The following is a 68,922-nucleotide window of genomic DNA, read 5'->3' as shown; positions in this document are numbered from 1 at the left end:
CTCCACACACATCCAGGACCCTCACAGGCCCGAGGACAGCGCCCACCATAGTTGCTGGTCTTCACCATGCACCCTCAGGTGACTGCTCTTCCTGTCTAGTCTCATGTGCCCTCCTCCCCTATGGTATATTCTGAGACCAGATCTCCCTTATCCCAGGACCTCCTCTCAGATCTGAAAGAAAGGAAATCCAGAAAACCATCTCCACTTGTGGTTTTTAGAAGCAAAGAGCTGTCTTCCCCAAACGCGATTGTGGAAACCGTTCTCATTTGCTATTGAACAGCTCTCATCTATAGCCATTTCCCCACCGGCCAGCCCAGCCTAGGAGGCAGACCACTCTTCTGTCCTACCTGCTTCAAAAATGGAGGGAACAAAAACACCCTCCTACTGGAGCTAAGAATCATGAATGGAAAACGCTGGTTGATTCTTGGATGTCCCTCAACTTCCTCAGCCACCAAGGCAATGATCACCCAGACTGTCCTGTGCCTCCCAGCCACAGCCACGTGGCCCCTGCATTGTGTGGCCCTTTCTTTGCTAGCCCACAGCTTCCTCATGCTCTCCCACCTCTAGGCCATCTGCCTCCCCTAGCTAGTCTCCACAACTAATGGAGAGATAGTTGCTAAAATGCAAACTTGCCCTTGGGCTCCATAGCCTTCATTTCCACCGCCCAGGGTCTCAGAACAAAGCCTTCAGCTTGCAAAGCCCCTGTCTGTTCCCTGGAGTCCATGCCTTCTCCAGTGTCATAGCATGGTCTTTTGTTAGTTCCTCAAGCTCACCTCTGGTCAGTAGTATATGTTGTCCCTAAAGGCTGGAGCATCTCAGGCAATTCATCCAATTGTCACAAACCAACCAGTGACACTCTGCCACGGCTGCTTAAGCCACGTGCTTGTGCCCTCTCGTTCCTTCCTGGTCCTTGATCTTGCTTTGTGTTTGATGATTTGGTTTGTTTGTTCAGACAAGGTCTCATGTAGCACTGGCTGACCTGGGATTTGATACATAGACCAAGCTAGCCTTGAACTTACAGAGATCTGCCTACCTCTGCCTCCCAAGCGCTGGGGTTAAAGATGCGAACCACCATGCCCTGGGCCCTTGGTCTTAATTATTACAAGACCACTCAGATCTGAAAACACTTCAAGAATACTTATCAAACACTTGTGGAGCCCTCCCCCGTTACAGCGTTTGCGGGGAGGCTGTGGTGGAGACTGAACTCAGGACTTCCCCCATGTACAAGTTCCCTGCCACTGACTACCCCAGGTCCAAACTGCACAGTCTGCTGAGGCTTTTGTTGACCTCCAATCTCGTTTCTCTCCACGCAGCTAAGTTAACACTGTCCCAAATATGGTGATCTGCACCCCGCCCCCACCTCCCTTGCTACCCTATGCACATGTGTCTCTGAACCACACGCACAGAGAACAGCCCTAATCCAAACACCCGAACCCTGAGAAACTCCAGAACGATTAAAGCTGCCGTCGGGCTTTTGTATAATGTACATATGAAACACAAGAATTCCACGTTTACATTTGGACCCCATTCCCAAGATAGCCGAACATTCCAATTTAAAAAAAAAAAATCCAAGCAGAGGCAGGCAGTTCTGTCTGATGAATTCAGGGCCAGCCTGGTCTACAGATGGAGTTCCTGAGCGGCCAGCGCTAAACAGTGAGACCTTGTCTAAACAAGTCCAAGTGAGCGTGGGACTTCTAGCAAAGGAGCAACAGCCCATCCCACATTGTTAGCTGCCTGCACATGGCTTCCATTGCTGTCCCCTGCACGCATGTTCTGTCAGCGATGTCCTCCCTGTTGATGGGTCAGACTCATTCTGCTGCTGGCACCCACCAGTGACAGCATCCCACCCATTCACAAGGAATGGGTCCTCCACTGTTTGCTGCTGTGGCCGCTGCAACGCTGCCCTGCAGAGCTGTGCCTGAGCATCCATCAAGTTGGTCAAGTCCCACCCAGCCAATGCACTAAGCAGAGGGCCTGCCTGGCTTCAGCTGTACCACTTGTTGCTAGACTGTTCCACAAGGCCTTTCTGCGAGTTTGCTCTTGCTAGTAAACGGCTGCTGGCTCCTCTGCCTATTCATCCTCCTGCCTCAGCAACCCAGATAAACGGATTTAAGCCCATCAACTTACGCCAAGACTTCCTAGACCCTCCCTCTTCAATCTGCTGCAGCTGGCTGTCTAAAGGGCTTCCCCATCTCCTGCTGTTGGCACTTTGCAAAATAAACAGAGCAAAGAAGCTACCAAGAAATGTGGTAGTGACTCTGGAGGCCCAGATCTAATCATAGATCATTTCTGGCTGTGCATTTTCAAGCAAGTTATCTCACTTCTCTGGTTCGCTTACCTACAAAATGCCCTAAATGTTCATGGGGACGCCATTGTGATTAAACGATGGGATTCAGTGGGTACCTCGGTGTTTAGATCACCTCTGCATCCAGAAAGAACCACTAACTGTGTATCCATTGGAGCAGCAACCACACAACACACACTCCAACTCAAACCAGTTGCTCACACGCTGTGATTTACTGACCCACATGACTGAGATGTAGAGGTTCATAAGTGAGCAGATTCAGGAAAACATCCATGTCTAAGCCACCCTTCCTCTCCACAGCTTCTCTCAGAGGCAGGGCATGCAAATGGGGTCTCCAGAACTACAGCTTCCAGCCCAGTTACAGCTAGGATCAAAAGGGGTCTCTTACAAAGACACCAGGCTGCCCCACTGCCCAGTGAGCTGCAGTGAAATGTATCTGCAAAATCTGCAACTTGAACCATTGTGCAATGCAGGAAAAGGATCAGTTGACATCCCAGGACTGGGGCCTGCACTGGTGCCTCTAAATCCACACAGAACTGGGAGGAGAGTGGGTCCTGGAGGAGACCAAGAGAAAACTCTCAGAACCCAGGTGAGGGAGCCAGCCCAGTGGACAACCACTCATCAGACCGTTGCCCACTTCCAGACCTAGTAAACTGATGCAGCAGTGAGGTCTGCGGGCACGCCACCACGGCGGGACTGAAACTTGATGGCAGTACCTACTGCAGTTGCCTTGGCCACTTTGGTAAAAGATAGGTTTCCACTATGTGTGTCGGGCTGGCTTTGAACTCTTAGGCTCCAGGAATCCTCCCACCTCAACCCCTGGAGCAGCTGAGATTAACCAGTGGTCACTCCCGCGTCTGACCACTCCAGTTATTTCACTGAGAATCACACAAAAGGTAAGAACCAAAAGACCTACTGAGGTGTTGTCAGGCCAGTCCTTTGTCTCGAAAGTGTCGGGAATAGAAGTTTTCAGGGTGGACACACTCCCCACCCAGAGTACCCTTCTCTGCCACTGTCACTATGAACAGATGCACTTCCATGAACTACCTTTGAGGAGATACATCCTGAGCCCCAGAAGGGACAGCTTGGGTCATAGGTCTCACTCAGAACATGGCTGTGTCCAAGTCCTTGTCTGCTGTCACTTACAGTTCTTAACCAAGACTGTTGAGAAATTGGTAGGACCCCTGTAGAGGAAGGAGACCCACAGACAGAAAGACAGGGCCATCTGGATGCTCTGACTGCAGACTTGTATGTATACGTACACACACACACACACACACACACACACACACACACACACACACACACACACACACACCTAGACCCAAAGGTCACATGTATATACACATTCAACAACATCCCACAAAGAAAAAGGTCATCTTCAACCCATAGTTACCATCTCCCAGCCTTCCAGGACCCCAGAACTCACAGTGCTGCTGACAGCTGTGCATTATGGTTCGCACCTGTAATCCCAGCACTTGGGAGACAGAGGCGGGGTAATCACCCACAGGTTCGAGGCCAGCCTGATCAACATAGCAAAACCCATCCCAGTTAAGCAATATAAATAAATAAAACAAAAGGGAGATTTTGGGCCACGTGGCCTTTATTCTATGACATAGTCCGCTGGAACTAGATTCATTCTCAGGCTTCATCAGAAGGTGCAGAATACTGGGGACACAGACTGAGCTCCAAAGTCACAATAAGTTAGGGGAGATTCTCAGGCTGTAGGCAAGGCAGAGGTCAAATGGGACTCCCTTAGCGACACCCCCAGCAAGTCCAGTTCCAGGGCTGATAGCTGCAGCTGAAACACAGCAGGGCAGGGGACACAGGGGGGACACAATCATGGACTCATGAAACCACTCGGGTATCCAGAGCCACAAAGTATGTGCCTAACCATTGGGGATGGCCAAGAAGAGAGGGCCCAAGGCAGGGGTGGAGACAGAGGCCACTCACCAGGCTTTCAGTTAAGTTCCTGAAGGTTCTCATAGTCAGGAGCTTCCTCTCCATCCACATCCTCCTCTTCTTCTTCATCTTCCACCTCCTGGGAGTTCACAGAGGCTGAGAGGGAAAGGCAGAGGGAGACTGGTGTTCAGTCTGCAGGCCAAGCCAGCTCCTGCCCCCTTACACCTTGGTACTTACCCAGCTCAGCCCTGATCACTGGCTGTGGGTCCTGGGACACATTCACATACTCCCGGCTCCCGTCTGTGGGGACAGATCAGCAGGGACAATGGCGTGAAGGGCAGGCCGTGCACAGGGTGGGGAGAAGCTAAAGGCCATGCATGGAGTGTGGTCACCTACCCAGAGATGCCTCTGCGCTCTCCTCACTCTCAGGGACATTCACGTAATCTTCACATGACTCCACTGGAGGACAGCCATTGCAATACAGTGACTAAAAGACACTCAGCCAGGCACTGGTCCCCAGAAACACCTCTTCCCCCCGACTCAGACATCCAGGTCTCTAAACACAACCTTCGCCCAAGGCAGTTTCACAATATAGAGAGAATGAATATTCAGGAAAAGCAAGGGGAGAAGCCTGGGCAGGGCAAGATCTGCTGGACCAGTGCCTCTGGGGAAATGGAACAGAGGGGGTAGTGAGGATGGGGAGCAGGGATCCAAGGAGCTCAGAGTACAGAATGCAGAGTGCTTGGTGATATTGCTTGGTGATGTGTGAAGAGGTGGCCCATTTGGTCCAGTTGGCATCTCCTCTTCTCAGACCTGTCTGGCTTCTCAACATAACCAGCCACTGCCCTCACCGCACCTCCCCAGGCCCACGAAGGTCACTCACAATGTTACATGGCTTTTTGCTTTCTGGCTTCATGGTTACCTGGTTTCTGTGCGAGCACGCGGACAAGCTGAGCTTCTGAGTTGAATAAACTGACTTGAACCCCAGCTCCAGCACTAAGCGACTATCTAACGTCAGACAGGTACCCTAAATGCTCTCTGGTTTCCTCGTCTGTAGAATGGAGTTCACAGCTATGTGCTACCATGTACCTACTGATAAACCTCGTGGCCCCAGAAGACTGAGGTAACTTGAGCTCAGGATTTAATGGACAGACTGCATCACAACAGCAAGAATGTATCAACTTAAACAACTAAACTCTAGAGAAGGGAGGGGCAGGAGGGGAAGGGGATACAGTCAGCAGAGCACTCACAAACTGTGAGGTTTAACGAGTTGTACACACTATGAGGGCATAAAGTAGGTCCTCAGTTAACAGTAGTTCTCTTAGTATCTCTGTGTGTGTTATGCAGATGCACACACTCAGGAACACATAGAGGCTTTATCCACTCCCCCATAGTTCTTTGAGACACAGTCTCTTGCTGAATTTAAAAAGAGTCATTTTGCCCCTAGCAATGATCCTTTTACCAGTATAAGTTTGCTGAATTGGCTCACTAAATCCCTAACGTAAGCCAGCAGACATAACCAGGAAATGAGGAGTGAGAACAGACGGATGGATGGAAGAGATCACTCAAACACTCTAGGGTTCAGGAGAGAAATGACAGATTAGAAATCTGGATTACAAATGGTGGTGGTGCACGTCTTTAATCCCAGCACTCAGGAGGCAGAGGCAGGTAGATCTGAGTTCAAAGACAGCCTGGTCTGCAGAGTGAGTTTCAGGTCAGCCAGGGACACCCAGAGAAACCCTATATGGGAGTGCAGGGGGACTAAAATAAAAGCGAAATAAACAAACTACCATCAATAAAAACCAAATGGAACAAGAGGAAATACACCTATAATCTCAGAACTCAGAAGCCACAGGCAATTGGAACTCTATGAGGTAAAGGCCAGACTGGTCTACAAAGTGAGTTCCACAGCAGCCAGGGTTACACAGTGAGATTCTGTCAAAAACAAAAAACAACAACAACAACAACAAAACCAGAGCCAGATTACAGACATGATAGTCTAGGGTAAATGCAGAAGGTTGGGTGTTTCTGAATTAAAACTCCAAAATTCAGCATATTCCAAAATCCAAAACCCTTTAAGTACTGGTGCATTACCACAAATGGAAAATTCCATGAAACTTTGATTTCATGCAAAAGATTTTCAAGACTGAGCATGGTAACCTACACCTTTAATTTGAGTTCGAGTCTACTTGGTCTACATATCAAGTTCCAGGACAGCCAGGACTCGACCATGAGTCCCGAAGTCAATAAAACTAAGACAAAACAAAAACCTACCTTCAGACTTGGAATATATTATATAATGGTGAATATAAAACATAAATGAATTAATCTCATGTTTAATCTTGAGTTTCATATCCAAAAGAATTTATTATATATTTATAAATATTCCTAAATCTGTATCGAAGTGTTTCAGGTAAAGGATACTCATGCTATGCAGAGACAAGAGGGTAGAAAACTGAAGATCACCAGACCTTGAGGAAAGTTCAGGGAAGGAGAAAGACCAAAGCAGAGAAAAGCGTCCCAAGAGAAACAAAGACCATGTGGGTACGCAGAAGACATCTTCAGTGAGAGTGTGTGAGAGACAGACAGATATGCAGAGCGACAGAGACAGAGACAAGAGAGACAGAGACACAGAGAGAAACAATCTGTAATCAACGTTCTTACGGACACATTAGATGATATTGCTTCCAAGAAACAAGAACAGGGTACTATACAAAAAGAACTGAGGGGGGACTTAAAGATAAGAGAAATGGATTCTTTTATTTTCTTTTTGTTGATCGTAGTGCTGTTTTGGTTTCTGAAGAGAGGGTATCACTATGTAGCCCAGGCTAACCTCCAACTCAACCCTCCTGCCATAGCCTCCTGATGCTGGGATTATAGGCATGCACCCCCACATCCAGCCGAGAAATGAAATTTCAATGGAAGGGTTCAAGAGTCAGGAAATCTCTTGGACAACAGAGAGGAGGGAGCAGAGGTGAAGGAAAAACAAGACAATGGGAAGTGGAGAGCAGGAAGCCGGACATCTGAAGGAGGAAATGGAAGAGCGGCAGTCATTACAGAGACAGAGGGAGGGAAGGAGAGGCTGGCAGCACATGGCGGAAGGAGGTAGACAGAAAGCCTGACTCACTAGAGAAGGCACTGTCTCCAAGGTCAGGGTTGCTGGGCACCGGAGCAGAGGAGACAACAGGGACGGCGGCAGGACTACTGTCAGGCAGCACCACTCTGGAAGGAAGGAATGAGTTGATAAAGGGTACCCAACTTCCACGGCCACCTCCCACCTCCCCACTCACAGGTAGCCCTCGGGATAGTCATCTTCGTCCTCGTCTTCATCCACGTTCTTACGGGCTGGCTCTATGAGGAAGGGGAGTCAACATGACCTGGACAGCTCCAGCCTCCCCACCCCACCCACTACCCTAGACCCCAGACCCACCCTGGTTCTCGTAGCTCGCCACACTGTTGGCTTCAAAGAGAGAGGGAAAGGAAGACCGAGTCAGCTCAGGTTGCACTTCCTCCCCAACGCCCTCCTGTGCTCTACACCCTTACCATCATCTGAATTCTGCCGGGAAGATGGCATCCGATGGGAGCCCCCGAGGGGCTGTGGGGATCTCCTGGAAGCCAAAGGCCAGAGATTACATCTGGGTAGGCCTCTGGGAGCGAGAGGGGTTAAACCAGGAAAAAGTGCCTCCCCAACCTAGAAGGTGTGGAGGCACAGTAGATCCGAGGGAGGGAGTTGGGGGATACTCACGGAATGGGGAGCAGGTCTGGCTGCCTCAGGGGTGGGAAGGAAGTGACAAGAGGGTAGGAAGTAGCAGGTGTTCGGGGGACGGTTATTTCTGAGGACACAGCAAAGAAAGCTTGAAGGGATGATGCCAGATATCCCCCCACCCTCATCAAGGCCTCTAAGGACAGATGTACCCCTGAAAACCATGCCCTAGACAGACATTGGGGCTCCCACTTCCCCCTATCCCAAGCCAGGTAATAACCCTTCAGACAGCTAAAGATGAACAGGACAAAGGCACAATCTTAAGAACCCTCGAGGAAGGCCAGGGTCACGGAACTCACGAGGTGGTTTGATGAGGATGCTCCTTGGGTACAAACTGGCAAGAAAGAGACAGCCTGAGTACAAGGCCTTGGGCCTTTGACCCCAGTCCCAAGTCCTTGATTGGAACAAAGGGAAGACACACAGGGCCATGGGTTTGCCACTCACCTCTCTGTGGAAGCACTGTCATAGGAGGCTAGAGGAAAGACAGCCAGTGAGGCAGGATCAGGTACATTGGGACAAGACACGCAGGTCCCCCACCCCCACCCAGGACTGAAGTAGGGACAGTTGGAGGGTGCAGGGGCTGGGGACGGCATGAGGATTCGATGGAGTGTCCAGCATCCCGTTTGCCCAAAGCTCCCCACTTACCTGGCAACTCACGGCAGCGCACGCATAGGGCAGCCAGGAGCATGACCAAGAAGGGCAGCAGCAGGAGACCCAGCTCCACAGGGCTCAAGGCGTCTACTTCCATCTGCAGAGCGCCTGCCCCAGGCCCTGCTGCACCGCAGCCCCTCGAGGGGTGTGGGACCAAGTGGGCCCCAGCCTGGGATCCAGCAGCCGGCAGCTGCGTCTGCTGTCTTGCTCGATCGAGTTGAGATTAGCGTTGGCTCCGGAAAGGTGTTAGTCCCGGAGCCAGCGCTGGGGCCTGTGCCCCAGCCACCAGCTGCACGATCCCTGTGCCCAGCTGTACCTGCCTTTCTTGCTCCCCGCCTGCCTCTCCTTCTCACCACCCGCGTGCGACAGGAAGCTGTGGTGAGGGCAGGAAATCATCAGGCTCCTCAGCCGGCTGAGCCTGCCCCCTGCCACTCACCCCCACCCAGTTGTGGGAAGGGGGAGGAGGCAGAGGGACTGACTGTGTGAAGGAAGGGTCTGAGGCTGGAGGATGAGGCAACCCCTCCACTAGGAAAGGAGACACGTGCCAACCAGGCCAGCTGTAGCCGCCTCATCCCCGGATGGGAGAACTGCAAGGAGGCTCTGCCAGGGCCTGTGTGGACCAAGGGTACCACTGCCCCCAGCTCCTAGGCTCACGTACTGGGAGAGCGACTTCCAGAGGACCACGGTGAGTCACGGTCACACCGAGCCAGCTCACTCAGAAAAGAGCAGCCCTCCTTCTAGATTACCAAGCCCAGAAGACAGGGACTTACCACAGGGTGACCTGACAGCCCCTGGTGAATCCGGAGGCTACAGATATTTCCCTGAAGCCAGTGGCACCCACAGCGAGACAAGCAGTCAGTAGGGAGTCTCATTACAAATTTTATTTACATCCGTTACAAATAGCACCAAACCCCTTGGGCTACCCTAGTAGAGAGGACAACCCCCATTTCTGAACCCCCATCTCTTCCCTGGGCTGCCCATGTAGTGTCTGGGAGCTGGGATCTATCCCAGGGCTTCCTTCTTGGACCTGGGCCTGGTGAGGGCTTCTGCCTGGGAACCGTCTGGGGTGGGCCCAGGACCAGCTGTGACATCTATGGCTGGGCGCAACGGCTCCTCAGATGAGCACACTGGACACGGGGACTCGGGTAGAACGGCCTCGCTGAGGTACCACAATCTGGTCATCTGAGGGCTCGGTCTCATGCAACAGACCTTCGAGAAAGGGATCAGAGCCAAAGGCAGTAAGATAAGAGCCAGCAAGGGGACAGAGGACAAACAGGCAGAGGGGCACAGACGACACAGCAGTGAGGGCCCTCAGAACTGCATACAGGCAGAAAGTCCAATCCACTTCTGACAGACTCAGTGCTGAGCTGGATGAGCCAGGGAAGCTGGGCTCTTGCCCCTGGCAGGCAGCTGGTGGCATGAATGTATGGGACAGTCTGAGTGGAAGGAGAACCGTGGAATGTGTACTTGGAGGCTGACAGACAGACGGATGGACAGACAGACAGATGGCACTGTGAAGGTAGACCCTGACAGTGGCCCTCACTGACCCTGCACGTGGAGTTGTGCCCGCCGGCGGTCATCCTCAATGAACATGGCGGTGCCCAGGAAGGCCGCGCCACCCAGGGCCCCGACGAAAGCACAGAGCATGAGAGAGAACTGCAGAGCCCGGAACTCGGACAGGAAGGAAGGGGGCCAGCTCCTTCGGAGGCGGTCAGAGATCTGCAGGGAGAGGAGAGTCAGAGACACGGGGATGTGGAGCCCTGACCAAGAAAATGAACAGAAGCTGGGAAGGGGAATGTTTGGGCCGAAGGGTGAGGCCTACAGCCTAATGGGCAAGCCTTCCTACAGCTTCTTCCCATCCACCAAAGGACTTAAGGGGAGATGTGCCACAGCCATCTATTGCCTAAACTGGGCCAGACTATCCCATCCACCCAGGCTCATGCCACCAGCCACCAGCCAGGGAGTACCAGGTCCCCCAACCATCCCATCCCAGCCAAGAACAGCACTTACTAGACCAATGAGGTAAGGGCTCCCCGCATCACCTAGCAAGTGGGACAGCACTATCTGGAAGGCCTCAGCTGTGGACCGTCGAGTTGGGATCACCACATACTGGGGAGGTGGGGATGGGGGTGGGGAAGAACTCAGTGAAAAGCCATGCCCACTATAGGTCCATGACAAATTTTCACTCGAGTTACAGGCAGGCAGACATGAGGTGGGCCAAGCCCAGAGGTCCCTCTGTGGCTGGACTCAAGTACACATAGGGCTGATGTCTGAAGATTAAACACTACCTCCTGACCCCGGCCCTGCTCCCATCAGCCTCTGGACTAACCTCTATCTGCCCAGCTACTCACCAACAGGATGTCAGCCACAATGGCCCAGTTCATGGACAACAGGGTCTCCCCAATAAAGATAAAAATCTGGGTGGCAGAAGTGGAAGAGAATCACATGACCAGGCTTATCCATTAACTCAGTCCCCATTGCACCCCACGAGGCAGGTGCTAGCCTCAGTACCGCCTTACACCGGAGGAAACAGCAAGGTCACGCTCACTGGCCAGTGTCACCCGGCTGGGAAGGCCCCGAGCTGAGATTTGAAAGGAGGTATCCACCTCCAGTCTGCTCTCAACTACTCTGCTGGAAGGCCCTGCATATGAGTTGCCTGCTGGTGGTCATCCCCGGTGGACATGGTGGTGCCCCGAAAGCCATGCCACCCTCCTGCCCCCATGTGAAGATACCTACCAGACCCCAGTATCCTACTCACATAGGTGGCCACGATGCTACCTCGGGCACAGGCCAGGGACAGGAAGAGGAAAGGTGCGGAACCCAGGAGGCCGGCTGCACACACCAGTGGGTCAGCCCGAGGGTTGAAGCGGCGAAGGCGGCGGCTGATTTCCACACCCAGGCCCACACCCAGGACTCCAGTCAGGCAAGTGATGAGTCCAAAGATGAGACTGGGTGGGTAGGGGCACGAGAGCTATTCCTTCTGCAAGGCCCTCTGACCCAGAGAGGACAGTCCATCCCAACCGCCCTCACACCCAAATCCATCCAACACAGAACCCCAGGCCCATGTGTTACCTCACCACATGGTTCTTAGACAGAAACTGAGACTCCCAAGAGTAGAGGTAGCTGGTAGAGTCTGAATTTGAACTTTCCTGGCCTGAGTGTGAATTCCCTTCACGCCCCACTACATGCAGTCACCCACCCAGCTCCTTACAAGTACCTGTCAGAGGAAGAGCATGAGTCTCCAGGGAGACAGGGAGGAGTCTCTCCCAGAACAACACGGGAGCGCAGCAGGAATGCTGGGGCCCAGAGAGCCAGGGAGCCCGTGACAAAGGCCACAGCGGTGAAGCCAAGGGAAGACAGGACGAAACTAGGACTGCAGATATTGAGAGGAAGTCAGACCCCGCAGCTATGTCCTCCTCTCTCTCCCTGGCTTAGTCTACTGTCAGCCATTGGATATGATCTATTCATAGATTTCAGGCAAATGCCACAAGCGAGCAACAGTGCCCGCATCTCTGGCCCTAAATACAAGGCCTCCTGGCAGGACACAACACTTGGCCTGATTAGGACTCCAGCCCCCGCCGAGGCCTCAGAGGTGGAAGAAAGGGGTAAACTCACTTTCGTGCCAGTGCCTTCAGATCTGCCCACCAAGAGGTGGGGCTCAGGGGTGGTGAACCTGAGTGGCGTTCCACAGCTCCTCTCGGGGGCTCTTGTACCACCAGGAACAGCAGCAGGACGGCCAGCACGCCTAGACCTGGTGTCACCTGGGAAAAGTGCAAGCTTTGGAACACGGGTAGGGGTATACTGAACCTCTGGTGCTTTGGAGATCAAGGGGTAAAGGCAACTTAGCTACCAGAGACACTGGGGCTGAGGGCTTCAGAAGGTTTGCTACTGGGACACCCTGGTTTTATAAGCCCAACACTGCTTCTTCTTTGGTGACAGCACCCTGATTGTTTCAGGGACCCCTACTCAAATTCTCTCACCTCACAGTTCAAACTGGATCTAAGACCTAACCGAAAGGAACGTTAAGCTCCTGCCCTCAGTAACTATGTAACAGGCACATGGCCCATGATCATCCAATCAGATATCATCTCATGACTATAGTTCAGGATCTGAGGTGCCCAAGTTGCTCAGTTGAAAGGGATCGCTTTGGACTCCTAAGTGCATGAGAATAAAGTCAATGCAGGGCGGGGAAACTGAAATAAAAATGAGTGATTCCAGGGACGGCATGGAACTCCCAGGTCAGCATCACTCAGAGCTTTACAGTGGCTGCTGTCGCCTTCTGTCTCCCGTTGAGGACCAGGCTTGCTACAGGCTCAGGGAAATGAGCACTGCCACCAAAAAAGGACGTATATAAGATCAGTGAGCTGGCTTGGTGGGTAAAAGGCCAAGCCAGAAGATCCAAGTTCAATCCCCAGGACCCTCAAGCCAAGGGAAAAATCAACTTCCCAAAGTTGACCATCAAGAGGGATGCTCACACAATTTTTTAAAAAAGAGTTAAAAAAGGGAGTATCCGCAGGTCAGAGGGGGCTCCTTAAGAATGCGGCTGCTCCCCATACTATAACCAAACTCACCCGTAAAGCCCAGTGCCAGTCTCCAGCCAAATCCTTCACTTTGGAGCCAGCAATGTAACCTAGACCGCTGTGGGAAGGGGGGAAGAGGGACGTGTGGTCGGTCAAACGCCCCAGCAAGCCCCTGCCCCACATCAGGACCACGGCCTGCTCACCTGCCCACAGGGATGGCGAAGTAGAAGATGCTGAGCATCCGACTCCGCTGGTCTGCCACGAAGAGGTCGGCGATCAGGGTGGGCGCAATGGTGGAGTAACTGGCCTCCCCGACCCCCACCAGGCCCCGGGTCAGGAGGAGCAGCCAGAAATGCTGGGAAAGGAGACATGGGGGAGGTGGCACCCCACCCTGGAGCCAGCCTCCCAGGAGACCTCTCCAGCTAGCGCTGGAGAAACAGCAGAGGCAGTGAGGGAGGCCTGGGTTTAGAGTCACACAGACCTGGCTGGAATCCTGGCTCCATTTACTAGCTGTGACTTTGAGAAAATAGCTTAACCTCTCTGAGCCTCACTTTCCTCATCTGTAAAAGGGGAACAACAATCATTTGTTCACAATGCTGTGAGGACTTTGCACTCAATAGGTGTAAAATAAGCCTACATTCCCTCCCACCTAAGACACCCCAGTGATGAATACTCAACTTAACTGGGGGTTATCTGCTTACCGAAGATACCTGGAGCTAAGGCCAGGCTACATGGTCGCCTGAGGGCACTAGGGCCTGGGGCTGAGGGCAGCACACAGGGGAAGGTTTCAAAATCACAAAAAAGCATTAGCCAGGGAAACTGCAACATGTGGCATCATGTGTTTTCAGATTGTTTTTGGAAGGGAGAAGTGGGTCATTGTGTCAGAAGTTCCCCTGAGATCTAGCAAGGATGGGGCCAGAAAGGGAGCCACATGAAGCAACCAGGAGAACATTTGTCCACAGAGCCGATAGTGACAGGGGCAGCTGACCCTGGCTGCTCTCTCACCCACACTAGCACCAGGCTCAGGAGCAAGCCCAACACCGGGGAGGGAGAGGACAAATGGCCGTCTGCACAGAGGTCAGAGGTGAAGGGGAACCCGAGTGGTCAGGTGTGCAGTGAGAGAGTTAGGGGACAAGCCACGTGGTGAGTGGAAGAAGGCTCTAGAAGAAAAGGGAACAGGATGGATGGCAGGGTAACTCAGGCAATGGAAGATGGCACAGCAAGGAGGCTCCCCCACTCTCAATCCAAAATGACTCCAGAGAACAAAAGCAAGTACTGATGGGAAGTGGGGAGGGAGTTCAGGGCCTCACCTCTCTGGGGATGAAGGATGACCCCAGTGTCACCAGGGACCAGAAGGCAATGCCCCCGCACATGAGGTACTTTCGATTGTACCTGTCACCCAGGTAGCCAAACACTGGTGCCAACACCATGTAACTGGAAATGAACACTGGGGGGAAGCAGAGAGTCACAGCCCAGTCCAGGCCCCTCAGCAACCCCCCAACACACACACACACACACACACACACACACACACACACACACACACACGCGCGCGCACGCACGCACACGCACACGCGCATACACACACTCTCTCTTCCAGTTAGAGAGCAGGGTACAAACTGCCTAACCAGAAATTCGCCACCCTCCCCCTCCTCACTGACGACACATCCCCAGCCGAACCTTGCAGCCCACCAGGGCCAGAGGGATAATCCAGGCCCAGGGTCACAACTTTTCAAAACTTCTATTATAGAATGGATCATCCAGCTGAGGTCCCTCCCTTCTACCCAGCCTGAAACAAAATCCACCTTCCACACCACGTGTCTTATCAAACCCACCCCCTTCCTTTTCCCCTTCTCTGCATCTTCAAGGCAACTGCCCAGATCATATTAGGGTTCAGTACCCAACGTCCCATCTATCTGGAACATTTTCATTTCTCTCCTGAGCTTCACAAAAACCCAACTGCTTCAAATTCCAACTCAGATACAACCAGATTTTCACTTTCTTTTCTTTTCCTTCTGGGGGTGGGGAGAAGAGAAGGTCTCATTACGTAAAACTAACAATGGTCCTCCAGCCTTTGCCTCCCAAGTACTGGGATTAAAGGAATGTGCCACCACACCTGGCTCTATGCTTCTTTTACATAAGCCTCATCCACCTCAAAATTATCCCATTTTACATCCCCTCCGTGCTGAGGCACAGCAGCACGTCAGCCTCTGTGTGGGCCAGGACTGTGTCTCCTTTAACCCACAACCTAGCATCATACATGCACGCAATGCACACGTTGAATAAGAATAAATGGAACCTTCTAGAAAGATTTCTTTCTTCTCTAACTCAACACCCTCTTGACCCGTGACCTTGTTCTATTTTCTCCACACTTAAAGGCCTCCAGTTCCTCATTGGCCTGGAGTAGGGAAAACAAATACTTCAAGACTTGGCTTCAAATGTTCATTCACCTATCTACTTATGGGACCCTGGGCAACTCTTAACTCTTCTGATAAGAATACAGGCAGTTCCGTGTAGTTCCGTCTACTCTCGGTACAAATGGGAAAGACAACACTCTTCCCTGGCTGATAGAAGGATAGGCAAGACCGTCTCGCCAAAGTCCTTGTCGCCCAGTCCCTCTGCTGTTGTTTACTGGCTCCCACTGTGTGCCACACAAGGCATTTCTCAGTCCTCACGCCTGTCTAATTGGCCCATTTTATTACTAGCTTCATTCTACAGACCAGAAAGATGAGGCTTAGAAAAGGTGAGTGTGTTGCCTACCGACTCATAGTAATTAGCTGGCTCCTTCTGTGTGATGTCCCGGCTCAACTCGATAACCCTAGAGCAGCCAGGGCTATTACCTCCAAGAGCCCTGGTCAGTAGGGCCTTACTAGGCAAACCTACACGTATGTAGGCCTAGTTGAGGCAGCAAAGGAGGAGGGATTGTGTGAGCAGGAGCCTCACTCACCAGTCTGGATGAGGCCAGTACTACCATCTCCGATGTTAAAGAACTGCTCGATGTCTGTAAGAACCCCTGAAAAGAAAAAGCACAGGATGAGCGCGGAGAGGCAACCCCATCCTGGGGAACTCCTCCCTTGCCTATGTCCCTTCTTCGGAGCATCAGTGCCTACCAGCCACGGTGAAGCGATCCATGTAGTTCAGGAGGTTGATGTAGCACAGCACCACCACTATGAGGGTCGAATGGCCCCGAGATAAACCAGTGATGCGCTGTAGCCCTTCACAGTCTGGGACCTCGAGCTCCCCGGACTTGGGATTCCCCATGGGCCCTGGCAACCCGGGATGCCCAGGCGCTGGCCCGTCATCTGGGTCATCTGCTTGGCTGAGGAACGGCGCCGTGTCGGATCCGGCCATGGTCCCTGGGGAATAGCAACCGCCCACGCCTCGGTCCCACCTCCGACGGAAGGAGGTTCGAGAAAGGACTTCGAGGAGACTTGCCCACCGTCGCCTAGGAGCGTGCTCCGATGCACAGTGCACCACTGCGAAAAGCCCTGGGTTTCGTCATTCCCTCTGGTTCCGACAGAGGAGAGGACACGTGAGATGCAGGTGATGCTGGGACAGGAGCAGGAAGACCAGGACCCAGCCCCTCTTCTCACGCTGACGCACTCCTCACCCCGGGAATGAGTGCGCCACACTCGCTGTTGCTCAGTCCAAAAGCAGCACCACAACTGCCGCCATGTTGCCCAAGAGCAGGTCATGTGACACCGGAGCCCTACTGGAGAAAGTCACCCGGTGCAAGGTTGAACACGTGACCTGCCACCGACTACGGAAGCCTCCAGGGTTTCTTGGGCTCCTGCGCTATGGTAACCCGACGCTCGTTCCTACTTCCACCAGCAGCCTCCAGGGGGCCTCGCAAGTTGGCGAAGTCTAGCACCCTAGATGGAATACCCGTTTATCTAATTTCACGTCATCACATGAGATAGAGGATTATTTGGAAATAATACATCTCTACAGATGCTAGTGAGTAGTTTCCTTTTTCTTCTTCAGTGACTGATGGCTCCATTGCTCAGTAATTGTTGGACAAATAGCGGTGAGCAGCTGCCTCCTTTTGTTTACCAACCACGAGCTTTCACTGTCGACTTTTAGATTGCTTTAGAGTCAGGTGTAGTAGCGCATGCCTTTAGTCCCAGGACTCAGAAGGCAGAGGGAAGGGGATCTTTGCAACTTCAAGGACAGCCTGGTTTACATAGCGAGTTCCAGGTCAGCCAGGGCTACATACAGAGACCCTGCCTCAAACAAAAGATGCCTATCTATGGCCGCAACGAATTTTCCTCCAACCAACCAAGACTGGTGTCCACGCGCCCTCTGGTGTCTCTCCTGTAGGACAGGCAGGGGCTCAGAACCAACGAACTGCAATGGGAAGAACCAAGACTAAGTACCCCCCACCAGCCCCCCTCACAGAAAACCCGGCTGGCGATGGCATGCGCCTCTAATCCTAGCACTAAAGAAGCAGAGGTAGCCAGTCTCTGAGGTGAAGGCTAGCCTGGTCTACAGAGGGAGTTCCCTGATGACCAGGGCTACACAGAGGAATCTGTTTTAAAACAACAACAAATCCAATCTGTCTGGTGGTACATACATGCCTTTAATCCCCTTAGTCTTGGGGGGAAAAAATCCCACAAGGTGTGATTTAAGCCTTTAAGCCTTTTTTATCTCAGCACCCGTGGGGCAGAGGCGCTCGTGCGCGCTCTCTCTCTCGCTCTCGCTCTCTCTCTCTCTCTCTCTCTCTCCTTTTGACTTGTTTTTACATTTTTCTTGCTTTTATTTTCTTCCAAGGTTTCTCTGTATAACAGCTCTGACTGTCCTGGAATTCATTTTTTTGACCAGCGTAGCCACCAACTCACAGAGATCCACTGGTCTTTGCCTCCAGAATGCTGGGATTAAAGGTGTTTGCTGGCAATCACCCCACCCCACCCTACCCCACCCCACCCCACCCCACCCCTGTTGCTAGTTTCCTTAATATACATAAATTCTGAAAACAAAATACTATAATCCTATAAAAATACTACTTTGTGATCCTACTTCGAGAACTGGGGTATAGTCCAGTTGATAGTATGTTTGCCTAGCATTCTTAAAACCCTGGGTTCAAGTCCCCAGTATCTCATTCACCAGGCCAGTGGCAGAAGGTAGGAGGAGGAGGATTGGAAGTTCAAAGTGGTCCTTGATTCATAGCAATAGTTAAGTTTAAGGCGAGCTTTGCTACATAAGACCCAGTCTCAAAAAAAAAAAATTAAAATTAAAGATCTCTCAGTCAGCACTGAGGAGGAAGAGGCGAACTGAGGCAGTTTGAGGGTTTGAAGACTGGACTGTATTGAGAGTCATAAGCCAGCCTGGACTAGATAATGATAGGGGAGGGAGGGAGAAGGGAGAGGGAGAGACACACACAGAGACACAGAGGGACAACACAGAGACAGCAAGACAGAATTCAAAAATCCATAAGGGCCAGCAAGATGGCTCGGAGGATAAAATACTTGGTACCAATGCTGACAATCTGGGTTCTGTCCCTACTCAAATGGTAAAGAGAACTGCCTTCCACAAGCCGTCCTCTACCTCACACATGTGCCACGACATGCACACAAAATAACAATTTAGTAGATTAAAAGTTTAAAGCACCGTTAAATGGAAGAGGCATGGCATAATAGGCAGCCTACTGCATCACTCAACTCAAAGGAAAACCTAGAGGCTGGATACAGGCACCTATCATCCCGCACGCTCAGGAGGCTGCGGCAAGTGGATCACTTGAACCCAGAAACTTGAAGCTATCTGGGCTATCTAATGAGTGTCTCAAAAAAAAAAAAATTAAAATCATGTTGGCATTTGAGAAAAGCCGAGAGTCGGTGGCAGACAGATTGAAGAGAATTAGTAGGTGGGCAGTGGATATGAATGAACTCACAGAGATCCACCTGCCTCTGCCTCCAGAATGCTGCGATTAAAGGTGTGCACCACCACTCCCCCCAGGTTGCTTGTTTTCCTTAATATACATACAATCTGAATACAAATTACTATCCTCCTAGGAAGAAGATAGTGTTACCACCAGACTGCGAGCAGGGCATGGGATGGAAAGGAGCAGAAAGGCCCCAGTGTGAGAACAAACTGAAGTTAGAAGCTTCCGGGCTACAGATCAAATCCCCATCAGAGGTATGGGGTTCAGACGTGGTGTAGATAAGGAAGAGGAAGCAAATATCAAGGGGGAAGCTTGCAAGGCTACAGATGCATGGCATGGGGAAGCACTTCCAGCATTAAGACCCCAGGCCCCATCCCTAGCATCACAAAGCAAAGTATGAAGTCTAATTGGAACATAGCTCAGTGGTACAGCACCTGCCCAGCCTAAATGAGGGCCTGGTTTTCACCCTCAGCACAAAAAGGGGACAGGGGTGACACATTCTTTCTGGCTCATTCACTAACATGCATGACAGTGGGATTCTCTGAGACATGAAATTTATTCCTTCAGTAAACTTTGGGAGGCAACAACTGTGTGTGTGAGATCATGAACACCGGGCTAGACATGGTTGAAAAGAACAAGACAGTGTTTGCCGGGCACTTACAAATGGATGGGAAAGCAAGAAACAGACAACCAAATAGAAGTAGAGGCAGCTAGAGCCTTGCCTCATGCTATAGTGAGACGTAAAAACAATGTGGCCAGCTCTGCAGAAGCTTCCAGGAAGAAGTGACCTCTGAGTTAGAAAGTTTGGGGTTGGGGAGATTAGAGATTGCAAAGGAACATAAGGGTAAAATAGCCCGTGTGGTGACACACATCTACAATCCTGAGTTAGAGGATAGCCTGGGTTACACAGAAAAACCACTGCCTGGTGTGCTCATCAGAGAAAGGCATCCTAGGCTCCTCCTCAGAGCACTCACTCTGCAGTCCCATGATCCAGTGAATGCACACACGTTTTATGAATATGCATGTATGTCTGCATGTATGTATATGCCTGGTGCCCTCCGACGTCTGAAAATGATGTGGGATCCCTTTTAACTGGAGTTAACAGGTGGTCGTGAGCCACCACGTGGGTGCTGGGAACTGAGCCTGGGTCCTCTGCAAGAGCAGTGCGTGCTCCTTACCTCTGAGTAATCTCTCCAGCTCCCTACCTAGTTCTTCTGTTGTTGTGGTAGTGGAGTTAGATGTCTCACTCTGACACTCCTGCTGGCCTTGAACTCACCAAGATCCCCCTGCCTCTGCCTCCTGAGTGCCAGGAATAAAGGTGTGTACTACCACAGCTGGCCCTGTGTGAGTACAGGCCACATGTGTACAAACGCCCACAGAAGGGGTTGGGGATTTAGCTCAGTGGTAGAGCGCTTGCCTAGCAAGCTCAAGGCCCTGAGTTCGGTCCTCAGCTCCGAAAAAAAGGAAAAAGGAAAAAAAAAAAAAAAAAACCACCCGGAGAAGCCAGAAGCGGGCACTGGATCCCCTGGGTTGCGTTTCAGGGAGATGCAAGCTGCCTCATGTGGGCGCTGAGAGCTGAGCTCTGGTCCTCTGCAGCAATTACTCTGCCACGGAGCCATCGCTCCAGCGTTTTACCAGGATCCCAGGGCACTATATACACACTCAAGTATGGCAGTCGCATGAATTTCCTCAGGTCAGGCCCGCCTGTGTCTAGATCTGGCTCTGCAGTAGGTGACTATGGCAGGTTCTCATTAAGCTTTAGTTTCTCTCTAATACTTCTGCTTCATAGTGGGGCTCTGAAGAATGAGATCATAGAAAATGCCACCCATGACCCGCAATGCCGAGTTAAATGTTCATTGAAGATCCAAAAGAATAGTATTTTGTTGGGCTGGAGAGATGGCTCAGCGGTTAACAGCACTGACTGCTCTTCCTGAGGTCCTGAGTTCAATTCCAGCAACCACATGGTGGCTCACAACCATCTGTAATAAGATCTGATGCCCTCTTCTGGTGTGTCTGAAGACAGCTACAGTGTATATAACAAATCTTTAAAAACAAAAAAGAATAGTATTTGTTAAGTACAAGGGAAAATTGGAGGAAACTAGACCTTCTAGCTAAGGAGTCAAAGGTCCAACCACATGGCTGAGCAATCCTACAGAATTCAACAAGCTGGGGACTGACCCTAAAGCCAAGAAAGCACACTACTCCTGAGCTGCGGCTGTAGCCCAGGGCTTTGTTTTGAGACAGGGTATTAGTGCACTGGCCAAACTGGCCTTGAACTCACTCTATCCCAGGCAGGCCTTGAGCTTTCTAACACCCTGCCTCGGCCTGCTGAGTAACCAGGATTATAGGCCTGTACCACCAGGCCTGGAGAGCAGTTAGGTACATATTCATGCCCCTTCCACCCCTGCAACTGGACATCTGGGGAAACTAGTCCACTGCCCAATGGGAATCACTAATTTTCTGTTTGCAATAGTCACATCTTTTGTGCTGCTGTAAGTGACAGAAACCCTTAGGTTAAGTGATTTCAGCAGTTATCTGAGCCTTGTGGAACTCCTAAGGTATGGCACAGAGACGAGACACAGGTTCCCTGTCTGTGTTCCCATTGAGTTCTAGTACTGAAAGTCTCTGTGTCCATAGAACCTACCTCCAATTGTCAGGAAGGAAGGAAGCAGAGGCCTGTACACAGACAGCCTCTACAGATGTCGCTGGTAAGGCAGCCCTTACCACTTCCACCCTAGGAGGCTGAATTACACCTAGCTCAAGTCCTTTTGATACCTCAGGCGATATGAATGCTATATTAACAGTTACACCATGTTTTTCAGAGAGTAGTGATGAAGAAGAATCTGTATGAGTTCTGGTACAAATATTTTCCCATATATAAAAAATTAGACAGGGTCTTGATGTGTAGCCCAGGCTAGCCTCAAGTTCACAAACCTACTGCTTCCTAAGCGCTGAGATTACAAGTAAGGTAATCTCATGGCCAAGTTTCCATCATAATTTTGACTCATTGTTAAGTCCATGGTGGCTCAGACTCTCAGGACTGTCTAGAGTGTCTTCATTCTGAGAGTCTTTGTGTGGGTTAAAAGCTGTGTATTTTGTTAACCAAGGAAAGGAAGAATGGGTGTGTGGGAATAACTAACGGTTCCTATCACAAGAACATCAACTGGGATCCCATGAGAGCCACAAAGACAGAAACCAGCAAGTGCTCTCCCTTTATTCAGTTGAGATTGGATACATATTAGTGTGTTCAGACTCATTAATGGGCACTCAAGACCTGAAAGACCTGGAAGTCATAGTATATCATGGATTTTTTAAATGTTACAAAAGTCAAAGGAATAGCATATATTCTCACAAAAAAAGGAGTTGACATACTTTTGTGAAAATCGGACCACATATTAGTAGATTAATTTTACTTTAATAGACAAAGCTTAGAAAACTGGCTCATTATAATTAAAAATAAAAGTTGTTCTCCCCCACAAAGGTGCATTTCAGACAGTTTATAAGTAACATACAATAGTCAGCAACCAGCACAGCCCAGAAGCAACCAGTGAGAATCAGGGTTGAGGGCTCAGAACAGTCTACTTACACCAGGGTAGACCAGTTAGAACTCTAGTTTCATTAGTGGTCTCAATATGAGAGAAAAAAAAAAACAAAAAAACAAAAAAAACCAACTATGGAGCTAACAGAAGAAAATCAAAGTTTCTTAAACTAGCCTAGAAATCCAAAAGTATCAATCCTGAGATTCTCCACTAGAGTCCCTCCCACTCTTGAAGCTCTTTAGTATTTTCCTTTAAAAACAAAACAAAACAAAACAAAACAAAAACTTCCTAACAAAAGCCAACTGTCTACATTAAAATTAAGAATGTCTATTTGGTGAAAATCCCCTGGATACACAAAGTGCTATTCTGAGGGGTTTTTTTGCAACTGCCCAGAACACAAGCAACTCCTCAAGGAAAAGAAACACACACAAAAGGAAGCCACCTCACGAGAAAATAGCAGCTAAACAAAGAAAATCCAGAAGGCGGCCATGCATAAGAAATTGTCATCAGTAAAGGGACATTAAGATATGTGGTACTTTATACACACCAACTGCCAAAATCAGGATTTCAACAACACCATGCTGGTAAGGATAAGGAAAGAGAAGTCCCAAGAAAGGCCAGTCCACATTCTAAAGAAAACTCTGGAGAAACCGAGAGGAAAAAATGAGCCTGTATAGCCCACAGTCCCAGCCTGGACAAGTACAGCAGAGCAGGACCTACCGTGGCCCAGAGGGGACACATAAGATATTTGCTGTGGCCTGGCATAGGTTCCAAGGAGCTGGAGACTCAGGCTTCCCCCACTTAAGGCAATGTGTGAGTAAAATCACCTAATGTCACAATGTGGCACCCACAGATCAGAGCAACAACGGATCTAGAAAGTGTTAACATGGCTAGACTGTTACTCACTCTGAGTGAAGACAGGCGGTCTATTGCACAACACCGTGTACATACAGTAAAACCACATGCTTTCAGAACTTTCTCTCATATGGACATTCATATTCGAAGGTACAAATATCCTAGGTAGATACTAACAGGAAAGAGTGTGAGGGAGGAAGACCAAGAAGTAGAGAGATCTCACACTCAACAGCTGCATGTGCCTGAATGTGGCTAGGTGTCCATGCCAGGAAGTGTGTGCCAGACCCTGGCTAGAGTCCCAGCAGAGTGGATATGCAGGGCGGGACACGACTAAGACTTTTAAACTGACGCACTTTCCTACCTAGTCCTCAGCTTCAGCATTATGTCATCGCCTGTATATCTTCCTGCAACCGAGTGTCCCCACCAGGGAATGTACCTCAAACTGCATTCTCAGCCCCCGAATAAGAATGAAAGTCACTATTGGCCCCAGCTGTGGCACAAACCCCAGGCATGGACATCCAAAGCAATGCTCATTTAGTTCAACACACTGAACATAGGCAGCTTCACAGAACAGGTATCTGATGAAGTAAAGGGCACTAGTGAACGTGAAAGGGTAGGGAAGCCAAGATTCCTTCTCTGTGCCCCAGGGGATGCCAAATACAGCATAAACATACACACAGTCATACAACTACCAAGTAGTCACCTGCTTGACACTACAGTCTACTGGAGGCAGGCCAAAGGGAATGCTTTGGTTTTGCCTCAATTTCATACATCCTTAGCATGTGCAGAGTCCGGGGTTTGATCCCCAGCACCAGAAATAAATAAGTAAACGAGTTCTAGTTCAGCTTCTGTTAGCCCTTATGGGGCAAGAAATAATAATAATGAAAGTGGGAGCTAATGTCCACATGTCTTGGCTCTGCGTCTGATCACAGTGAGGGAGCTTCAGCCCCAGACTTCGATGAGATCTCCAGATTCCAGACCCAGATCAGTCGGCAACTCCTTGCCTGAAAGCTTTGTCCCATCAAAGAAGAAGGAGAGCTTGTGTCCAGAGAGTCCCATGGCTTCCTCATAGTGTGACATGAGGACCTTAAGAGGAGAATCCTGCATAGAGACACAAACAACACATGCAAAAATGTGAAAGGCAGGCAGGAGAACCTACAGGGACAGACAGGACATGGGACAGTGGCCAGGAGCAGTGGTCTCGGTCTCTCCTCACTCTCTCTCTCTCTCTCTCTCTCTCTCTCTCTCTCTCTCTCTCCCTCTCTCTCTCTCTCTCTCTCTCTCTCTCTCTCTCTCTCTCACCACACACACACACACACACACACACACACACACACAGTCTTTCAAGTTCAATGAGCTAGTAAGTTTATTCCCCAGCACCAAAACAGAAAAGTTAACTTTTAGCCAAACACGCAACACATGCCTCAAATGACAGTATTTGCAGGGTGGAGACAGAAAGATCATAATTTTAGACCAGCTTGGGCTATCCAGTGAGTCTTAAGCTAGCCTGGACTACACAGTGAGCTTCAGACCAGCCTGGGATACAAATTGAGTCCCAGGCCACCCGAAGAGACCTGACTGAAAATAAATTGAGCAAAATAAAACAAACCAAGCCATGACACAAGGAAGACAAGGGCACATCAGGAGACTGAGAACCCTGAAGGGGAAGGCAGGCCCCTCTCTGGGATAAATAGACTCTCTAAGCCTCAGTCACACCCCTCTGAAACAGAAGCACGGACAGAACAAACAGATTCTAAAGTAAGTTGTTCTGTGACTTAGAAAAGTGTTATGGCTTGAACTGTGTGCCCCACAGACACCCAGCCATATACAGGTGAATGGGGCCTTGATAGATTTAGAGCCTCTGCAGTTATATCTTTTTTTTTTTTTTTTTCCGGGGTCAAGGACCGAACCCAGGGCCGCTCTACCACTGAGCTAAATCCCCAACCCCTGCCTCTGCAGTTATAACCAAGGTAAGATGTGGTCACACCTTATTCAGATGGCTAATCCATTATGATTTAGGTCTTCACAAGGGAAAACAGAGTGTCACCAGGAATAAATACACCAAGGAACTTTGGATGCTACCAAAGCTATAAAGAGAGAAAGAGGGTTGGGGATTTAGCTCAGTGGTAGAGCACTTGCCTAGCAAGCGCAAGGCCCTGGGTTCGGTCCCCAGCTCCGAAAAAAAAGAAAAGGAAAAAAGAGAGAGAGAGAGAGAGAGAGAGAGAGAGAGAGAGAGAGAGAGAGAGAGAGAGAGAGGATTCAATTCAATGTGGAGCTTGAGTCTAAAGAACTGTAAGAATCAATTTCTGTAATTCCAAGCCCATGAGCTATGGTAGAGGCATCCTACATTAAAAATAAATTAATTAATTTTTAAAAATCCCCAAAGGGGATAGGAACTCCACAAGAAGACCAACGAAGTCAACTAACCTGGACCCTTGGAGCTCTCAGAGACTGAACCACCAACCAAAGAACATACATGGGCTGGAGCTAGGCCTCCCCACACATATGTCACAGATGTGCAGCTTGGTCTGCATGTGGGTCCTGAACAACTGGAGCAGGGCTATCTCAAAATCTGTTGCCTGACGGTGGCCTGTGTTCTAGCTGGGCTGTCTCACTGGCCTCACTGCGGGAGGACTCACCAAGCCTCATAGAGACTTGAAGTGTCAGGGTAGAAGGATACCCAGGGGGTCCCCACTCTCTCGGATGGAGGGAAGGATTGTGAGGGGGTGACTGGCAAGGGCACAGTGAGCAGGATATAAAGTGATTAAAAACATAACAAAACCCCCACGTCCTTTAGGTGTTCCCCAGGATGCTCTCAGCTGCAGCCTCCACTCGGTCATCATGGACTCTCACCTCTGGAACCATAGCCCCAATTACCCCTTCCTTCTGTAAGTTGCCTTGGTCATGGTGTTGTATCAAAGCAACAGAAAGTAACTAGTACAGAACAGAATTCTTTCTCTTCATGACCTAGACTGTGTAGGCACCAGGAACAGGGGCATCTGCAGCAAGTCAGGTTAGGAGGCATTCACTGCTTGGCAACTGGCCAACTGACAGGAGCCCGGCTAAGGAAAGAGGAGGGGCATGGCCAGCACTTCTACTCACAGGAGATAGTGAGATCTCCAACATCTGGTGTTTCTCCTTCCCCTGCACCCGGAGCCGAAGCTCCTGGGATGTCTCTGTGTCCTCTGAAGAACTTGCTAGCACCACACAATCTGTGGAAAGCAGGATTGAGGTAACAGTGAAGTGGCAGGAGTACTGAAGTAGATCCTGCCTCTGGAACTTTGCCACCCATGGCACAGTTTCTGCAAGGCCCCTCTTCCTTGTCTTCTACTCACCAATGATGTCAGCCACTCCAAGCTTTAGGGTCCTAGGGGTGGCAGTAGGGGACAGCTCTGTCTCTCCAAAGAGCAAAAGAATCCTGTTTGGGGACACCCCAAGATGACTGGCCATGTGATCCACCACATTCTGAAGGGGCTCCGACTAGAAGACAAAAAAGAGAATCTTCCAGCCTTGAGACTCCGCACCCCACCCCTGAGCCACCACCCCAAACATGTTTCTGGCCTGGGCTACTTGTGAGATTCTTCGTATTTACCTGGCAAACTGTGGTCCCGGCAAGTAGCACAGAGACATTAAATAGCTGAGGCTAAGGACATAGTTCAGTCAGAAAGTGCCTAGCATGTGAGCAAGATTTGACCTTGGGTCATCTGTACTACATGGAAAGCTAGGCGTTAGGGGTTGGGGATTTAGCTCAGCGGTAGAGCACTTGCCTAGCAAGCGCAAGGCCCTGTTGTCCCAGCTCCGGAAAAAAAAAAAAAAAAAAAAAAAAAAGAAAGGAAAGCTAGGCGTGACAGGTAGCACCTGAAATCCCTGTGCTGAAGAGGTGGAAATAAAGAGCGGCACCAGGGAGCTACCGGTTGAGGAAGAGCCCATCTCAAAAAACCAATTGATACTAGATACCGTCCTCTGGCTTGTACAGGCGCATGCATGCATACACTCATGCACACACACCAACCCCATGCACTCAGGCACATACCCATAAAGACAGCACAAGCATACATGCACACACACACACACACACACACACACACACACACACACACACACACACACAGAGCAATAAAGAATAAGTGCAGGCATGGATTTGTGGATTAGAAGGTAAAGAGGGAATGGAGGTACAGCCTCATCTGCACTCCAGACACTGCTACTACTTGGTTTTTCTTAAACCAAGACATCTAGGAACTCTCCTGTTAAAGATTTGGTAAACTCATTGTTTTCTCTCAGTGCTAGAGAAGGAGTCACATAAGCTATGCCAACTTCTCTGTCAGTGAAACACAACTCCAAGCACTCGTCTCTGTTAGACGTACCCTAGAGAGCCAAAAGCACACGCATGAGGCCACAGGCTGCCAGTTTGCAAGCTTGGGCTTAGCTGCTTGCCCATGTTAGGTCCGTGTTCACGAAGGCTCATTTCTGCTAGCACTCTTGAACTGATCACCCTCCACAAATATAAACCTTTGCCAGGAAGCTGGGGAGCTCAGGATTATTGTGTGCTGTCTGCCAGGTCCAAGGCAGTAAGACCATAAGAGAGAATCACAGGGCCCAGGAAAGACAGAAGCAGAAGACTCAGCCTAGAGGATTCTCTAAAAAACAACAACAAAAGCTTCAGGTGCTGGGGAGATGGTCCAGTGGTTGGACACCTGCTGCTAGTCCAGAGGGTCTGATTTGGGTTCCCAGCACTCATATAAGGCAGCTCACAACGGTCTGTAACTCTAGCACCTGGGCATTCAATGCTTCTACTTCTACACTACTTGTACTCCTGTGCATACGCCCAAATGTAGACACACACCTAGACATGTTTGCTGGGGGTTGGGGAGAGGGTTCTTTGTCAAGAAAAGGTTTCTCTATGTAGCCCTGGCTGTCCTGGAGCTAGCTCTATAGACCACACTGGCCTCAAACTCAGAGATCCACCTGCCTCTGTGCTGAGATTAAGGGCACACACCAATGCCACCTGGTAACACCTAGACATAATTTAAAAAATAAATCTTTCATCGGATTCCATTACAGATGGTTGTGAGCCACTATGTGGTTGCTGGGAATTGAACTCAGGGACTCTGGGAGAACAGTCCGTGCTCTTAACCTATGAGCCATCTCTCCAGCTCCTAAAAAGTAAATCTTAAAAAACAAAAGCTTCATTGTAGGATTTAAATAGGTTTGGCCCCCACAGACTCACGTGTTTGCATGTTTGGCCACAGGGAATGGCACTATTAGGATGTGTGGTCTTATGGAGGAGATGTGGCCTTGTTGGAAGAAGTGTATCTCTGTGTAGGTGGACTATGAGGTCTCCTATGCTCAGTCTCTGCCCAGTGTGGAAGACAGTCCCCTCCTGGCTGCCTTCAGATATAGATGTAGAACTCTCGGCTCCTCCAGCACCATGTCTGTCTGCATGCTACCTGCCATAATGATAATGGTCTGAACCTCTGAACCTGTAAGCCAGCCCCAATTAAGTGTTTGCCTTTGTAAGAGTTGCCTTGGCCATGGTGTGTCTTCACAGCAATAAAACCCTAAGACAGAAGTTGGTACCAGGGACTGGATATTACTGTGAGACCTGACCATGCTTTTGTTCAAAGGAATGTGGATTTTGGGACTTTGGAAAGCAGTGGAATGCTTCAAGTGGGGCTTAATAGGCCAGACTAGTAGAAACATGGAAGACAATGGTGCTGAGGGTGATTTGAACTGTTGGGGTCTGGCTCAAGAGGTTTGAGAGAAGAAGAATTTTAGTATGTGGCCTACAGACTGTTCTTGTGATATTTTGGTGAACAATGTAGCTGCTTTTTACCCTTCTCTGAAGAGTTTGCCTGAGGCTAAAGTGAAGAGATTTAGATTAATTGCACTGACAAAGGACATTTCAAAACCTGGCATGGACTCTATCCTGTAGTTATCCTATCCTCTAGCTACTCTATCCTGTAGTTACTCTAGGCTGTAGTTACTCTAGGCTGTAGTTACTCTAGGCTGTAGTTACTCTAGGCTGTAGCTCTCTCTCATGAAAAGTGTCTTGATCAAGCCTGGCAAGCTTAGGAAGGAAAAATACAAAATGTGTGGTTCATTAAAGGGGAACCAGGAAGTGGAGTGGAGCAGAATTCTGTGCTTAAGGATATTAAATGGAATTAAGGGACTAGTGACCTCTGGGCAAGATCACACACAGATAAGCTTATTGTTTATGTGTCTGTTGTCATTAGATGAGGTTAGCCATTATGACCTGGTTACTGTTTTTCTTTGAAAATAAGGACACACAATTATGTGTCAAATTGACAATGGATGGATTGTGATAGCTACTCTTTGTTGTCAACTTGACTATATGTTGAGATAAGATTATTGTACACACTGGGTGGAAGAGAGGGTGGGGAGGGATCATACAAGTAGGGAAGAAGAGAGCAGCTGGGGCACGGAAGCAATCTCTAGGACCCAGAGGTCTGGGATGAGGAGAACCCCCAGAGGGTCCTAAGGCAGCAAGGGACGACTCTAGTAGAGATTCCTAGCAGTGGGGGATATGGATCCTGAAGCAGCCACTTCCTGTAGCCAGGCAGGACTCCCAGTGGAAAGATAAGGACAACAACACGCCCACAAAGCCATCTTTAGACTCAAAACCTACAAGATGTGCAAGAACATAGATAGAGCAGAGTCTAAGGGAATAGCCAACCAATGAGTGTCCCAAATTGAGACCCATCCTATGGGCAAGACCCAAGCCCCAACACTATTGATACCGTTATGCTTGCAGACAGGAACCTAAAATAACTGTCTTCTGAGAGGCTCCACCAAACAGCCAATGGAAAGGGTTGCAGACTCACACCCAAAAAGTAGATGGAGCTCCAGGAGTCTTGTAGAAGAATTGAGATAAATATTGAGGGAACTGAAGAGGACAGGGATTCCACAGGAAGACTAACAGAGTCAACTAAACTGGAGCCTTAGGGAGCTCCCAGAGACTGAATCTCCAACCAGAGAGTGAGGAGCACCGTTGGACCTAGGCTCCCCGCATACATGTAGCAGATAGAGCTTGCTCTTCATGCAGGTCCCCTAAACAACTGATGTAGGGGCTGTCCCTGAGCCTGTTGCCTACCTGTGGAACCTGCACCCCTAAATGGACAGCCTTGTCTGGCCTCAGTAAGAAAGAATGTGCCTAGTCCTGTAGTGACTTGATGTTGACACGCAGAGTGGGGGCTTCCCCTTCTAAGGGGAATGGGGGAGGACTTATGTTAGGGGGTCCTAGGAGGAGAGGAATGGCAGATATTGGATTGTAAAGTTTATAAATAAATTTAAAAAATATTGTGCATCGTGTGAAGATTGTCTTTGAATTATTCAAATGTGGATTTCTGGCTGACAGAGCTGAATGGAGACCAGACTTTGGTGTGGTTCTTCACCTGGCTGCATCATATCTTGTAACACTCCCTCCAACACCTCATGATTGGTTTAATGAAGAGTTGAATGGCCTATAGCAAAATAGGAGAGGAGACGGGACATCTGGCAGAAATAGAACTCTAGGAAAGGGTCTGAGGGAGGAGATTCACCAGCCAAATGCAAATGAAGCAGCAGGTACCAGTACTCAGGAGATAACAAGCCACAAGGTAAAACATAGATTAGTATAATCAGGCTACTTTAAGTTATATGGTCTAGGGCTGGAGAGACGGCTCAGTGGTTAAGAGCACTGACTGGGGGCTGGAGAGATGGCTCAGTGGTTAAGAGCACCCGACTGCTCTTCCAGAGGTCATGAGTTCAATTCCCAGCAACCACATGGTGGCTCACAACCATCTGTAAAGAGATCTGATGCCCTCTTCTGGTGTATCTGAAGACTGCTACAGTGTACTTATATATAATAAATGAATAAAATCTTTAAAAAAAAAAAAAAAAAGAGCACTGACTGCTCTTCCAGAGGTCCTGAGTTCAATTCCCAGCAACCACATGGTGGCTCACAACCACCTGTAATGGGATCTGATGCCCTCTTCTGGTGTGTCTGAAGACGGCAACAGTGTACTCATATAAATAAAATAAATACATCTTTTAAAAAAAAAAAAAGTATATGGTCTAGATGGAACAAGCCAGCTAAGGTCAAGCTTTCATAATTAATAAAAGATCTCTATGCCATTTTTCAAGATCTCTGGTGTCCCAGAGATTCCCCAGAGACAGTTCTGAGGAACTACATCTGGAATGAACTGCAATCCAGGACTTATAAAAGACCTTATGAGAAGGAATTAAAGAAAAGCATAGTGCTACACACATTTAAATCCAACTCTCAGGAGACAGTCATGGAGATCTCTGAGTTCAAGGTCAGTTACAGAGCAACTTCCAGGACAGCCAAGCTTAGGCAATGAAGGAAACCATTTGTCTTAGTTAGGGTTTCATTGTTGTAAAAAGACTGTGACCAAGGCCACTCTCAGACAACATTTAACTGGGGATAGCTTATAGGTTCAGAATTTCCTGCCCATTATCATCAAGGCAGGAACATGGCAGCATCTAGTCAGGCATGCGCTGGAGAAGCTGAGAGTTCTTTATCTTGTTCCAAAGGCAAAGAGAAGACTGGCTTCTAGGCAGTTAGGATGAGGGTCTCAAAGCCTACACCCACAGTGACACACTTCCTCTATACCTACTTGAACAAGGCTATACCCCCTAATAGTGCCGTTCCCTGACCCCCATAGGCTTCTTCAAGCACATGAGTCTATGGGAGGGCCATACCTAAACTTGGCATAATACAAATACTTTTAGTCCAACTTCAAAAGTCCCATAGTTTATAATAGTCTCAACAAAGTTAAAAGTCTCTGAAATTCATGCAACCCCTCAACTGTAATAATCCCTTATAAAATCAAAATAAAAAAGCAGATCAAATACCTCCAATATCACAGGACATACATTACCATTCCAGAATGTCATAGTGAAGAAAAAATGGACAAAGCAAGACCGAAATCTAGCTGGGCAAACTCCAAGGTCTGCATCTCTATGTCTAATGTCACTGCAGTCTTCAGATCTCCAACTCCTTTCAGTTTTGATGACTGCAACAAACTTCATTCTCCTGGGCTGGCCCCACTCCGTCAGCAGCTTTTCCTTGTCAGGTATCCCATGCTCTGACATCTCTAACATCTCGGGGTATCTAAGGCAACTTCAACATCACAGCTTCCTGTCTCATGTCGGGGATTCACACCTGATCTCCCGGGCTCCTCCAAAGGGCTTGCTTAGGTCACTTCCCCAGCTCTGCCCTCTGCAGGAGTAGTAGGCTCTGGCTGACTCCACTCCACTGCTGCTGCTCTCGGTGGTCATCCCAGTACTGACATCTCAGTACACTGGAGTCTTCCCCTGCAACGAGGCTTCACCAATAGCCCCTCATAGGTTCCCCTCATGGTGCCAAGCCTCAGCTTCTTTGCATGACCCCTCAGTCCTGGGTCATCAACTGCAACTGAGGCAGCCCCTTCACCAATGGCCTTCCCTGGCCTCTCACAGTGCAAAGCCTCAGCTGCTCTTTATGACTCCTTCATGCCTTCAAAACCAGTACCACTTGGGTGATTCTTACACATTACCAAGTCCAGCTGCAGCATGAGGTACAACCTTGGCTCTCTGGAACATCTCAGAAAACACTTTCCAGAAGATTTCACCTCAGAGATACTCGTCTCCAGTACCAACTGTCCCAGTAGCTCCTTCTATTCTTGACTCTAAAGCCAGAGCCACATGGCCAAAGCTGCTGAGTTCTGCTGCTTGCTTGGGCTGGAACATGGCCGTGGGATGCCAGCCAAGGAAAGCGGCTACCAGGGAGTAGAGCCAGCCCAGGAGAAAGAAGTGTGCTGCATCAACAAAGCTAAAAAATAAAGTCGGACATCAGATCTGAAGATGCAGAGTTCGGAGTTTGCTCAGCTGGTTTTGATCTTGCTTTGCCCCAGTATTTCCTCACCATAACATTTTGGAATAGGGATGTATATCCTGTGATGTTGGAAGTATGTGTTCTGCCTTTTGATTTTGATTGTTTAGGGGATTACAGTTAAGTGATTACATGAAATCTCAGAAGAGATTTTGAACTTGGGACTTTTAAACACTGTTGAGACTGTTATAGACTATGGGGACTAAAACATTTTGCATTATGTTATAGCTACAAGCCTGTGGGGGACCAGGGAGTGGAATGTGGTGATTAAATAGGTTTGGCCCCCACAGACTCACGTGTTTGCATGTTTGGCCACAGGGGATGGCACTATTAGGACGTGTGGCCTTATGGAGGAGATGCGGCCTTGTTGGAGGAAGTGTATCTCTGTGTAGGTGGACTATGAGGTCTCCTGTGCTCAGTCTCTGCCCAGTGTGGAAGACAGTCCCCTCCTGGCTGCCTTCAGATATAGATGTAGAACTCTCTGCTCCTCTAATACCACGCCTGCCTGCATGCTGCCATGCTTCCTGCCATGATGACAATGGACTGAACTTCTGAAAATGTAACCTAGTCCCAATTAAATGTTTTCTTTTATAGGAGTCGTCTTGGTCATAGTCTCTTCACAGCATTAAAACCCTAACTAAGACATTCATAGAGATCCAGTGTATTTTTGTGTATGTGTTTGTTTTTTCAAATAGGGTCTAGCTGTCTGGTTCATGCTGGTTTCAGACTCTAGACCCTCATGTCTTCACCTCTCTTGTGCTGAGATTACAGACATGCTAACCATTATGCCTGGCCTGAACATGGTATGCCTAAGGAGCCTTGAAGAATGGGTAAATTTTGCCAAAAAGAGATAAGAATGAGGAAAAATATAGACAAACAGAACACCAAGTGCCAAGGCATGGAGAGATGAAGGAAAGGTGGGTGGCCCCAGAGAGCATGATGGGAAGGAAGATGGGTTCCTCCCGCTAGTATACTACCATTTCAATACCTGTCTCTCCAAGGGAAGACACTGATCCTGCCTATGGTGAGTCCAAGTACTCACCGTCTTGACAGGCAATCTGACTAGGTCAGCCCGGCACCGGATCTTGAGTGTAAAGAGTCGAGGGTTCTGTGGCAAGACAGACCCTTCCACTAGGACCACCTCATCATCTGTGTTCTGAAGGGCTGGACTCTGGTGCTGCTTGGGGCTCAGGCAGGACCGGAGGTCTTGGAGACGCTTGTTCACTTCCCTGGGTATAGAGAAGACATTGGGACAATTGAGGTTGAAGATCCTCTCAAACTGCCCTTCTCCACTACAGCCGAAGTCCCCAACCCCAGCACCTTAACTTCTGGAGCGCCTCGGTATGCTTTCTGCTTTTGTTCCTTGATGACGGTTGGGGCAAAGGAGAGATGTCCTGGTCCCTACAGAAAGAAGAGAAGGGCAGGATGGCAGCGAAGGAGATTCCAGCACACGCTCCCACATGCTCCCCTTCACAGGCTGGCGACTTCCAGGAACCTAACTAAGAGTAGAGAATCTAGAGGAAACCTGGCAGCATTCTTTACCAGAAGACATGTGTAGTAAGAGACATTGTTTTTATATGTACATGACCCCAAAATAAGGAATGGAAACATCTCGCTTTAGGAAAATGTCGATTATTCAACAGACACCAGGCACTAACTTACTAAAAAATTCAGCTACTCAATGATTCTCAAGTATTATGAATAGCCCCATTTTACAGATAAGGAACAAGCAGCAGAGAGGATAGGGTCAGCTGGTGGAGGAGTCTGAGTCACAGCCTACACCACTTCCATCACCATCCTAAGGATGGTCTAGGTCCTGTGCCACTCTCCAGGATGAGCCACCCTCCTCTACATGAGCCCCATCTTGCAACACTTTTCCTTGGCCTTTTGGAAGCCACCAAGTCCTGTTTCCTCAGCCTATCTTTCCAGTGCCCTTCCTGCTCCTAGGGCCTTAATGCCCTAGTCTTACTCACGGAAACTCTTCCATTTTCTTTTCTTCTTTCTCATGCTTCTTCCTCAGCTTCTTTTTCCAGGGGGAACCTGGAGGCAGGGCATCCTCTGAGGGAGGACTGCCAGAATCTGTCAGATCTGCTTCTAGGAGCAGAGAAGAGAGAGGAAAGGGTTAGCTAAAAGATGATTGGAGAGGCCAAGAAGAAACAAGTCAAAGGCTTTAGGAAGGAACAGAGGAAGCCAGGATTGGTGGCACATGAAAATCTCTGCTGGAGAGGCTGAGACAGAGGTCAGGAGTTGGAGGACTACAGACACTCTGGAGTTTTTGTCCTTTTGAGTTTTGTTCTAAGAGTGGGTAGACAAGAGGTGGTGGTGTAGTTCAGTGATAGAGCACATGTCTAGCATCCAGAGGCCCTGAAAACTGAGTTCAATCCCCACTAACAAAAGGGTGTGAAGGTGCTAAAAGATAGGAGGCACATATAGCAGTTTAAATGTATATGTACACATGTATAAGTGCATGTCTGAGTGTGTATGTGTACATGTAAAGACCAGAAGTCAACCTCCAGTATCACTCCTCGGGCACCATGCATCTGACTAGACCAGGCTGGCTGGCCAGCAAGCCCTGGAGACCCACCCACCTCCAACTCTCCAGTGCTGGGATTTCCAGCACTGTCACCAAATTCAGCTTTTTTCCACCTGGATCAAACGCAGGTCCTTAGGGTAACACAGTAAGCACTTTACCGAGCCATCCCTTCAGCCCCTATGTAGTTCTTTCTAATATTGGACAAGTATGTGAGGGTTTTTTTTTTAAATGTTTACTTATTTACTATGCTTTTAAACTCACATGTTAAAAAAACTCACATGTCTGTGAGGTGAATGTAGCATATGGAATTCACAGAGCAACCCTCAGGGCTTGGCTCTTTCCTCCCACTGGGGACTCTTGGGACTGAGTGAGGTTTTCGGGATCGCTCAGCTAGCTCTTTTACAGAAAGAGCCATCCCCAGCCCCATTTATTCTTTTTTCACTACAACACTCACTCACACCTAAGTTTCTTTATGATGCTCAGTATGAGCTGCTCTTCATTCAGTTCTCACAAAATAAAGACCGGGCAAACGGAACTATGATGATAAACCCCACACGGGAGTCTCAGTCAGAGACAAGATTGCCTCCCATGTGTCTAAAGTCACAAGGTCTAAAGGTGCTTTTGGCTGTCACAAGAGTGGGGTAGAGAGTGCTACTGACAGCTAATGACTAGAGGTCAGGATCCTAAAATTGCTGTGTATGATGTCCCCTAAGTAAAGAGTTTTCCAATTTAAATTGTCAGTGATGCTGACGTTAAGAAACACTGTCCTAACTAAATGTGGGAGCTACTATAAGACTGAGATCCTGCTTTTTTTTTTTTTCCTTTAAGACTTATTTACTGAGGAGAGGGGGGCATTGTTCATGCCATAGCAAACATGTTGGGGTCAGAGGACAATTTTCTCTCTCCTTTTACCCTGTTTCTGAGTCAGTGTCTCCCATTATTTTCGCCACTGGGTTTATGGGCTTCTAGCAGTTTCCTGTACCCAGCATGAGTGGCATCATTACAGGGGTGGACCACCCTGTCTGGCTTTTTATGTGGGTCTCAGGTGTCAGGCGTATGTGGCAAGTGCTTGTACCCATTGAACCATCTCCCCAACTCCAATTCCACACTTTTAAGAACCTTCCTGAGATACCCTGCTCTACTGGATATCGGGGCATCTTTTATGTCATACTTCTACATTCCAGGTGCTATCCTAACCATGTACAAGGCAAACAAAATATACATAAACCCCTTTAGTTCTCACCAAAAATCATTTAAGATAGGTCCACTATTATGCCCATTTTCCTCATGAGGAAAATTTGCCCAAAGTCACGGTTATGAAGGATTCAAATACAGGCCACATGATTCCTGAACTGGTTCTTAATCAGCCTACCACACTCCCTCACCTAACAGAAAGAAAGAAGTCTTGGTTCCAGGCCTTTGCAGACTGCATCACTCCCTATTAGCCTTGACTCTTAGTCACTGGCCTTATTAAAGGGTTGCAAAAACTTATCAGTAGAGAAGAATAAAGAATGGGCAGTCCTGATAAAAGTCAAAGGACAGTCTTCTGACTCTAGAGTGTTCCCAAGGAATGGAACACTGTAGGAGTGCTGGTGTAACAAGATGTCACAAAGTCTCAGCACTCTCTTCACCCCTATTATGATAGCACAGATCAGAATGGCTAGGGGGAGGTACTTCAAAAACTATACACTAACATATACTTATACCCGTGACTTCTGATTAATGAGCCAGCTCCTTTCTGGACCATCACTTTCCCCTAACTCAGATACAGGAATCCATTTTCCCAATGCCACTTAGAATCAAAAATGTGTGTCAACTGGACAGCACCTGAAAACCATTCTCCAAACCCTAGATTCCACTGAAGCAGAGAGAGAAGAGAGAGGGAGAGAGAGGGAGAGGGGGGGGGGAGAGAGAGAGAGAGAGAGAGAGAGAGAGAGAGAGAACATCACTGACTGCAGGGATGTAAAGTCTAGGATACTCCCTCCAAGCCCACTCTTACCATCTTCAGGCTCTGAGGGACAAAGTTTCAAGAGGGATGAATTATCAGGAATGAGGTTGAGGCTGCTCTGTACCTACAAAGACAAAGGGGGAGAGGAGGTGGGTTTCACATCCTGCCAACTCAACTCAAGACAGGAATGGTTCTTCCCTCGATTCTAGCACTTGTCTTCTTGAAGGCCTCCAATCTCTAAAGGGCATCTAGGAGGCCATCTTCCCCATGGTCCAGTACCCTCCTCCCACCCCGTTTCCCTAAGGCACTCTGAGGGTGCAGGCTTAGTTACTCCTTCTAAACTACCTCTAAAGCCCTAGCCCTATGGCTCACCCTAATATCTAAGGATACTGTGTTCCTGGGAACACCCAGTCCTTTCTAAATCCCCATAGACCTTCCCATGCCACCCCCCAAAAATATCCAACTCTCCGACTCCCTCTAACCCCAAAATCCAGCATGCCCCAAAAATACTAGTCCCCGGTCCTTCCAGATCCTCTCTGGTACCTAGTCCCTCAGCTTTCCTCAATCTCCCTCAGCCTCCCTCTGCCCGAAGATACAATCCAGGATAACTCCATACATCTAACATTACCGGACTCCCTCGTATCCCCAATCTATAGGTATCACTCACACACACTCTCACACACACACACACACTCCCCCAGACCAAACCCACCACGCCAGTCTTAGCACTCCCTCAACAACCCTCCTTGGGGACCTTGCTGCACCTTTCCGGAGTACACAGGAACCACCGGCGCCTCCCCGGGATCCAGCAGCCGCCGCCGCCGTCGGACCAATGTACGCGGGGCTCCTGCAGGCCCCTCGGCCGCCCCTTCACTGTCACTGTCGCTGTCCTGCTCAGGTGCGGCCGGTGCGGGGAGGCGGGCGACAGGCACCTCTCCTGGGTCCGCGACCACTTCCAGAACCTCTTCGTCGCTGTCACTGACCAAGTCCACAAGCACGGTGTCTGGAATGAGCCTAGTCGGAGACCGCGGGGCGCGAGGACACCGGCCACGGGCGGCTCGGGCTCTCCGAGCGCCTCGGCCAGCGCGGCCACCGCGGGACCTCGGACCACGTCTTCTCAGGGGTTCCGCCATCTCTCACACAGCTTCCACAAACACCGGCCTCTACACAGCCGCCCGCACCCTACATTAGCGTCTGTACCTTTCATTGGACGAACAGCCTGCCGGTCATCACCTCTTCCCGCCCACACGCTCTGGATCCGCCTGTCTACCTTTTCATTGGTCAATTTACCTGTCTGTTATCTACCCTCCACTAAAACAAAGGCGCCAAAGATTCCAATCCCTTTGGTACAATCAAAAGAGGTTTTGACTCTGTACAGTTCACCCATTGGCTAAATTTCCTTCTGACCCAGCCTTCCCCAGGGCCCTCCCATTGGAGAAATCCATTTTCCTGGTTTGTGAAAGACTGGCGCATCCTGGGAATTGTAGTCCTCATACTCGGAAGCCATAGGAAAAGCTTTGTGAGCCCAACATTAGAAGCTGAAGACCATGGGCTGTAGATTCCTTTTGTGTCCTCAACCTCTGTGTAGCAAGAGTTCCATTCAACACTAAACACTTTCATGCATGTCACCTCGGAAATCCTCTTCAAACACAATATCAACACAACATATCATATCATAACACGAATCAGAAACACTTTTTAAGGCAATTACAAATTAAAATAAGAGACCTATTTCTTTCTCCCTTTTGCAGAGAGGCTTCCTTTGGGCTCCTCCTTTTTCTGACCATTGAAATATAAATGCTTCCTCGGCTTACAGCAGGGTTACTCTTGATAAAGGCCTTGCATTTACTACACCTTGCCTACAGAACCCTGCAACTCATCTACACAATGTAGTACAGAGTTCAAGCTCATGATTGTAGATTGACTGGGAGCTGTGCCTCGAGGGTCGCAGCCAGCACAACATGCTATGCACACTTAGCTAGTTTGGGAAATGATACAACTTCAAAACTCAGAAAGGTCTGAATTCTGAGAGGTCTGCTGGTCAATACCCTGCTGACATTCAAGCATGCATGTAGAAAATCAACTGGAAAAATGTAAATACTGTCAGTCAGGACCATGGCTGTGCATGTTAATTCTAATATCTTAATAAATCCCTTGCCTTTTCACAACTCAGCAATTCAAGGTAGAGCCTGCTCTTTGAAATGCAGACATCAAAGGAATTAGCTACCCAGTCTCCTGGTCCAAGTGAGAGGGCCAGAGCCTAGACTCAGAGGTGGTCTTGTTCCAACATTCAACTACCACTGTCATAAATTATAAGTTCGTTGTATCACTCCCCCCCCCAAGCCAATTAACTAACAGAGTTTTTCTCCCCACTTACCATGACATAGTTCAGATGGATGGACCTGGACAGATGTCTCAGTAACTAAGAGACCTTTCAGAGGACCCAGGTTCAGTTCCCAGCATCTACATGGCAGCTCACAACCGCCTGGAATTCCATTTCCAGGGTATCCAATAGCCGCTCCCAGCCTCTATAGGTGCCTTCATTCATGTGGTGCACAGACAGATAAGCACACACATACACACACACACACACACACACACACACACACACACACACACACACACACCCCAAAAGATATGTTATCAGTAGTTATGAATACTGGCTGCTCCTCCAGAGGATTCTGGTTCAATTCCCAGCCCCACATGACAGCTCACAACTGTTTGAATTCAGTTCCAGTGGTTCCAACATCCTCTTCTGACCTCCTCAGGCACTCCATGAGACATACATGCAGACAAAACACTCATATACATAAAATAAAAAATGTGTTTTATAAAAAGAAGGAAGGAATATGTTTGATGGAAGTGCAGCAAGGTGTGGGGGGAGGGGTGCTTCTGTGGGCCCATGCTGAAGCATCCCTTCCCCCTGGAGATACCAACCACATGGTGGTATAGTTTAGAATAGAGTTTACCAGGGTATGGGGAGGGGAGTTAAGAGAAAGGCAGAGAGAGAGAGAGAGAGAGAGAGAGAGAGAGAGAGAGAGAGAAGAAGAAGAAAAAGAAGAAGAAGAAGAAGAAGAAGAAGAAGAAGAAGAAGAAGAAGAAGAAGAAGAAGAAGAAGAAGAAGAAGAAGAAGAAGAAGAAGGAGTAAAGGCCGGCCATGAGCAGGTGGCGAGAGAGGGGAGCAGAATGGGGAGAGGGGGAAAGAGGTAAGGAAGCAGGAACCAGAGAAGAGAAGGGAACAAAAGAGAGAGGAGGGGACATGTGGGACGGACCCTAAATGAAATGCCAACAAAAATAAATGAATTGGTTGGGGATTTAGCTCAGTGGTAGAGCGCTTGCCTAGCAAGCACAAGTTCCTGGGTTCGGTCCCCAGCTCCGAAAAAAAAAAAAAAAAAAAAGGTAAAAAAAATGAATTCATTTTATTTAAAAATCAACTTGGGGCCAGGAAGTGACTGTACATGCCTTTAATCCCAGTATTTAGGAGGCAGAGGCAGGCAAGTCTCTGTGAGTTCAAGGCCAGTTTGGCCTACAGAGTTAGTTCCAGGACAGCCAGCATGTCTCAACTTCCCTCCCTCCCCCCTCCAAAAAAAATCAAATTGGGGAAACCAGATCCAAGAACTTATCAGACAGACCAGACCAAGAAAAGAGTAGAGCTTCCTCCTAAGGAGCCCATAAAGTGACGAACACCTACCACTGAGATGGTATATCTCCACGTTAACCTCTCACCTGAAACCTGATGGGTACATCATAGACTGATCAGCAAAGGTTCAAATAATCTGATCCAAAAGATCCCTCACAGCTCCGACAGGTTTGCATTTGATCCCAACTCTGGTCAGTTGACAAGTGCTCTCTTAGCTGTGACCCCAATCCTCCTTTTCCCTTTTAAAAACTATTTATTTATTTTATGTAAATGAGTGCTCTATCTGCCTGTATGCATGCAAATAGAAGAGGGCATCAGATCCAATTACAGATGGCTGTGACCACCATGTGATTGCTGGGAATTGAACTCAGGACCTCTGGAAGAGCAGTCAGTGTTCTTAACCACTGAACCAAACCATCACACCATCTCTCCATCCCTCCTCCCTCTCTGCTCCTTTTTATTTAGACGAGAATCTGACTATATAGCTCAGGTCCAGAGCCTCCTGCTCCAGCCTCTTCAGTGCCAGGATTGCAAGACTGCACTACCAGCTTCTGGATTGCTACCCACAGTCCATCCAGGACACCTCTTCTACTACACAGCAGTGGCAACCCCTTGCACACCTGCCCCAACTCAAAATTACCCCCAAATGCTCCAAGTGACTCAACCCCGGCAGGACCAAAGACATGCAGCTACCAGCAGGGGCCGATATTTTCCTATCAAAGGAAAGCAAGGTCTTCTGCCTCAACTCCAATGCCCTAATGCAGACCACAACATGCCACCCTGCAGTGTATGCCTGTGACACATTTTGTGGTGACTGTTTAGAGAAATGCAGACCTGGGTGCAGCTCTGAAAAATCAGCCTTTGTAGAAGAAATGTCAACAATAAGGCCAGGTTGTGGCACACGCCTGTAATCCCAGCACAAGGGAGATCGAGCAGAAGAACCATGAGTTCAAGACCAACTTGGACTAAACAACAAGACTACGTCAAGATGGAGGTGGGGAAGGAGGAAGGGATGAAGGAACTAGGGTACCACAGTCAAGAAATATAAAGAGTAAGCAAGGGGCTGGAGAGATGGCTCAGTGGTTAAGAGCACTGACTGTTCTTCCAGAGGACATGAGTTCAATTCCCTGCAACCACATGGTGGCTCACAACCATCTGTAATGGGATCTGATGCCCTCTTCTGGTGTGTCTGAAGACAGCTACAGTGTACTCATATAAATAAAATAAATAAATCTTTAAAAAAAATGGTGAGGGTTGATGATTGAAATCTATATATTATTTCAGCTACAGAGGAAACTGGTCTGCCACCCACCCCACCATAAAAATGAAGGAAAGGGAAAGAAAGAAAAAAAACCTCAAGTCCAATTTGTCTTGTCTGTATCCTCACTACAACATGGTCAAACGACCTGTGGCCAGCCCCTTAAAGAAAACTTAGTTTTCCCACCCATACTCCAAAGAAGCCATCAGCTGTGGAGCGCTATACTTTAGCATCCTTCTTTTAATTTTTAAGCGTTCTCTTTGATGTTTTCCTGTCTACACTGTTATTTTGTGGAGGGGCAGGGTTATCATCCATGCCTTCTGTGTCCCTCCTTCTCAACTGTGAGTCAGGGTGCTGGAAAAATGTTTCAAAGGCTAAAGGCACTGTCCTTCCAAAGGACCAGGGTTCAATTCCCAGCACCCACATGGCAGTTTACAACTGTCTGTAACTCCAGTTCCAAGGGTTCTAACACCCTCACACCAATGCACATAAAAAAAGGTTAAATAATTTTTAAAAAGAAAGCATCGGCTGCGAGCATGCCGTCATCACTGTAGAACTAGCTTTCTTGATGTCCTTTACAGTCAGGAGGAACACTCTTCAGAAACTTGCACATGGCCTCCAGTGTCGGCACGTGCCACAGATTTCAGCATGGTCTCCGGTGACAGTACACTCTATGGACATCAACACAACCTTCTACCTCAGCACAAGCCACAGACATTACCACAGTCCTCGATGGCAGCATCGGCCAAGGACATCAACCTGGACTCCAAGATAACACGGGTCAAGGAAACCAACGTGGACCCTGGCAGCAGCATGACCCACAGACATTAACACGGCTTCAGGTACACAGACCTCGGACATCCGCATGGCCTTTGGTGGTAACATGGGTCACAGACATTAACATGGACCCAAGTGGCTGCACAGTCCACTCACTCTATCAACATGAGTTCTAGGGACTTCCGTTCAAGATGGAAGCCCAAGGAACTGCTGGAGGTTCATACCCTTAAGCAAGGGGAGGTTCTGGTGCTAACCCTGTTCCCCAATTGCTGGGCGGAAGGTACAGGTGGGACTTCCGGGTCCCAAGAGAAAAAAGGCAAGGAAGGAGAGGGGCTTTTCTGTTATGTTTTGGAGAAATAAAAATGCAACAGTCATGTAAGGCCTCCGAGGGCGGGGCTAGGGGGCAGGTAGAGCCTGCAGCCTCCACTGCATGCGGGTGGCCAAGGATGATTGGCAGGGGCTAGGTGGGACTAGCCACTAGGTTTAAGGCAAGAGGAGAGGCAGAGATAATAAATTGGTAAGGGCACCCTTTTCCAGGCGGGAGATATCTGCGCCCAGAAATTGTGCCTAGCAGGCAAGTTAAAGTAACAAAGTTGTGTGTGTGTCTTTTATCTGCAGATTCAAGGGTCTTGGTAGTGCGCTGCGTGATCACCTCTTGAAGCTAGGTCACCTCTCAGAGCTAAGCCCAGCTAAGCCAAGTAGGACAAAGGGGAAGCGGGGAGGGGCCAGAGCACGGTCTGCTCTCAGGGAAAAGTGGTATATTTTAAAACTACGTGCAATACATGCATACATTATGAAAATTTAACAAGGAGTGTTTCTTTGTTGATTTGGCTTTTGAGATCTAGGAATGGAACCCCAGGTTTCAGCCATGTTTAAGCAAGTGCTACAACACTGAGCCACACCCCCAGCCATTTTTTTTTTAAATAATTGAGCTCAAAAGTAGCAAAATCTTCATAATTCCAGAAATAAGGTTCAAAGCCACTGTAATTGGTGAGGAAATGTGTGGTCAAGCAGCTCCCAAGGATTGCGAATCCCTAGGACTGAAGTTTGAATACTGGCCTGGGGACAGCAGTTGGGACTGGCAAAGGGATGCCTCTCTCCAGGGCACAGACAATGGAGAAAAATCCTTCCAAGAGCCCTGGTGTTCAACATGGGAGTTAAGGCCATTGTCATGCAGGCTGAGGATCTCTCAGTTGAAAGTGTCTATTAACATGCATGGTACTGTGTTCCATCCAGTATCACGGTTAATGGGTGCAGTGGCACGCACCTCTAATCCCACAACTCAGGAGGTAAAAGCAGGAAAATCAGAAGCCCAAGGTCATGCTAAGCTGTAGAGAGCGCTGGAAGCCAGACTGGTATATGTGAGAACCTGTCTCAAGAAAAGGAAAGATAAAATATAAGTTATAGGGACTGGAGAGATGGCTCAGCAGTTAAGAGGCACCTGCAGCTCCTACAGATATAAAAGACTCGCAGCCATCTGAAACTCCGTTCCAGGGAATCTGATGCCCTCTTCTGACCTCTGTGGGTTCCGGGCACATGCATGGTACACATATGTGCAGGCAAATGCTCATACACATAAAATAAATATAAAAAGAATACTGGTAAGTTTTTTTTTTAATGTAGTCAGTCTCACAGAAAGTTTTGAAATTTGAAATTTCTCTTGTAAGAAAGACTGGGTTTTAGGGACTGGAAAGATGACTCGGTTGTTAGGAGCTCTGGGTGTTCTTCTAGAAGATCTGGATTCAATTCCCAGCAACCATGTGACTGTTCGCAACCATCTGTAATTCTAGTCCCAAGGGATCCAACATACTCTTCTGGCCTCCTCAGGCACCAGACAAGCATGTGGTGCACAGACAGACAGACACAGACATGCAGACAAACTACCCACACGCATAAAATAATGAAAATCTTTAAACTTCTTAAAAGAAAGACTGGGTTTCAGATGCCAGTCTGAGTTCCAGAAGGTCACTGGAGCTAGTGACACCTGTGGCAGGGAGAGCAGGACCAAAGGAAGACATCAGGAAATCACTGGCCAATGCCATTTCACAAAATGGGTGGCATGGTGCTGGCTCCTGGCAGTTTCCAGGGCTGCAGACTTACTCGGAACGGCTTTGCAGGCATGGTTTTGAATACAGACAGGCGACTGGAAAGAGGGGGGGAGAGAGAGAGAGAGAGGGAGAGAGAGAGAGAGAGAGAGAGAGAGAGAGAGAGGAGACTACATGCTCAGACTTGAACCAAATGACTGAGGATGTGTCACTTAGCTTCTCTGATGGTTAGTTCCCCTTCCATAGTATTGTGTCGGGAGGGAGGGGGCTGAGCTTGGCGATAGAGCACAGGCCAAGCATGCCCAGAGCCCAACATGTAATCCCCAGCACTACAAAGCACACGGATAAAGAACCAGAAGGGAGGTAGAGCACTTGCCTAGCAAGCGCAAGGCCCTGGGTTCGGTCCCCAGCTCCGAAAAAAAGAAAAAAGAAAAAAAGAAAAAAGAAAAAAAAAGAACCAGAAGGGAGACCCATCAGGGTTGAATGTCACCTGAGAGCTAGCTCCAACAGCCTCGCCACCTGATGACTAGACAAGTCTTGGCGTGTTATTGATCTTCTCCACCTGCCTCAATCTGTGTTATTGATCTTCTCTGCCTGCTCAATCTCTTCATCCACGAAGTTGTCAGATTAGTGTACTTGGAGGGATTTTGTGAAGGGGATGAGTTAATAAACGTAATCTGATAATACAGGAACAAATATATTCAAATTCTTCCCTTCCTACACTCTCACTAAGCAGCAATCAACACAGATCTGTGTGATCCCAAAAGGTATGGGGATTTCTCCCCACCAACAAGCGACTAACTTTTTGGTGACACCAGGTAACAGCCTTTGATCTAGTTGAGTGTTGACAATATCTACCCACAGTGGTCAGATCCCACAGGACCAGGGCAATAGTCCCAAGGCTGGCCCCTGCTGTAGACCCAAGGCTGTTCTACTTGTGCTGTTTCGAGTTTGTTTTTGTCTGAGACCAGACGGCCTTGAACACAACCCCGCCACCCCATCTTCCTGCCTTGGTCTGGTAAATCCTAAGACTATCTGTAGTGCACCACACTGTGCTTTTGAGAAACTGATACAAACCAGGGCTCCCACAAGCCCCTTCGCAGGGTCATTTCACTTTCCAAATTCACTTTCCACATGTTGAGTTCTCCAAGCCCATCCTCTCTTTTCTGCTTTTGTTTCCATAGTCCAAGCTGGCTTGGAGCTTATGATCCTCTTGCTTCCTCCCTCCAGAGTTATATGTAGGCATGATTAATTGCTTCAGTGGCCATCAACTTAACCTTTCAGGTCCCCTCTCCTTTCTAGAGGTGGGACGGGCTGAGATTCCCAACCCTCTAATCCCACCTGGTCTCTCTGGTGACCATTCCACCCTGAAGCTACCTCGGTGTTGCCAACCATCAGTCAACTTACTGGTATGCTTAGGTGTGCATGCATGTGCGTGAGTGCACACGCACGCGCACACACACACACACACACACACACACACACACACACACACACACACGTCACTTCACTTCAGAGAGGCTAAGAATTCTAGACACCCAACACCAGGAGATATGAGCGAGAAGCAAACATATATTCCTTGAAGCTCGGTTAGCACAGTGTTCTCAGTAGCATGTGTGAGGCCCTAGGCTTGGTCTGAGAACCAACAAGGAAAGTACAAAGACAGTAGCATTCACCTGAAGCTCCAACTATTCACGATGAGGGGTCGCTTCAGCCCATAAGCTTAAGGCCGGGATGGACACATAGTGTGGCGGTTAGTTTTTTGCCAGCTTGACATAAGATAGAGTCATTTGAGAAGAGGATTCTCAATTGAGAGAACACCTCCATCAGACTGACCTGTAGATAAGTCTGTGGTGGCATTTTCTTAATTAATGACTGTGAGAGGGTCCAGGCCAATGTCAGGATGGGATAAGAAAGCAGGCTAAGCAAGTCATGGAGAGAGAGCCAGTAAGCAGCATTCCTCTATAACCCATGCATCAGTTCCCACCTCCAAATCCTGCCCTGGCTTCCCTGGACGATAGACTATGAGCTGCAAGATGAAGCAAACCACTTCTTCCCCAAGTTGCTTTTGGTCAAGGTGGTTTATCACAGAAATAAAAACCCTAAGTAAGATACATATCAAAACTTCATCTCAAAAAGTCACACACACACACACACACACACACACACACACACACACACACACTTCAATTCTACATATAAATTTACTTTGATCAATATTGGCATACTCAAGAAGTTTGTACTTATTGCAACAATGAAATGGCTCATACATGTTAATGCTTAGAATAGAGAAAGCAGTAAGTCCTTAGTGGGGCCTGGAGAGATGGCTCAGTGGTTAAGAGCACTGACTGCTCTTCCAGAGGTTCTGAGTTCAAATCCCAGCAACCACATGGTGACTCACAACCATCTGTAATGAGATCTGATGCCCTCTTCTAGTGTGTCTGAAGACATTGATAGTGTACCCACATGCATGAAATAAATGAATCTTTAAAAAAAGTAAGTCCTTAGCGGTGGTAGATAATGTTTTCTAACTAGACTGCAATAAGCTTTCTCTTGTTGACAAAATAAAAATATAAAGGCAGGTTTATTGTGGGTAGTACTTAAATGGGTTCACCAGTTCCAAGGAATGGGGCCAGGGAAATCGTGCACCCAGGCTAAAGTAAGGGTTTTTATAGGTCTGAGGTGAGGGATAACGATGTGTAAGTTTGGAGATGGGATGGTGCCCATATATGCTCAAAAACTGAACTCCTGGGCTAGCAGTCTTGTGTTTGAGGGGTCATGACATGTTAGCCCAGAGTTTTCTCTGGGAAGGTGGGGTTGAGGGAAGAAGGGCAGGCAGGGTTTCCCCAATTGTGCAGTGATGAATATGAGTTCCAACCAAATATCCCAACCTATCTGGATATAGGGGCATCGCTGAAGATAGGACTATTTCTTGCTGAAAATGGATGGCTTGGGGTGAGAGACTAGTTGGTAGGCTCAGGCTCAGATGCTCAGCTGGAGGTCTGGCTACAGAAGCATTTGCTTGGGAAACATTGGGAATCCATTCCTGGAGAAATTAGAGGAGGCAAAGTACTAGGAGAAAAAGTAGGTTATTACCTTCAGCCTTGACGAGTGAAGACTGACAGAAAGAGTGGAATGGAGATAGGCCCTGGTATATTGGTGAAGTTCTTCAATTTCTGGAGTGACCTGATATTAGTTTCCAGCAGGCTGAACTCATTGATACAGGAACAGCACTCTCTGAGAACATGCAGGTGCCTCCCTTGTCTGCCGTGAGGAAGTCCAATGCTTTCCAATTCTGCCTGGCCATCAGGGCCACTGATATAACTAATACTGGAGGGAGGCCAGTGCTGCTGCTGAGTTGTTGATGGACCTTTGGAGACGGTCAGACCCCTTAGATCCCAACGCCAAGTATCCCATGGTGTCTACATTTAAGCTGGTTGCTCTCGTTGAAGTCGTTGTAGCCATCCCTGCCTGTGCGGCAATTGGGGCCCCTGGGCGTGTCTGAGTAAAGAGTGCCTGAAGCTGGGAGGAGTCAATAGGAGAGGAGAGCATGGCCATTTCGGCCTTCCCATAAAACACCACTGGGTACACAGAGAGGAGGGATTACCAGGGGACAAGTTTTTTGATATTAAGTCATTGCACCAGAAGCACCCCACTGGGGACAACCAGGCAGACATCCAAGTTGTGTTAGTAGTATTGCAAAGAGAGTGGGGTACTGCGCAGCAGAAATGGATTCAGTGTCCAAGAGAGTCCCAGAAGAGGGGCACATGTATAGCAATTGTCCGTGGTTGGGGGTCAGTCCCTGGCATCATGAATGGACTAGGTAAGAACACTGTAGTTAAAGGGGAGCAACCCAAAGCAGCACAGAAAAAAAACAGTTCCTAAGGTTGGAGATTTTGGTGAGGTTAAGTAGGGCTGCTCCCTCCTGGATGAGGCCCAGTCAGGTGGATATAGAGTCAGTTCCCTTTGCTAGACCTTGTCTCTTACTCCTAAGCCCGCTGGTCATCACAATGATCTGGGATGTATTGTATTGTACTGGGAAAGAACGAACCAGTTTTGTGGCCCATTCTTGACCATATTAGCCACAGCATTTTTGTGCACAGTCTTAGGGGACTTTTTTGTTTTACAATTGCCCCATGGCAACCTCCATTTTCTTTGACTCATTGGGTGTGACAGGCTTTGTCCGTCTTATCAGAGGTAAAGCAAAGCACAGGGTAACAGAACCTTTCTATAGATTTAAAGAGGGATACCGGGGTGGCAAGAACATCTTGGCATCCCACAGAGGGACAGCCAGCCTGGCCCACAATGTCACTGTGTGGCAGGGGCAACAGAGAGAAAAAATAAGCAAGACCCGGAAAGAGAAGGATGAAGGTGAATCTGCTGAGTGTGAATGCAGCCATGGCCGGCCATTCAGACCTGTTCTTGAGGATCTCTGCAGAACCTGAGAGTACTGGATCCCAACTGCTGGATGGACCATCCATCTTGAACTGGGGCCCCTTTGAACCTAGGTAGATGGTATCAAAACTGATGTCCCAGGAGTTTGGTGGCTAAGGGGGTGGTGAGGCTCACAGTGGAGGGTCCTGTCCACCAGAGCTCTAAAGACTGAGGAGATAATTGTTTGAGAAGTACCTGGTCTCCAAGGGAAAGGGGGAGAGGGTCAGCAGCAGCTGAGTCCACTGACCTGGGGGTACGGAGATAGTTGTCAGTGTGCCCGTGGAGAAGGGAACATGGGTAAGTAGCCAGGAATCATGGTCGTTTAGTCTGGGAGATGGAGATTGAAGAGAAACAGCCTTCTGTACAGGAGATCGAAGGGACTGAGGTTTGTAGGAGAATGTGGGGTGGTTCAGAGGTGGGTGAGAGCAATGGGGAGAGGGGAAGACCAGGACAACCTGAGCTCAAAGGAGAACATGGTGAGTTGTTCCGTGAGGCTGTTGGTTCTTTCTACCTTTGCCAGAGACTGTGGACTATAAGGGATGTGTGGTTTCCAGATGTTGAAAGCTTCAGACAGGCGTTCAGCCATCTTGAAGGTGAAAGCCTGGCTGTTGTCAGGAGAGTCTGGGCCACCATGTCTGATGTTTCTCTGGAGGTGGGGAGCGCCTCAATATGTGTCACCGGGTAGGAGATAGCAGAGTTTCTTGTGGGTAGCCATGTGTGTGAAGCCGGTTTTCTAGTCTTTGCCCAGTTGGTGTCCTCGAAGCCGGTGCAGAGACTGATGTCTCTGGAGAGCCCCCTGCAGTTTGTATTGGCACACATCTGGCAGTGTGTGTGTGCCTGTAAAATATGAGCTTCAGTGGGATCAAAAAGGGTTCCTAGAAATTGGAATAGGGCCTCCTCGGGGCCCAGGTGTAGGCTTTGGTGGATGTCAGAGAGGATGGAAGGCATCTACTTCTGGAGAAGAATAAGATGGTGATTTAGGTAAAGCCATCCATCTTTCACCTGTGTGGCCTCTTTGCCAAGGAATTTGGGTTTTTTCCTGAGGCTGGTGCTGAGGTTTGTGGGAAGATGCTAGGCAGAGGATGTGCTCTGTGGGTCTAGAGGCACTGGAAGAGAAACCCCAGGCCACTGAGTCAGCCCTGGCATTATCCAGAGCCACTGGGTCTGTGGAGGTCTGGTGCCCCTGGCAGTCAATTGTGGGAACCTCTGCTGGGAGTTGGAGGGTCTCCAAGATCTTGGCTATTAGGAGACCACTGACAACAATCGTGCCCATGGTGAGGGACCCCCTTTCTACTCCTTGGTGGAACCCCCTTTCCTTCCATAGGACAGAGTGGCTATGAGCTACTCTGAGACCCGTAAATGTTAATTTGTAGTCCTTTGGCAACACGGAGTGCCCAGGTCAGAGCAATTAGTTCAGCCTTTTGTAAAGAGGTTCCCACTGGAAGGCGGTTTGCCTCAACTGTTTCAGCCAAGGTGACCACTACATGTGTTGCCCGGTGTTCCTGTGTTATCTATAAGGGGACTTCCAGCCACAAAAGGGTGGGTTTGTGAGAAGTAAGCCTAGGAGGCTGAGCCGGGGGTGAAAAGGGGTCTCCATCTCCACGGCCTCTAGGCAGGAGCGGGAAGAGGATGGAACAGAAGAAGGGTTGCAGGTTTAGAACAGGGTTAGGGACCAAGGTGACCTGGGAGTTTTCCAGAAATAACAGATGAAAGGTATGGACTGTGAGTGTCCAAGGAGAGAAAGAGAGAGAGAGTGTCTCAGGAGATCAGAGAGCGGGTGAGTGGAGTATACTGGCTGGAGTAGGGTCATCTTGAGGTCCTCACAGGTGAATGCTGTACACAGTAGAGTCCAACTGTTTAGGTAGAAAAGGGATGGTCTGGGAGAAGGGCCCAAGGTGTTGGACCAGGACCCCTGTTGCTACCCCTAGCCTATCATTGGTGAAGAGGTGGTAGGGCCAGTCGGGTCTGGTAGGACAACGCTGGCATTGTTAAAAGAGCATCCCAGAGTAGGAAAAAAGCTGGGTCAGGGGTCTCCTTGGCTGCATGGTATCCTGACTTAGTCATAATAGCAAAATTGAAGATTCAATGTCTGAAGAACCCCATCAGGTCCCAAAATGAAAGAATCTGATTCATTGTCATTAGGAGCTGTAGGTCCCCCAAAGCCTGCACCCGGTCAGAGGTGAGAGTCTTAGATCCCTGGCTAAGTAGAATGCCCAAGTATATTATGGTGGGAAAGCATGGATGAGCTTTAGATTCAGAGATGGGGTATCCTAGGGAGCCAAGATAGTTTAGAAGTAAAGCGGTGACCCTCTGGGACAGTGATAAGGAGGAGCTGCAAAGTAGATGGTCATCTGTGTATGGAAGAGGTGTAGTTCGATTAAGGTTAAGGGAGGAATGGTCACAGGCCAAGGCTTGGCCAAAGAAATGCAGACTATCTCAAAAGCCCTAGGAGAACTGTCCATGTAAGCTGTCTCACCTGTGAATCAGACTCTTCCCAGGTGAAGGCAAAGAGAAAATATGAATCAGGGTGTAGGGGGCAGTAAAGAAGGCATCTTTGAGGTCCAGGATGGTAAGTGGGAAGTTACAGGAGGAATGTTAGAAAGGAGGGTTGTCATGGTTTGAATATGCTTAGCCCAAGGAGTGAAACTATTTGGAGGTGTGGTCTTGTTGCAGGAAGTGTGTCACTGTGGGTGTGGGCTTTAAGACCTTCATCCTAGCTGCCTGGAAGTCAGTGTTCTGCTAGCAGCCTTCAGATGAAGATGTAGAACTCTCAGCTCCTCCTGCACCATGCCTGCCTGGATGCTGCCATGTTACCACCTTGATGATTATGGACTGATCCTCTGAACCTGCAACCCAGTCCCAATTAAATGTTGTCCTTATAAGAGTTGCCTTGGTCTTGGCATCTCTTCACAGCAGTAAAACCCCCATCTGAGACAAGGGTGTAGGGGACAGTAAAGAAGACATCTTTGAGGTCCAGGATGGTAAGTTGAAAGTCTTAGGAGGAATGTTAGAGAGGAGGATGTAGGGGTTGGTAACCATGCGTAGGTTGGGATTACTGCCTTGTTAATGAGGTAGAGGTTCTGTACTAACTGGTAGGCTTATTCACTGGGAGAATGGAAGTGTTGCATTAGAAGTCCCTGAAAGAACAACAATATCAACCAACCAGACACCCCAGAGCTCCCAGGGCCTAAACCACTAACCAAAGAGTACACATGGAGCGACTCATGTCTCCAGCCGCATATGTAGAAGAGAATGGCATTGTTAGGCATCAATGGGAAGAGAGGCCCTTGGTCCTGTGAAGGTTTGATGCCCCAGTGTAGGAGATTGCCAGGGCAGGGAGGCAGGAGGGAGTGGGTGGGTGGGTGGGTGGGGCAGCACCATCATAGAGGCAGGGGGAGGGGAGGTAGGGAAAGGGGATAACATTTGAAATGTAAATAAAGAAAATATCCAATTATTTTTAAGGGGGGGGGAAGAAGTCCCTGAAATAGGAGGTGGTTAATGATGGGCTTGAGTTTGTGGTGATGGTTTCAGAAATGGGAAACTAGGGTCGGGAAGGGAAGGGAGAGGGTCCTTGAAGTGAACTAGGACCATCTGGTGATGAGTAACAATCACCAGGGTTGAAATAGCCCATACTCAGGAGTGGAGAGAACCCGGTAGGGTAGAACAGGACAGTCTCAGGTAGTGATCCTTGAGGCAACCAGAGAAGGAAGAAGATGGGAGTCAGGAGAGATTATGGGAGCCAGGGGGAGGAGGTGGCCCCAAAACAGCAGAGGATATCACAGCCAAGTAAAGGTATCAGGCAGATGGGCATGATCAGAAAAGAAAGTGAAAAGAACCATCCTGCGAGAATGCAGGGAAGTGGCAGGCGGGGGGGGGGGGGGGTTTGGGAGGAGAGAGAGGGAAGAGGAGAGGATCGGTCCCCCACAAGGCCAGAGGCCCAGCACCAAAGCCAGGGCCTTAGGCTCAATTCCTCCTAGGTTCTCAGTACCAAGATAATAGGTTTTCTCCACCAAAGAAATAAGCCAATTCAAGCCAAATTAAGACATATAGAGGCAGATTTATTGAGAGCAGCTCTTAAGTACGTTCACAGGTCCCAAGGATGGGGGAGGGGACAGGGAAATGGCACACCTGGGCTAAAGTAAGGGGGTTTTATCGGTCTTAGACAAGGTGTGATGATATATAAGTTCAGAGCTGGGGTGGTGTCCACATATGGTCAGAAGCTGAAACCCTGGGCGGGCACTCAGGTGGGTTGCCGGAAACTCAGAGATGAGGGGTACTGACCTGCTAGCCCAGAGCAGGCAGGGTTAAGGGAAGAAAGGCAGACAGGGTTTCCCAGTTTGTGCAGAGGTGCCAATCCCATCACTGTCTGTCCCTTGTGGGACACCATGGAATAATGGCTGAACATATTTGCATCATTGGATGTTAGCGGCTAAATATCATGCTAGGGCCAGGATGTATTCAGACCAGCTCTCCTTCCTCTGGGTGATCAGAGCTGGATTCAGCCTCATCTTTCCTTCTTCTCCCACACAAGGGCATACTTCAGAGAATTTGAGTGGCTCGTTGAGTATATTTGGGGAAAGCAAAAAGAGTCAAAAGGAAGCTTTGCTTGTACATGCATGTGAGAGTGTGTGTGTGTGTGCGCGCACACATCCTAAACAAGGTTATTTCACTGACTGACACCGTCTGCTTGGGATCTCCAGATTTCAGAGTAAGATGGGGCTCTTGGGACCTAAGGAAGTCCAGGCTACGTAAAAGAACAAACAAACCAATAAACAAACAAATATGGGAAGAAGTCTAGGCCCTATTCACTGGACCCAGGAAACCGGTCCCCTTCCTCTCCCCAGGAGCCAATGCTGCATCATCATCCTTGTTTTTCTCCTTCTTCCTCCCCTCTCTGAGGGGCAGTGTCCAGCTCACCTAGTCACCTGGGAGTCACGTGGCACCCCAAGTCCCCATGTGGCCCTCTCCTCCCCATGCTGGCTCTGGGTCGTCAGATTTATCCATGTTTTCATAAGAGTCTGCATCTGGATTAAGACCAGGAAAAGGAAAGTATAAATAGGATAAGAAGGAGGCTCTGGGTGGGAGGCCGGGTCCAGAGGACAACTGGGGGGCGGGGGGAGATCCAGAGACAACTAGGAACAGTGCAGAAACACCCACCTTCCTCATGGCTGGGACCAGACCGAATTGATTGGAGCTGAGGAGCTGCATACAGGATCCCTCTCATGTCTTCGTAGGACTGGGACCCTGCTTAGGCATGGGATGGAAAATTAGACACCCAGAAACCCTGCTGGGGCTTGGGGAAGGGAAGTGCTGCCTACCCAGGAGAGAGGAGCTAGGCAGGGAGTAGAAGCTCCTTATGTCAAAGTGGGAATGATTTGTCAGCATGAGAACCTACTCAGTTGTAAGAAGGCTAAGGCCAAAGGAAGGGTCAAGAACAGAGTTGGGAGGAGTCAAAGCCAAGGTCATAGGAAATGATACAGACAGCTGGGGTCAAGGATGAAGTCTGCACTATTAGACTGGGGTGAGGTAAAGGTCAAATTCTAGGGGAGATGTTGGGAGTCAATGCTTTAGGTGGTTGACTGTTTATTTTTTGTTAAATCTTTGTTACAAAGTCTCATTCAGCCTAGGCTGGCCTGGAATTCACAAAGCATGGCAAGCTAGCCTCAAATCTCTCTGCCTTAGCCTCCCACAAGCTGGAAATCTAGATACAACTATGTCAGGTTCATTGGGGTCAAGACTGATCTTCACAGTTAGAGATGGTAGAAACACTGGGAAACAGGCTAGAGGGTGGAGTTACGAATCGGGTCCAAGGCCAGGGTTAAGCTTAGGCTTGGGGGTCAGAGCTAAGTTTATATCATCTGAGATTGACCGAAGAAAGATGTCCTAAGTACTCTCACCAAGCGAGGATGCTTCCCGGCTGGGGTCCCATGCAGACCCATGGGGGCTCAGGAAGTCTGGAACAAGAAGAGAGACAAAGATGTCACTTCTTCTCCTGGTCTCCAGCCTCTTCCAAGAGTGGCAGCCCTCGCACACTCAGATACACACCCATCGTCCTGCCAACTGGTTGGGCCAGCTCCTCATCTGCATTTTCATAAGACTCGGCTGTGGAAGAGAGAGCCCAGGAGTTGCTCAGGCAATAGGAGCTCTGCAGCACCAAGAGTGCTTTCCTAACCACCAGCCCGACAAGAACCCCACATTACCATTGGAGAAGGAGTCTTCCTCCTCTGGACCTACGGGGTCATCCTCAGGGTTCTCATAGCCACTGCCATCTGATAGAGAAAGAGGGCTCTCTCTAGTAAAGGTCAGCAGCCCACCGTTGGGGAAATGTTGGGACCAGGGAGAGTGGGGCCTCACCCTGGGAAAGTTGATCCTGCTCAAGGTTGGAGTCATTCTCATAGAATTCAGAGCCCTCCTCGCTGTCTGGCTCTTCATAGGCCTCCCCTTCTTCTTCCAGTCCTGAGTTTGGGACCAGTGTGGAGAACTGAGTGACATCTCTCCTCTACCAGCAGTCCGCTAATCCCACCACAGGCTGCTCTGACACTCTCCAGGTGAGGAACCACCCTTCAATCTGACCTGTTTCATGTCTCTGAGCTCCAGCATCCTGGACTTCAATGCGTGGATTTCCATAGGACACAGGACCACTCCCTAGGCTAGCAGCCCAACGCTGAGCATGGGCTGGTGGAAAGAGTGTTTTAAGATGGCTGTCAGAGGCTGTTCAGAAAGCCTCTGTGTGCCTGTGTGACTGGTCTTGAGCCGTGGGGAAGGGATCGAAATGTGGGCCTTGGCCTTAAGTTCTAGGACAAGGCTCACTCTGGCCAGGGTCCAGACACTGGACTTGGCCAATCTGATGAGATTTAGTTCTGGGCTCTACTCTGGGGAAGGTTCTGCTCCAAGAAGATTGGAGAAATGAGGACAATGCACTGCGGCTACTGCCAGAGGGAAGTTGAAGGTCTCCCAAGGGTGGGTAGTCCCTCACCCTGGCCAGAGGTAGATGTAGGGAGGGAGAGCACATTCCCATACTGGTTCTGGGTCCCGTTTCCTGAGGGAGGCGTCACTTTGAAGAATCTGGAGGAAGAAAGAGTCGTGTACCTTAAGGCTGAACCACATAGGGATTCCCAGTTCCAGTCTATTCTGGAAGTTAACTGTGTAGGGATGCGTACCCAATGAGTTTGGGACCATGCCAAGCAAGGTGATTTGGAAGGTGGCCTCTGAACTTGCGCAGTATTTCAACCAATAGAGATGGCCCCAAGGCCCACAGGACAGAGAGTGTAAAGCTTGCAGCAAAAGGGCATTTGTACTTTACCTCCTAGCGGGGTCCGTCATTCGCTTCCTCTTCCTCTTCAGGATGAAGGCTGGTGGGATGTAAAGAGGTGGATCAGGAGAGGGTTTGGCAGGCAGGAGGTGAATTTGGGGATACAGGGGAGGTCACTTAGGTCAATAGAGGAGATGATCATACAAATTCTAGGGCCTCCAGGAAGTATGAGAGACAGTAAAGAAGCATGAGGCTATGGGATGTGTCAGATTGGCCAGTGTAGGCTTATTCTGAGAAAGATGGGGTAGAATTTGGAGAAACTCAGGGGCATGACTTACCTCTTCGAAAATAGAGAAAAGCCGCCATAGAAACCATACAGAAGATGACATATACTAAAGTCACAACTGGGACTATCCATCCACCAGTCCTCAACAGCCAGAGCCACACTGCTAAGAGGAAAGTGCTATGAGACAAGAACCCCACAGCACATCTTATTCCCCAACCCCTCAAGGGTCGTACGGCTGAGAGACTAGAGCAAGACACAGACTCAAAGTCTTAATCTCTTCAGGGAGCTCTTCTCCCTTCCACTAAGGAAGAACCAGTTGTTCCCAGGAGAACAAGGATTATGCCACACAGCACAAGATGCCAACAAGCCACATACAAAGCATGGGTATTATCCTAGCAATGTGAGGACTAGGAGATGGTTAATTCTGTAGTTAAGGATAACCATGGTCAACATGGAGGGCAAAGGTGAGTCTTCCAAGTTAGAGTTGAGATCCAACACGTGTTGGGATCAAGTTTGGAGTGGAAGCAGAGGTAGCACTTAACGGTTGTGGTCAGGATAGCATGGTACTGTTGTAGTAAGGAGAAGCAAGGCAGGACATTGTGGCGAATTTGATGGAGGGAGTGAGGAAAGAGAAGACAGGCTCCTAACTTGGGCAAATGGACCCATGTATATGCTTCTCAGTGCTCCATTTGTGCAAAGCCATCCAAAGTGTCTATGTGGGAAAGATGTCGATTTGACTTTATATATTAAGCCTGAGATGTCCACTGGACATGAAATGGCAATCCCAGGAGATGACTGGATTTGGGGAGTATAGAGCCCAGGAAAGGTATAAGGAGTGATAACCTAGGAACCATGGGAGTAAAGGACGCCAAATGAGAAGAGGGTGTGGATAGGAGTGAGTACAAGGCCTGGGGCTCCAAAAGGGAGCAGTGGTGGAGGAAGAAGCCAGCGAAGCTCACAGGGAAGAACCAGAAAAACGAGATCTCAGAAGCAATGAGCAAAGAGCTAGAGTTAGGATTCAGTGTACAAACTGGAGTTTGGGATGAGGCTTGAAGCTGGTTCTGGTGCCAGTTCCAAGTCTGCCTTGGTATTGTACTCATGCCTCAGCCTCCCAAGTTCCAGGTTATGGTTGTACACACCACCAGTTTTGGTCTGTCTGTCTTTCTGTCTGTCTGTCTGCCCCCCTCTCTCCATACACACACACACACACACACACACACACACACACACACACACACACACACATGAGAGAGAGAGAGAGAGAGAGAGAGAGAGAGAGAGAGAGAGAGAGAGAGAGAGAGAGAGTTAGTTCTAGGGATGGAAACAGAACCACATACATGCTCTGCGCACACTCTACCACAGAAACACACCCCTCCCCCTCCTAATTCTTCCAGTAGCTCCACACAGATTCCCAAAATTGGAAGAAACCCTACCTGACCTTGCAATGACCTTCACGTGCATCTCGATGGTCAGGCCTCCTTGGAGACAATAATAGGTACCTTCATCTGAAGCTTTGGCTTGGGGCAGTAGCAGAAGAGACCCCCAAACCCACATCTCTCTCACTGGGTGCTCTCCCCCAAGGCTTAGGCTCAGTAATGAAACGTTAAGCTTCTTAGGACGCACATGGGTCCAGGAGATGGAGCCTTTGGTCACTGGGACAGGGGGTACCCCACAGGACAGCCAAAGTGTGGAGCCGGGGGCCACAGTGAGATCTAAGGCAGGAGATAAAAGGTAAAGAAAGTATCATGGGGGGGGTCTCATTTCCCCCAACCCCCGAGTTCCCAGCACCATCCCTATCCTTGAGCCCTCACTTCCCAGCATTCGCACAGCCCTGTTCCCTTACCTTGGTTGATTAGACTCTGATTCAGACTGATCTCCCGTGGGGCACATACAGGCTTTGTTTCCCAGACCTCAGGATGATCTCTAGCCCACACATACAGCTGGGAACCAGAAGTGGACCTGTGGCTCCCTGAGGACCTGTTTCCTAGGTCACAATCCAGGTCCCCCAAGTCTGAAGCATTCCACCGGAACAGCTCCCCTGAGAAGAGATCCCAGATTAGACGCAGATCAGGAGAAGGGGGAGATACAGAGGCCCCAAAAAGCAGAGCCAGAGATACAGGGAGAAAGCAACTATGACTAACAGATGAGACAGAGACACGAGTAGCTCAGAGCAGCTACGAAGCGGTAGGAACCAGGTGCCTAGAACTAACTCCTTCCTGCCGCTGTAGCGTCACTAGACCTAAGAACTTCCTGTGTCCATGGAGAAACCCTCTTTACAGCCCACCCCCACAGCCCAGCCCTCCCAGGCACTCACCACTATCCTCCACGTTTACGGTCCAGGCAGGCTGCCAGGTGTCCTTGAAAGGGGGCCTCTTTTGGCACAGATAGAAGCCCCCCATATGGTTCGAGACATTGACAATCACTAGCAAGATGCCCAGGGGCCCGATGTGCAGACCCAGGTCCGGGGACCCGAGGCTCAGCTCCAGGAAGGGTGTTGAGTGGTTACCTCGATACCAAGCCAGCTTCTCAGAAGAGACAGATGAGGAGTTCCGGAGGCATGACAGCACAACATTGTCTCCCTCTGTGGGGAGAGGAGAAGGAGAGCCCCAACCCCTTTTCCCTCCTCATAAATCAAAGGACCCCAGAAGTTCACCATATGGAAAGCCCTAAAGGTCTTTCTGACACCTCCCAGAAGTTTACAAGTAAGAAAATGGAGGCTCAAAGAAGGCCAGTTACTCAACCAGGAACCCAGGCTCCCAACCCTAGCTCCTTCCAGTCAGACGTACAGACAGACAGACATACCTTCTACCTCCACCAGTAAGGAATTCTGGGGCCTGCCTCCTACTAAGGTAAGGAAGAGGAGGAGGGAGACAGGGAGAGGAGATGGCATGGTAGCCAGGCTCCCTGGGGCACCCGGCTTCTGCGCGGCTGCGCAGAGGATGCTGGGGCAAGCAGGAGCCTAGTGGGCAATGAACCATGGGTGTCTGTGAGGGTTGTGGCAGTCCCCACATAGAGGAAAGGGGGTGGTCACACCTCGGGCCCCCTTTTGCAGGCACTCTTCCAAATCCACAACACTTGTCCCCTCCTGTCACCCAGCATTTAAACCAAGTATGTGATCTTACGTATGGTTCGGCATGGAAGTCCAGTAAGGCTAATATCTTCACCACTGCACGCACAGTGCTTTCCACATAGTGGCACCTGGTAAACATTTGTCAAATGAGTGGATACAGATTTAGGGTCTTTTTTCTCCTCCTTTCTCCAGGCTCCAAGCTCTGACCCCATTTTACAGCTCTGTTTCCAGCTGGTAAAATTAAAGGCATACGCCATCGTGCCTGGCTTCCGCTTTTTTTTCTCTATCATCTGAGGATAGCATTAGGATTTTATATTGGGTCTGGTGATCCAGGCCTATAATTCCAGTTACTGGAAAAGATCACAAAAGTCAAGGCCATCTTGGACTGCAGAGTGAGTTCAAAGCCAATCTACAGTGCTCAGGGAGAACTTAACTGAAAATTAAAAGGTTTTTTAAAAAAGCTGAGGACATAGTTCAGTGATAAAGTATATATAAAACCCTAGATTTGGGGTTGAGGATTTAGCTCAGTGGTAGAGCGCTTGCCTAGCAAGCGCAAGGCCGTCCTGGGTTTGGTCCTCAGCTCCGGAAAAAACAAAAAAACAAACAAGCAAACAAAAGACCCTAGATTTAATCCCTGCTACCACACAGGCATAGACACAGACAGACAGAAGACAGACAGACACACACACACACACATACACACACACACACACACACACACACACCACACTTCATTCTAGCTTAGGGTACATAGCAAGACCCCCCTCTCAGAAAAGGAGGAGCCAAACAGGCACAGGGGCACACACCTTTAATCACAGCAACTGGAAGGCAACAATAGCTGGATCCTCGGAAGTTTCAGGCCAGCCACGGCTACTTAGTGAGACTCTGTCAATCCCACCCCCAAGATCCCCAAAAAGGAATGTGAGCTGGGTAGATAATGTAGCCCAATGGTAGAACACTTGCCTACCATATATAATTCCCTGAGTTGCAGCACAAGAAAAAACAGTGGGTGGTGTCTAGGGTGTATGTGTGTGGGTGGTTGTAGTATGATGTGTGTATGTGTATGTGTGTGGGGTTTGTGTGTATGTGGTGTGTATATGTGCATTTAGTTTGTATGTGGTGTGGTGTGGTATGCATGTAGTATGGTGTGTGTGTGCATGTAGTTTGTATGTGGGGTGGGGGTATGTGTATGTGGTATGGTGTGTGTGTATGTAGTTTGTATGTGGGGTGGGGGTATGTGTATGTGTGTGGTTTGTATGTATATGGTGTGTATGTGCATGTAGTTTATATGTGGTATGGTGGGAGTATGTATGTGGCGTGGTATGTGTGGTGCATGTAGTTTTTACGTGGTGTGGGGCGTGTGTATGTGTATGTAGTTTGTATGTAGTATATAGGGGAGCATATATGTGGTGCGGAGTGTGTGTGTGTGTGTGTGTGTGTGTGCGTGTGTGTGTGAGTGTGTGTGTGTGTGTAGCTTTTTTTGGTTTACAGTTCAGTTTCTGAGAGTCATCATCAGTTTGTGGCTGAGAGTGGCGCCCACTCAGCTGCATGCAAAACCATGGTTAAATTTCCTTATCTCTAAGCAAGTTAGTAAGAGAGCTGACCAGAAACTGTTCTGGGGGCACGGCAATCAGAGCTGGGAAGGGGCTAGACAGCAGTATGGTGACCAAGAGCCAGTGGTCTTTAGAAATGGCTTCTTATTAAGATCCCTTTATTCTCCAGGTAATTCCTGCTTCCGTTGTGGAGACTCACAGACATTAAGTTTAGGGCTCAAGACTGGAAGAGCATTATCTAAAGTCACACAGTGATAGTACAGTGTCTATGCATATGTGTGTGTGTGTGTGTGTGTGTGTGTGTGTGTGTGTGTGTATATATATATATGTGCCTGTGTGTGTACCTCTGTGTGTGTGTTGTGTGTCTCTTGTGTCTATGTGTCTGTGTATCTCTGTCTCTGTGTGTGTTGTGTGTGCCTGTGTGTGTGTGGTGTGTATGTGGTATGCATGTGTATGTGTATGTGTGTGTCCATGTTTGTGTGCCCAAGTCTGTGTGCATACCTTTCACTGATGACAGCACTCAGAGGAAAGACTAAGAGACCCAAGAGACCTAGTTTCTCAGTTGAGTCCCAGGCCTATCTCTACTGGGCTGTGACTTCCTGTTTGCCACAGGCAAACCTCAGGGGACACCACAGGTGGTGGGCCCTCATTTCCCTTGATTGAGCTGAGGGGCCAAGGAGAAAGGAGGAGGCTTGGGAAGAAGAGACTTCTAACAGTGGGCACAAACTTGCCTAACACCCAGCAGTGTTTCTCCCTTCTTAAGACCCCACAAAGGATTTCCATTCATCTAAAACAAACAGACAAGAAAACCCTCCAGTCCACGTCCAGAGGAAATGACACTATTCTCTATTCATTCCTCCATCTTTCGTCTTCATTCCTCTCATTCAACTTATCAAGCATCTCTCCCACCACAGACCTTTTCCACCACACAACACTTTCCACTTGGCTAGCTCCTTTTTTTTTTTTTTTTTTTTTTTTTTTCTTTTCTTTCTGTTCAAATTTTACTTCCTCAGAAAGGCCTGCCCAGAACTGCCAGGTACTTCACATCCTTGTTTTATTTCCGTTCTAGCATTTGCCTCAGTTTTAAATTACACTCGTTAGGAGTTAATCTCATTATTTACATCTCGAGTCAGAATGCAGACTGTCCTCTCCTTGTCTTATGTCACTGGTGAGCTCTACCTGTGAGGGGGGATCCACAGCCCATGCTAACAGAGATCTCTTTTGTCCCTAGATGCGCCCTGGTTTAATATGTATTTATTGACTGAAGGAAGAAAACAAGTGGGGAAGAGTAAAGAAAACCTTTCCCTGAGGTGGAGCGATGGCTTGTCTCCAAACGTGAGGACCTGAATCCTGTCCCCAGAGTCTTGTGTAAAAATTCCAGGCACGATCTGGGAAGGTGGTGTGGTGGGTACAGGGCTTACTACACAAGTGTGAGGATCACAATCCCCAGAGGCCACATAAATGCCAAGCAGCCTGACTGAAATCGCAGTCTTCGCAGGACCTGCTGACCAGCAACACTAGCCTTATTGATTGAGAGACCCTAGCTCATTTGAGTTACGGTGGAAGAGCAGAGGAGGGCAATTCTGGACATCTACACTCGGCCTCTATATGCATGGACCCTCGCATACACACATGTGCCTGAATGAAAAAAAGGAATAAAAACGGAGCATGTGACTGCCCCTAAGTATGCTGGAGGAAAAAGTTTATTGTAGACATGAGAGAGAGCAAAGGCAGAGACTCTGGGAAAGTCCAGAATGAACATGACCCCAAGCTGGGCCTTGTTAGGAAAGTGGGGAGGGGAAAGCCAAGAGACCAAGAGGCCAAAAGGGTAAAAGGTAAAAAGGAACCCATAACCGAATGACTGGATTATATGCAGAGGAGCATCTGGGAGAAGGACAGCCCCTGGACTGGAGCCTTCAGGGTAGGGGGCAGGGTATGCCAGCCATACCCTGTAACAGGCAAGGAATGAGAGATGCTGGGAGAACCTGGTGACTTGATCTGTTTTGATATGTTAAATCAGCCTTTTGCCTCAGGTTTGAGACCTAACTTCCAAAGTCTTTTTGTTGATAGATAGTAAGGACCATCCTGATAAGGAGTGATGTAATCTTTTCTATGACTACTTCCTTTTGACTCTGAGGTGTCATTGCTGGGGATGCACAAAAGCTGGAATGCTGCGTAAGGGGGATGGGAGGGAGGGAAGAAGGAGGAAGGGAGGGAGGGAGGGAGGGAGGGAGGGAGGGAGGAGGGAGGGAAGAGGTACACTTGCTGTCCAGGCTTTGTGCCACCATCTGGGGCTAGGGAAGTACAGCAGTCTGTGATGCTGGGCCGGCTGGGGTTAGCCACTTTTGGAGCTGTCTGGGATGCAGATTCAGGGGCTGTCGAGCAGCTAGAGCAGTCTGCAGTTGATTTGAAATCTGCTGGGACAGACAAACTAAAGACAGACGATAAAGTTGAGGAATTTAGGGGAAAATTATTTGTGCCCTTGAAACTTCCAGGCCCTCCTTCCTGGTAGTTGGGGGAGGGGAGTTTTAAGACTAGGGAAGACGGGTTGGGGATTTAGCTCAGTGGTAGAGCACTTGCCTAGCAAGCCAAGGCCCTGGGTTCGTCCCCAGCTCCGAAAAAAAGAAAAAAGAAAAAAAAAGAAAAAAAAAAAAAAGACTAGGAAGAAAGATCGAGACCCACCTTCAGGAATGGGTGGAATAGGCAGGTGGGGGGAAAGGCTACTGATTGACGGTACTTCTCTGGAATCTGATTGACCTGTAGATCCAAGTTGACCCCTGAAGCTTACAATAATTTTTTTTAAGTTTTCAAAAATATAAGAAATTTTAGATATGTTAGCATTACCTCTGTTTGTAACCTATCCTGAAATCTACATTGTAAAAAGAGCAGTAGATTCGTGCCTAAATTATTCTGGGTTGAAAGGCTCTCTGAGTTTATCTCCTTTCAGAGTCTGGGCAAGGTAAACTGTCTTCTCAGCCGGAGAGGAAAAGAGGCCTGAGGCCTGATTTTTTACCAAGGAAGAGAAGGCAGCTATGGCCTTGGGGGAGGAGCTGGTATGCTTGCTACTGTTAAAGCTACAGTTAGTCAATATCATCAGAGATTGGAGAAGAATAAATTATAGCTAGAGGTCTATTTCAATTAAAATGACAGAGATTTACCCACTACCTGCCCTAGGCTCCCATGGTCTCTACGTGGCTGGCAGTGGTCAGCTGTTGCTGCCTGTTCTACAGAATTTAATTTCCAGCTGATACACAGAGTACAGTGGGTATCTGTGTGCCAGACCGAGAAACAGGGCAATAACCAAAAGTGGCTACAGTTTGTGTACAGCCCTGGCAGCAGGTGAGTCATGGGGCAGTTTTGCCCAGTGGTTAATTTTTTCAAGAGCTTTCAGGTGAGCTACTCAGTGTGAGAATTCTCCAAATTTTTATGTAGGCAGTTAATGCTAAGAACTTTCCTCTTAGGCCTGAGTTATTGTGCCCCGTAAGTTTGGGTATGTTGTGTATTAAGTTTCATTCACTTCTAGGAAGTTTAATTTCTGACTTGATGTTCCTTCGTAGTGAATTGTTCAGTTTCCATATGCTTGTAAGCTTTCTGCTGTTCCTGTTTTTGATATTCACCTTTAATCTACGGTGGCCTGTGGGTCTCCCTTCTCCCTAGGGTGGTTGGCTATGAGGAATAAGAGAGCAGAGTCGAGGAACAGGGTTTAGAAAGGCCCACGAATGGAAATGAGGTCATTCCAGAATCAGCTTAGGGGAGACAGATCAAAAAAAAATTTTTTTTTAAAGAATTATTTATTTACTTTTTATGAGTACGCTGTTGTCATCTTCAGACATGGTTGTCTTCAGATGGTTGTGAGCCACCATGTGGTTCCTGGGAATTGAACTGGGGACCTCTGGAAGAGCAGACAGTACTCAACCATTGAGCCATCTTGCCAGCCCTCTACAGAGCTTTTAAGCCTAAAATTCACAAACATCTGTGCAAAGTTATCCACCAATCAGGATTTAGGGATGGGGATTTCCTTAGGAACGTGTCTTTGTTGTACACTTACCCTGCTCCCATTGGTTGAGGTGTTCAACTGTGGCAGGAGACTTGGCTTGTCTGATATTCATGTCTTGTCTACAAGGATGGGACTTGTCTAACATTCAGGTCTTAACTCGCCAAGCAGGATCAGTTACCAGTGATGTCTTGGGAACTTAAACATTACTGGAGCACTGCTCAAAATAGAAGTCTTATTCCGAATAGTTTCTTATATTGGGCAAGTGTCTCACTTATGTTGTGGTCCATCCCAGGGGCAGCTTATAGCATAAAAGCTTATACAAAGGTACAAGACGAGCTTGCTACAGGGTGGTTATTTTGGGTGCAAGCCTATAGTAACTATACAAAACAGCTCTACTGACTTCTATTGTGATTTGTTTTCAAGGGCACAGAACATAACAAAATTATGTAATCAATCTAAGCATTTGAAAGTTTTCTAGTAACAGCAGAAACATATGAGAAAGTTTCCTTATAATGGCAGGCTAGCCAGGTAACTGTTACCTAGGCTTTAACTTTCCATCTAGGTCTTAATATTTTATCTAGGTCCCAATACTCTGATGAGTATGCCACCATCATGTGGCTCAATTTCTTCTAATTAGTTTTGGTTTGAAGTCTATTTTGTCAGATATTAAAATGGCCACACCAGGGCTGGAGAGATGGCTTAGCAGTTAAGAGCCTGGACTGCTCTTCCAGAGGTCCTGAGTTCAATTCCCAGCAACTACATGGTGGCTCACAACCATCTATAATGGGAACTGATGCCCTCTTCTGGTGTGTCTGAAGACAGCAACAGCGTCCTCATATACATGAAATAAATAAAATAACTCTTTTTAAAGAAATGGCCACACCAGCTTGTTTCTTAGGTCCATTTACTGGAATCTAATCTTTTTCCATCCTTATACCCTAAAGTGATATCTATCTTTGATATTACGGTTTGCTTCTTGGATACTATTATAAGGCTCAAAGTGAATCTTAATTACCAGGAGACCCCCTCAAGTGAGACATGAGAATGGAATTCGATGCAAATGCAAGAGGTTTATTTTTCTGGCATGTCAGGATCAACCCTTAATCAGCCCCTTGTGGCAAATGACTAGAAGGCGACCCAGAATGTCTATCACAAGCAGTTTTTATACTTTTTAGGAGTTCAGGTTACATCAGCAAGATTACAGTTTTAACTTATTGGCTAAGCATATTGACCTTTGAGTCTATTGGCTAGCAAGCATATGACATGCATTCAAACTCTATCTGGGACTAGAGGGTCAGGTGACTATCAGTCAGTACATTTGGCTTTTCAAGAATGTCCCTGCCCCTCCCGAGAACTGTGGGTAGAGAATGGAACTTGGCCTAGCCTTGACCCAAGGCCAGAAGCTGGTACTTGGCCTAATCTTGACCTGAGGCAGTGGGTATAAGGCTGGCAAAAGCCCCTAGGGTACTTCGCTATAAAAGCATAGACCCCATTTTCACCCCATTCTGTTAGTCTATGTATTTTATTGAGGAGTTGAGATCATTGATGTTGAGAGATATCAATGAGCCATGTTTATTGTTGTTGTTGTTGGTAGTGGTGGTGGTGGTAGTGGGGTGTGTGTGTTTTCTGTGAGCATAAATTTTTTGCAACCTACCTTCAATCTCTCCTCTAGCCCACCAACCACCAGAAGTAATGGAAGAGAAAAGTTATTAGGAAATGGAGGAAGTGAACCTGTTTAGCAATAGTTCTTAGGGGGTGAGCTCAGTCTTCTTTGTCAGCAGTTCAGTCCTGTAGCAAACACCAAATACAACTCAGCAGGTGCAGACCAATCCAGTAGGCAGACAAATAGCACATATGAACCAGCAGCTACAGTCCAATCCTCTCAGCGGGAAGGCACCACACAGGAACCAGCAGCTGTAGTTCAATCCTGAAGAAACTACAAGACTTGCCAACTGGCTGCTGCAGGAACCATATGAGCAGTTCTTTGGAGCTCAATACTGTGTGAGGCAAACCAATACATGTGTGTAGCTAGTGAAGACTAGGGAGGCGGAGCAAGCAAACCAATGCTGGATGTTCATGTCCCACTGTCTGTGGGGTCGTATTTATACTCCTTCATCACACATCCTCTCACATGTCTGCTATAGCAAAAATCCTTTCCCCTGTGTCTGCTTCAGGAAAACATTCTTTCATGTGTCCACTTTACCTAGACATTCTTTCCCCTGTGTACCCCAGCAAAACAGCATTAGACATAACTGATTTTCCAAAGAAACCAAGTTTCCACTTCAGTGTCCCTTCTGTTGATTCTGGGATTGCTTAGTCTCTGTTTTCTTGGGTGTGGTTAACTTTTTTAGGTTGGAGTTTTCCTTCTAGCACTTTCTGTAGGCTTAGATTGGTAGACACTCTTGCTTATTCTTAGTTTTTATCTTTGACTGTCTTATTTTCTCCATCTATTGTGATTGTAAGTTTTTCTGGGTATGGTAATCTGGGCTGTCATCTGTGATCTCTAAGAGTCTATAGAACCCTTCTGACTTTTAGAATTTCCACCAAAGTCAGATGATATTCTTTTTCTTAAAGATGTATTTATTTATTATATATAAGTACACTGCACTGTCTTCAGACACACCAGAAGAGGGCATCAGATCTCATTAGAGATGGTTGTGAGCCACCATGTGGTTGATGGGATTTGAACTCAGGACCTCTGGAAGAGCAGTCAGCGCTCTTAACCACTGAGCCCATCAGATGATATTCTAATAGGTCTACCTTTATATGTTACTCGGTGTTTTTCCTTTGCACTTTTAATATTTTTCTTTGTTCTGTACATTTA

At 48.5% G+C, this 68,922-nt stretch overlaps 4 protein-coding genes across 8 annotated transcripts; all 4 read right to left on the bottom strand.

Moving 5' to 3' along the window:
* Positions 1 to 3,887: 3,887 nt before the first annotated feature.
* Lat (linker for activation of T cells) lies at positions 3,888 to 9,024 on the bottom strand. Of its 3 annotated transcripts, XR_004386843.1 has the most exons (10): positions 8,616 to 9,024; positions 8,415 to 8,442; positions 8,270 to 8,304; positions 7,953 to 8,040; positions 7,751 to 7,815; positions 7,638 to 7,667; positions 7,498 to 7,558; positions 7,335 to 7,429; positions 4,259 to 4,666; positions 3,888 to 4,106 (listed from the first exon to the last, which is right to left on the bottom strand). XR_004386843.1 is itself a non-coding variant. In XM_032892679.1 (7 exons), the coding sequence occupies exons 1-7, from the start codon at positions 8,716 to 8,718 to the stop codon at positions 7,494 to 7,496; spliced, it is 414 nt and encodes a 137-aa protein (XP_032748570.1). In that variant the 5' UTR covers positions 8,719 to 9,024; the 3' UTR covers positions 7,345 to 7,493. The 3 variants fall into 3 exon arrangements, 1 of the variants encoding a protein (XP_032748570.1); XR_004386844.1 differs by lacking the exon at positions 7,638 to 7,667; XM_032892679.1 differs by lacking the exons at positions 3,888 to 4,106; positions 4,259 to 4,666 and having other exon boundaries at positions 7,345 to 7,558.
* A 462-nt stretch (positions 9,025 to 9,486) lies between these two features.
* Positions 9,487 to 16,842, bottom strand: Spns1 (sphingolipid transporter 1 (putative)). The gene is made up of 12 exons (XM_032892678.1): positions 16,252 to 16,842; positions 16,089 to 16,154; positions 14,452 to 14,588; positions 13,345 to 13,496; positions 13,193 to 13,259; positions 12,237 to 12,382; positions 11,839 to 11,994; positions 11,380 to 11,569; positions 10,973 to 11,038; positions 10,632 to 10,730; positions 10,169 to 10,340; positions 9,487 to 9,830 (listed from the first exon to the last, which is right to left on the bottom strand). The coding sequence occupies exons 1-12, from the start codon at positions 16,490 to 16,492 to the stop codon at positions 9,736 to 9,738; spliced, it is 1,587 nt and encodes a 528-aa protein (XP_032748569.1). The 5' UTR covers positions 16,493 to 16,842; the 3' UTR covers positions 9,487 to 9,735.
* A 5,370-nt stretch (positions 16,843 to 22,212) lies between these two features.
* Nfatc2ip (nuclear factor of activated T cells 2 interacting protein) lies at positions 22,213 to 39,041 on the bottom strand. Its single transcript, XM_032892677.1, has 8 exons — positions 38,551 to 39,041; positions 37,838 to 37,910; positions 35,279 to 35,399; positions 34,626 to 34,706; positions 34,348 to 34,534; positions 26,749 to 26,893; positions 26,516 to 26,625; positions 22,213 to 24,514 (listed from the first exon to the last, which is right to left on the bottom strand). The coding sequence occupies exons 1-8, from the start codon at positions 38,917 to 38,919 to the stop codon at positions 24,356 to 24,358; spliced, it is 1,245 nt and encodes a 414-aa protein (XP_032748568.1). The 5' UTR covers positions 38,920 to 39,041; the 3' UTR covers positions 22,213 to 24,355.
* A 14,936-nt stretch (positions 39,042 to 53,977) lies between these two features.
* On the bottom strand, positions 53,978 to 60,396 carry Cd19 (CD19 molecule). Of its 3 annotated transcripts, XM_032895630.1 has the most exons (15): positions 60,281 to 60,396; positions 59,793 to 60,059; positions 59,322 to 59,516; positions 58,912 to 59,190; positions 57,531 to 57,641; positions 57,244 to 57,292; positions 56,917 to 57,005; positions 56,514 to 56,615; positions 56,295 to 56,396; positions 56,141 to 56,209; positions 55,986 to 56,042; positions 55,838 to 55,894; positions 55,098 to 55,184; positions 54,858 to 54,964; positions 53,978 to 54,684 (listed from the first exon to the last, which is right to left on the bottom strand). In XM_032895630.1, the coding sequence occupies exons 1-14, from the start codon at positions 60,366 to 60,368 to the stop codon at positions 54,873 to 54,875; spliced, it is 1,644 nt and encodes a 547-aa protein (XP_032751521.1). In that variant the 5' UTR covers positions 60,369 to 60,396; the 3' UTR covers positions 53,978 to 54,684; positions 54,858 to 54,872. The 3 variants fall into 3 exon arrangements, with proteins under 3 accessions (XP_032751521.1, XP_032751522.1, XP_032751523.1); XM_032895631.1 differs by lacking the exon at positions 53,978 to 54,684 and having other exon boundaries at positions 54,832 to 54,964; positions 60,281 to 60,368; XM_032895632.1 differs by lacking the exon at positions 53,978 to 54,684 and having other exon boundaries at positions 54,832 to 54,964; positions 57,531 to 57,638; positions 60,281 to 60,368.
* Positions 60,397 to 68,922: the final 8,526 nt, after the last annotated feature.

This window comes from Rattus rattus, chromosome 2 (genome assembly GCF_011064425.1).
Source record: "Rattus rattus isolate New Zealand chromosome 2, Rrattus_CSIRO_v1, whole genome shotgun sequence".
Taxonomy (NCBI): Eukaryota; Metazoa; Chordata; class Mammalia; order Rodentia; family Muridae; genus Rattus; species Rattus rattus.
The sequence above is the reverse complement of the archived record's forward strand: the minus strand, read 5'-3'. Positions and strand labels throughout refer to the sequence as shown.

Bases quoted from the DNA above. Each gene is read 5' to 3' on its own strand.
- Lat (XM_032892679.1), bottom strand. From the start codon at position 8,718: ATGGAAGTAGACGCCTTGAGCCCTGTGGAGCTGGGTCTCCTGCTGCTG. The intron at 8,443-8,615 runs GTAAGTGGGGAG...TCTTTCCTCTAG, and splicing joins GCGCTGCCGTGAGTTGCCAG to CCTCCTATGACAGTGCTTCC. The intron at 8,305-8,414 runs GTGAGTGGCAAA...CTTTCTTGCCAG, and splicing joins GACAGTGCTTCCACAGAGAG to TTTGTACCCAAGGAGCATCC.
- Spns1 (XM_032892678.1), bottom strand. From the start codon at position 16,492: ATGGCCGGATCCGACACGGCGCCGTTCCTCAGCCAAGCAGATGACCCA. The intron at 13,497-14,451 runs GTGAGGCCCTGA...CTCCTTTCCCAG, and splicing joins CATCCTTCATCCCCAGAGAG to CATTTCTGGCTGCTCCTCCT. The intron at 12,383-13,192 runs GTGAGTTTGGTT...CACTTTTCCCAG, and splicing joins ACTGGCACTGGGCTTTACGG to GTGACACCAGGTCTAGGCGT.
- Nfatc2ip (XM_032892677.1), bottom strand. From the start codon at position 38,919: ATGGCGGAACCCCTGAGAAGACGTGGTCCGAGGTCCCGCGGTGGCCGC. The intron at 34,707-35,278 runs GTGAGTAAGACT...TTCTTTCTGTAG, and splicing joins AAGAAAATGGAAGAGTTTCC to GGACCAGGACATCTCTCCTT. The intron at 34,535-34,625 runs GTGCTGGGGTTG...CTCTATACCCAG, and splicing joins GAGGCGCTCCAGAAGTTAAG to GGAAGTGAACAAGCGTCTCC.
- Cd19 (XM_032895630.1), bottom strand. From the start codon at position 60,368: ATGCCATCTCCTCTCCCTGTCTCCCTCCTCCTCTTCCTTACCTTAGTA. The intron at 60,060-60,280 runs GTATGTCTGTCT...CTCTCCCCACAG, and splicing joins CTTACTGGTGGAGGTAGAAG to AGGGAGACAATGTTGTGCTG. The intron at 54,965-55,097 runs GTGGGTGTTTCT...GTCTTAATCCAG, and splicing joins TGGTCCCAGCCATGAGGAAG to ATGCAGACTCTTATGAAAAC.